The sequence below is a fragment of the Engystomops pustulosus genome, chromosome 6, assembly GCF_040894005.1.
Source record: "Engystomops pustulosus chromosome 6, aEngPut4.maternal, whole genome shotgun sequence".
Taxonomy (NCBI): Eukaryota; Metazoa; Chordata; class Amphibia; order Anura; family Leptodactylidae; genus Engystomops; species Engystomops pustulosus.
In genome coordinates, this window is record NC_092416.1 from 158,804,443 (window position 1) to 158,867,982 (window position 63,540).

At 41.1% G+C, this 63,540-nt stretch overlaps 2 protein-coding genes across 2 annotated transcripts; both read left to right on the top strand.

Annotated features, from left to right (window-relative positions):
- The first annotated feature begins 12,751 nt into the window (after nucleotides 1-12,751).
- LOC140064819 (BPI fold-containing family C protein-like) lies at nucleotides 12,752-39,551 on the top strand. The gene is made up of 16 exons (XM_072112064.1): nucleotides 12,752-12,861; nucleotides 17,423-17,545; nucleotides 19,315-19,426; nucleotides 20,252-20,380; nucleotides 20,461-20,616; nucleotides 22,167-22,230; nucleotides 25,139-25,199; nucleotides 25,668-25,759; nucleotides 28,349-28,528; nucleotides 28,613-28,660; nucleotides 31,513-31,674; nucleotides 31,756-31,841; nucleotides 33,148-33,184; nucleotides 35,429-35,492; nucleotides 35,580-35,647; nucleotides 37,538-39,551. The coding sequence occupies exons 2-16, from the start codon at nucleotides 17,440-17,442 to the stop codon at nucleotides 37,628-37,630; spliced, it is 1,458 nt and encodes a 485-aa protein (XP_071968165.1). The 5' UTR covers nucleotides 12,752-12,861; nucleotides 17,423-17,439; the 3' UTR covers nucleotides 37,631-39,551.
- A 3,701-nt stretch (nucleotides 39,552-43,252) lies between these two features.
- On the top strand, nucleotides 43,253-59,496 carry CDK5RAP1 (CDK5RAP1 mitochondrial tRNA methylthiotransferase). The gene is made up of 14 exons (XM_072112065.1): nucleotides 43,253-43,381; nucleotides 46,066-46,340; nucleotides 46,591-46,694; nucleotides 47,275-47,309; nucleotides 47,800-47,900; nucleotides 49,060-49,270; nucleotides 51,129-51,249; nucleotides 52,346-52,576; nucleotides 53,397-53,494; nucleotides 54,144-54,199; nucleotides 55,577-55,707; nucleotides 55,788-55,937; nucleotides 57,433-57,573; nucleotides 59,320-59,496. Exons 2-14 carry the CDS (start codon nucleotides 46,085-46,087, stop codon nucleotides 59,398-59,400), a joined length of 1,716 nt encoding a protein of 571 aa, XP_071968166.1. The 5' UTR covers nucleotides 43,253-43,381; nucleotides 46,066-46,084; the 3' UTR covers nucleotides 59,401-59,496.
- Nucleotides 59,497-63,540: the final 4,044 nt, after the last annotated feature.

Below are 63,540 nucleotides of genomic sequence, written 5' to 3' on the forward strand. Positions count from 1 at the left end.
GGGGAAGAGGAATTATTAGGAAGGAGAATTGGGCAGGGGGCCACAATTATGGGGTGTAAAGTATAGGGTCTTTGAGGGGGCATTCTTTAGTGTTAGGAGTCACAGTAAGAGGGAATTAGTTGGGTATACAGAGATGTAGTGAGTGGCATTATAGCACATAGGCCACATTTATGTAACATTTATTGGGTGGGTGGCACAATGGATGTCATTATTAAGTACAAGTGACACCTCAGAGAGGGATAATGCAATGTATGGGACCATATACTAGGATATTAGACGGTTCATTATAAAATGTGTCTAATATACAGTGTCTAAACGTTAATGTGGAGTTTAATGCTTGTGGGTCATTACTAAGTTTGGAGCCAATATCAGGACAGTATACTGCCACAATGTCCCCCATTATAAATTGTGGGGGCCATACAGCTCAAGAATCGTAAAGAGGGCTTTTTATGGTGTAGGGCCTGGAATGGGGGTAATTTTACAGCGTGTTATACTAGGAAGCATTATTTGTATACTGCTACTTATAAATACTGTTACAGAGTTTTAGGGGCAGCAGCAGGATGACACTGTGGGGGACCGACATGTAGGGACAAGAGGAAACTGAATAACATAAGATGTGTTTCTGGTAAACCACACAGGGACGGTGTGTGTCTGAAAGTGGAGATATGGATATGCCAGGCCTGATGGAGAAGATAGAGAACAGGTATAATGCGAGGACATGTCACCAGCATTCAGTGAATGGAATAGGTAGGAATTTTTCCTGTGTTTCCTGTAACTGTATAGGTGCAGTTATTGTTGGTGCAGGAACATGTAAGGGGATTATGTACGGCAGTGGAAAATTTGTACATATGCATTGGGGCCCGTGCCCCGAATCTTTTGCTACCCTAGCAACACCCTGGGTGTAGGATACTAAGATCTGGCGACTGAGGGGTGCAATGCAAAATGTCACATGTGGCTCTTTTACTATTTTTCAGAAATTCTAAAATATTAATAGACCAAAGTAGATAGTAAATTATATGTTGTGTACAGATATGTAGTAAGCGAACACCCACTGTGTGGATAAATAGGGTAATCACTACAGCTGTGTTCACAAATACTTGCAAGCAGCACAGGAATGGGGCTGGGGGAGAAGGTGGTGGCTGAAATGAGATAAGTAAGGAGCTGAGTTCTGTGTTCCAATCTGATCAATAATGTGCAAACATTTTTAACTTTCCACCCGATAATCCACCCTCCTTTACAAATATATTAATAAATCAACTGAAATAAGGAAACTATATTGTGCACACACTTTGGAGAGAGACTGCGGCCGCTCCAGTGCCCGTCCATTTGAATCTTCCCAACTAGCAGGGTCCTTCTATTACCCATGATAGCAGGTGTTACCAAAACTGGTAAGAAGTTCATTATTTGACTTTTTTTGGTGCCCCCGTGAAATCCAACCCTTAGTACAGGCGGTCCCTGACTTAAAAACACCTGACTTACAGATGACCCCTAGTTACAAACAGACTTATGTGCCGTCTGTGACCTTGGGGAAGCTCTCTGGATGCTGATAATTTACTGAACTCTTTTCCAGGCTGCAATGATCAACTAGAAGGTTTCTCTAATGAACCTTTATTGTTAGTCCGTGTTTTCAAAATGCAGTTCCCTTAGAAAATGAATTTGTCTAGAGTAATACTTATAAAAATAAACCTGTTCCAACTTATATATAAATTCAGCTTAAAGGGGTTTTCCCATGAAAGAAAATTTTCAAATCGCAATACCCTAGTGATGTTAATACAATAAAGATAATTTTTAACCCTTTACTTCGCAAATTTACTCAGTTTGATGGCTGTTTTAGCTCCTATCACTCCCTAGGCTGCTCAGTATAAGATTCCAGAGTATGGGCGTTGACTCTCTAAGCAGACACATTGGGGGAGATTTACTTACCAGTCCGACTGAGTTAATCTATATATATGTCCTCTGCCGTGATTCACTAAGATTGTACGTCTGATATCTTGCATGTGTTGCTTCCCCGCTCAGGTCCAACAGAGTTCACCTTCTTTTTCCTGGTGTATCTAAGTGCATTGTCTTGCAACACAATTTTGACGTTTAAACCAGCGCTCAGTCTGAATCCCACGCCCCCTGATTTCTGTTGCATAGAAGCCAGCGCAGCTGTGCCAAAAAACTATCAAGTGCGGCACAATCCCAGCGCAAACCCCTGTTAAATACCTATCAAAGCTCTGCAGATCCCGTAAATGGCAAACAGTCCGACAAAAGCGCGATCCGCGACCCTTAGTAAATAATCCCCATTATGATCCATTTAGTTCAGTGGGGTGACAATATGGTTAAATTACCAGGGTACAAGGTTTATAAACACTTTCATCAGGCTTCTGAACATTCTACTAGTATCTGACACATAGAAAGACAGATGAGACAGATCAGAGATAATGACATCCATTAGATGCCTAAGCGCTGCTACATCTCTGCTATTTCACAACACACTAGATTTGCTGTGCCCTCCTGCTGTGCCTCCCCAGATAAACAACTTATCTGTGTGTAGCTTTTAGTTGTCCCCATGCTGCCGCTGCTGCCAGCAGGAACTCGGATTCAGTATCTCAATGGAAGTCAGTGAGTGAGCTCTGTGCTGACTGCAGGGAGTGGAGCTACAGTGCAGAGAGCAGAGAGACAAGCTCTGTAAAGCCTCAGGCAAGATGGCAGCCGACCCTAAAGTCAGAAGTTACAGGGTTGTGCCTCTGGGCAACTGAAATTATGCACACCAGGACTGATAGAGACAGGTTGGACTTACAGTATATGTGTGAAATGCTGCATTTTTGTTAACAGTGAATTACAGAATGTTTTATATTGTTATCCTGAGTACATTTAAGAAACTTGTCTTTGTGGGAATACCCCGTTAAGAACTGTAAGAGATTTTTATCTAGGACTCAGAACAGTCCTTCAGTTTCATGGCTCCCAGTACAGGGATGAGAGCAGGGACTAAGACACACCAGCCTCTTAGAAAATGCAGAACCCAACTTTATTAATGTGCAGCTACATATATAAAACACAGATGATCAGTTTCATATGGGTGTAAAGGTGATAAAATACTGCAATGCTAATGGCCATAATGAATATACCAGGACATCCTCTTTAAGACATTCTTCCAAAATGTCTATGAACTATACACCGTTTCTTCCAGAGACCTTGTTCTAATATAAACAGAATATTTATACTAATTGTCCTTGTGTTAGCTTTGTCACAACATGGCATCCAAGCAGAGAAGCTGCAGAAAAGATAAGGTAAACAATAGCGAAGACACAGTAATTCACACAAAATGCAGTTCACTTTCCAAAATGGTGTCTGTAGAGAAATATATCTCTTACATTTCCCCCCTTTTTGAGCTTGCAGACCTGTAACCTCCCCAAGCAACCTCCTCAAACTCCAGGTACCTTCAGGTGGGCTAAACCCTCCCGGCTGGACTTTTTTATGGCTTCATCAGATTCCCCAGAGGCCAGTCGCTAGAAGGGTTACAAGGTCTGCACACTCAAATCACATAACTGAGTTTCCATAGTTCACAGGTTTGTAAACAGGCTGGTTCGCCAACAGGGCATCATACTCCACTCCGGGCACGTCTCCTGTCGTGGGTCTTACCACCCGGACGCCATCTGGGACATGGTGGACTTGATGAGGGGGACCATACAACACGCAATAAGTGACAAGAGCAAAATCACAATCACCAATATCACCCCCACTTAAGTCAAGAAACCCTTCTAATTCCCCAAAGTGTAGGACAAAATGTCTACTCCAGAGTTTCTCTTGAATTCCCTGAACAGTCCTTCAATCTTTTCAAGGGCATGGGTAATGGATCCATAGGGGGTGATGTAATCTGGGATGTACATGCAACAAGCCACTCCCACCATCTTACAGACTCCTCCCTTCTCAGCAAGGATCATGTCCAAAGCCATGTGGTTCTGGAAAGCATCTTGGATATAATTCACAAATTTCTGTGCTGTCAATGTTAAAGAAGGTCATTGTCTTGTTATCAACCGTACATAAAGTCTCCTACTCTGGGGGCATCCTGGTCAGCCCTATAGATACAGAGATAGTCTTAGTTGGCATAGAGTCAGTCAGAAGAGACCAGCTAGCAAGAAGAGTAAGTAAGTTTGCAATAGAAAGCGTGGAAGCATGCTGGCTTCCCCTCAGCTTCACAGATGTGGCGCTGGTCAGCCGGACTTGGAAGGGGCCATCGAAGCGAGGCTACAGACTCTCTCTCTGGTCTGTCTCTTTACCAAAACATAGTCCCCTGGCTTCAGGGTATGCGTCCTGTGGTCTCTGTCTGGTTTGTAGGGTGTATGGCTCAGGGCAGGCACACCCTATCTCCCAGCATCTAGGTCCCATTGGCATCTGGACTCCAGCTTTCCTCCACACTTCCTACTCTTCTGATGACACTCGGGCAACCATGGACTGGAATACCTTCCGCCAGCTGTAGCGCTTACTTGAGTGCCGTCAACTCGACCCCCTGCACTGACCTGTGTGGAGGGAGTGGTTCTGCTTTTACTACCTCAGGTGCAACAATGACCACTGCATATCCAGTGTAGAAACGTCTGTCTTCTTCTGCAGACCTGGAGCCATCTATGAGAAAAAAAACTCAACATCTGGGTTAAGCACCCTTGTCCCCCCCTTTCTGAATTTTGAAAAACTGATGACAGAATGACAGGATTCAGAGCTGTGCACCTTGTCAGTGTGACGTTCTTGGGCATCAGGAGTGCACACTGGAGGCTGAGCTGTCTGGCCATTGCTCAGATGCTTGGGATGTACCTGGGTAAGGACACTGTGCAAGTCATGTGAGCTTTGCACAGTAACTGAGTGATCTAGGATCTGGGATCAACTCACTGACCTTGCTGAGCAGATTGCTGGCTGCAGCTACTGACACATGAGGGGCTCCCTCATGACTAAGTCTAACCAAGCTTAATAGTTCCTGGGCTAAGACACCTGTGGCGTGGATGTTCCTCGGATTCCCAGCTTGGATTGCCAGGCTGTGGAATGCATCAATTGCCTCCTGATTAAGGGCAAATAGGGAAGAGGCAATGCAGTCATAAAGGGGCAGCATCAGGCTGGAGACTGCAGACCTTATCCCAGGCCTGCAGTAGCTGGCCAGTCCTAGGAACACGTGAAGAAGCTTAAGGCCTTAGAACAGGGGCATATTCTAGACTGCCAGCTCTCTTTCCTCTGTTAGGTGCCTGCCTGTGGCTGAGAAGCAGTAAGTTTTAACCCCCCTCCCCCCTTTCCCTTGTAGGAATCGGCACCAGGTGTACTGGAATAATAAATTGGCAAAGACAAATAGGTACTGGCAATCTTCATGTAGGGGCACAGAGAGGAAAACATTTGCCAAATCAATAATAGTGAAGAATGTGGTGTCTCGGGGATGGCTGCCAGTGAGATGTGTGGAATAGGGACCACTGGTAATAGCTTCAGTACACTCATTGATAGCTTGGATGTCATGGACTATCCTACATGTATCCAGCTGTCCTTTCTGGGTCTTCTTTTTGACCGGGAACAGGTTAATCATCACTGGGCTAGCAGGGGAGGAGTCTCACATCAGTTCTACAACAAAAGGAGCTAACTCTGTGTTGGGGAGGGCATGCATGCTGACGTCCTCGTCCATTAACAACCCCCTAAACATGCCTCCTTGAGCTGGGCTCTCACAGGACTGGAAATTCTCTCAGTCTCACTTTGGCAGTGGTCAGTGAAACTGCCGATCCTGGTCTCTGTTCCCCCTGGCTTTCTTTCACAGTCTTATCGGTTCCTCTGTACATAAGTCTGGCAGAGATCTCTCTAGTCCAGTAACACCTTTAGTAACAACCCGTTACAAAACAGCTGGCAAGGTCCATTAGATGTGTCCTACACTGTCAAGTCATACCTCATGTATCCAAAAGCTGTAAACAGTTCCCGTGGAACTCTTAACTGTTTAGGTCTCTGCTTCATCTCATCTAGACATATGGGATTCTCCCAGCGTTCTGTGCAATTTATAAAGTTCTAGCCAGACTCCAACGTCTCAAACATGAGTCAGTTACTCTTAAATGAAGTGTTGGTGTTTAGTCAAAAAGGAAACAAAAGTCATAGGCTCTGTCATAGAGTTGGGGGCTTGTCCTTGCTTAGTCTGTTTGTGGAGGAAGGACAGAGGGGGACACCTTTAGTAACAACCCGTTACAAAACAGCTGGCAAGGTCCATTAGATGTGTCCTACACTGTCAAATCATACCTCATGTGTCCAAAAGCTGTAAACAGTTCCCGTGGAACTCTTAACTGTTTAGGTCTCTGCTTCATCTCATCTAGACATATGGGATTCTCCCAGTGTTCTGTGCAATTTATAAAGTTCTAGCCAGACTCCAACGTCTCAAACATGAGTCAGTTACTCTTAAATGAAGTGTTGGTGTTTAGTCAAAAAGGAAACAAAAGTCATAGGATCTGTCATAGAGTTGGGGGCTTGCCCTTGCTTAGTCTGTTTGTGGAGGAAGGACAGAGGGGGACATCATCAGCACTGTCTTAGAGTGACATTACATGGCATAAGCAGGGCACACTGTATTGCTGCATCATCAACAGCTCAATAAGGAGAAATTCTTCTTTTTCTAATTGTCTCTAATCATCAGGATCAAGTGGACCATAATGCAACAATCAACTTCCCACTCCAAGAATTCTCTCAGCAGAAATCTGGAATTGGTGAAAATATTCACTCTTGCCAGCTTTTATTCCAGACATCTATCAAGATTCTCTTAGGCTGCTCAGCTGCTAAACTACAACAAAAACCAGTTGTTTTTTACAACTATTATCCTCAACGAGCATTTATGGCTGCCAACAGAGTAGAGTCCTAGGCAATTAACTTTAGGGACTTAAGAAAATAAACTGTTCTAAGATGGCCGCCACTGAAGGATGGTAGGGCGTGTCATTTTCTCTAACTACCAGGTACAGGGGAGAAGTTTAAGAGGGTGCTGATCTGGATCCTAGACCCCACATAAAATCTCTTTTTCTTAAATTCTCTCCACATCAAAAACTTTGAAATGTTCCTTATGGCCCGCCACTTTCTTCAGTGGGCACTCTTTCTGGACTCCTGTCACTCTGTCCTGGTCCTTTCTTCAAATCTGGTCAACTTTTCTCACTTGTACATTCAAGAGATCTGACACATCCAAAACCTTCAAAATTTCACTACTACTTTTCTTTTCACCACATTGCTATATTGTGGCTATATTGTGGCTTATGTTCCATTATTTCAACTTTGCACTTTTCCATCAGTCCTACTTAACTCTCAACAGCCAACTGCCCACTTACATAAAGCCAACCCACTGTCTGTACATCTTTCCCTTTCATGTGAGAAACAATCTGAGTCCCTTGTCCGCAATGTGCCACAATCAATTTACTCTGTTCACTACCTGTGTCTACAACTACGATACCATTAGATTCAGCAGATGCCGACACATCGATTTATTGACAAACAAAGAAACTATATACCAGAGAATTTCTCAAAGGACGCTACACCAAGTCACTACCTGACTAGACGGACTGTATACCAAGTCACTGTCTTTCAGACTCTGACTAAAACATGTTCCTGTCCTTTACTAGTTCTCACAGTCACAAAAGACCATTCAAAATCCCAGAAGAGAGTGGAATGCACACCTGGCCAGGGCAGGTCTCTGCAATCTGAATGGACAATCTATGGACAAAACCAATCCCAAACAAACAGTATCACAGACACTATGATAATCTGACTAACACCAACAGAACAACTCCCACTCTAGCGTTGCGGACATCTAAGAGTTATTCCTTCCCATCTCACAGCTTCAGCTGACATCAGAGACTGATTGTCTGTCACTGTCAGTCACCTTACAAGTGGTTCTTTGCCACAATTATAGTGAGCATACTGTTATATATAGACATTTAAAGGCAAATGACATAATATCACACAAGGAAATGACCTTACCCAGTCCATTCAGCCAGTGAAATAGAAGTGACAGTCAAGGTAGACAATAAAGTAGACTCAACCAAAGCGCTCTGTGTCAATTCTGGTCACTGGCCGCCTGGACTCCTGCGGAGGTCACCTCGAAGGTCAGTTGTCCATTCTAATATGCCGACCCAGTTGACGCCAATGTAAGAGATTTTTCTAGATATTTATCTAGGACTCAAAACAGTCCTTCAGTTGCAAGGTGACTTTTGTATTAACCCTTTCATGGCTCCCCGGTACTGGGATGAGAGCAGGAACTAAGACACACCAGTGTTAGAAAATGCAGAACCTAACTTTATAAAACACAAATGATCAGTTTCATAGGGGCATGAAAAGGTGATAAAATATTGTAATGCTATTCACCACAATGAATATACCAGGACATCCTCTTTAAGACATTCTTCCAAAATGTCTATGAACTATACACTGGTTCTTCCAGAGTTCTAATATACTCAAGTATCAAAATTTGTTATGATCCAGCAAACAGGACACTTTCAAAGATAAAACTTCATGCCTTTATTTCTGGACCATAGTCACGAGTTTCCAATTCATCCACATAACAGCTTAAAAAACGTAAGTCAGCAATGTATTTCAAATGCACAATGCGTCCGTCCTCATGGCTGTGTTACAGATAATGAGACATACACTTTATAGTGGCTGTGGGGTGTTTTCCTAATTGTAACACCTGTAACAAATTTTGATACTCGAGGTCTCCTGGGGTTCCTCGCATGGCCGCTGCCGCCTGCTCGTCCTTCCTCTCTCACAAGAAGGAGAGCATAGAATGCGGAATGCGAGCTGAACTCATTCACGACTGGAACCTGCGATCATGCACCTCAGGTGGAATTGCAACATTCCCCCGCTAATTACCAGGGTAAGGCATAACCCACTCACAGTGTTTGTCTCGTGTGCTGTTTGGCCGGGAGTAACAGAACCATCTGAGAGGAAGCAGCAGTGACTTGCAGCATCACATCATGCCGTCACGGGCCACCCATGACCAGGAGATTAGGTGTTTAGATAAGAATATGTGACTTTTGAAATTATCATGTATTCGTCTTGTAGTGACTTTGATTTAGTCCTTTGGGTAATGGGAATTGTATCTCACTTGTATTCATTGATGCAAAGATCCATCACTATCCCTAATAGTTGTATATACATCATCAGCATGATTTAGCTACTCATTGTGCAGTAATCACATGTAATATCAAATGTAAATTTCTTTTGTAGATAAGATTTTAACAGCTATGTTTTTAGAATCATTCTTTTCACTTTGTATTGTGAGAAGGTAATGTGTTTTCCTCATTATTTTTACATTGACTTTTTTCATCATATACCATGTGACTTTTTCTCACTACTAAGAGCATAGCAGTGATTTTTCTGCACATACAGTACAGACCAAAAGTTTAGACACACCTTCTCATTCAAAGAGTTTTCTGTATTTTCATGAAAAAATCGTAGATTCACACTGAAGGCATCAAAACTAAGAATTAACACATGTGGAATTATATACTTAACAAAAAAGTGGGAAAAAAATGAAAATATGTCTTATATTCTAGGTTCTTCAAAGTAGCCACCTTTTGCTTTGATTACTGCTTTGCACACTCTTGTCTTTCTTTTGATGAGCTTCAAGAGGTAGTCACCTGAAATGATCTTCCAACAGTCCTGAAGGAGTTCCCAGAGATGATTAGCACTTGTTGGCCCTTTTGCCTTCACTCTGCAGTCCAGCTCACCCCTAACCATCTCGATTGGGTTCAGGTCTGGTGACTGTGGAGGCCGGGTCATCTGGCAAAGCCCCCCATTACTCTCCTTCTTTGTCAAAGTATATAATTCCACATTTGTTAATTCATAGTTTTGATGCCTTCAGAGTGAAGGTCATGAAAATACAAAAAACTCTTTAAATGAGAAGGGGTGTCCAAAATGTTGGTCTGCACTGTATGTAAACATGAATAAGTCCTAATTGGACAAAACACATTGGTTAGAAACACTGTGACTGAATGTAATGCAAGCTGCTATTAGCATGAAATTTTAAATGAAGAAAATAAAAGACTTACTTGCTGGAGTTCTTTTTGTAGATATTTTGTACTTAAAAAAGGCTTCTGGAGGTTCTCTGAGCACAAAGGAAGTTCACTGACAGAGTGATGAGCTGGCGTTCATCTTATCGTGTTATGGTATTATATAGTGACATTACTGAAACAGTAAGATACTTTAAAAAAGAAACCACAAAAAAATCATGGTCATCAATTTAGTATATCAAATTTGACATAGTGTGCTTCATTCACAGAACTAAAAAAAGGAAAAAGAAACTCACAAATTGATATACAATGAACAAACATGTATTACACTTCCAACGTCTTGTGCCCCAAGAGTTTTTACAGTCAGCAGGAATGCTATGATGATGTCGCCAACCCATGTAAGTTAAAGGAAATAAAGTAAAAATTAAAAAAACACTAAACAGACACACCAAAATCACTTATAAAGGAGACTTATAAAAAGCAGGCCGGAGCACAGGGACAAGATATCCGGCACTCCAGGCTGCTAATTATGCATGCCCTGCACCTTCCTTCTCCCATGTTGGGAGCACAGTAGAGAAAGGTGACGTCCTGCAATATGAATTCCTCACTCTTCCATGTTGGTGAGGGAGGTGACATCATAAAGAGGGCATGCCTAATTAGCAGCCCGGGGCTCCAGACATCTCGTCCCTGCGCTCCGGCCTGCTTTTTGTAAGTCTCTTTTCTAGGTGATGCTGTCATGTCAATATCAAAGAATCGCCGGGATCAATATGAAGGTGAGCATTGTTTTAGTGTTTTTTACTTTTACATACTGGTAGATTTCCTTTAAAAAAACTCCATGTGTACAATACAGGTTTTACACAATTTACAGGTTTTTATATTTGCAATACCACCAAAAAAGTCTGTTTCTCAAATTGAGGTGAGTCCTAGTTGCCTGGTAAAATGTATTTTTAATAGTGTGTCATTAGCCAATTGGCAGATATTCCTGCAATTACTGTATCGAATGCAGTTAGATGGTTTTTTAATGTTTCAGTTAAACAAACCAGTTACACTGGAAATGACATGTATTGACAAGTGTTTGATGGTGGATTAAAGCTGGACAGTAGGTTGCTATTTTCTCCGCACCGTTAGACCACCAGCATCAAGGAACCCCCTTCCCACAGACCTGATAAAAATATCCCTCTTCAGAGAAAACAATCCAAAAGGATCAGTCGAGAATCTATAAGACACCTCCACATGAAAACGCCCCTACTATCCCCACTCTGATCCAGCCCTTCCTGGATGTTTTCCTGTAACTGAAAGTTTTTCAGAATTTTTTCATTTATTCTCATTGTTGATCCAACAGCTCGGAAATCGAGAAATCTTGCCAACCGCATTGCCAAGATGTAGAATATGGATTTACCTGGCCCAGATTTTAATTATTCTCCGGCAAGGCAATACACACAAACTGAGCCACTCCCTATGCATTGGCTCACAAAACATATAATACTGCAACCAGATACTGCCAGAAATTTAACGCATTATTGCCCAAGATACTAAAATAGGTCATGAATTTTATGGTGCAATGCCTCTGCCGTGTATGTGTTTAAGTGCGTTACGAAAAAAACTATTGTGATTGTAGACCTTCAGAGCAATAATAAGTAATATGGGCAGCCCCCAACTTAATCAAAACCAACTTACAGACAACTCCTTGTTACAAACAGACCTTTCTGCACAGTGTGTCCTCTGGTTAAGCTCTCTGGATTTTGGTAATTTTCTGAACATTAGTCTCATTTAGTATAACCAACTTTGAGGTGTCTATAACGAAGCTTTATAGTCCATTTTTGTTCCCTTGACAATCCAGAATTTTTAAAATCCAGATGTCACAGCAGCAGAAATTACTTCCCGTACTGTACAAATTAGGCAAATTAATTAGGGATTTACATTTATAGGAAAATTCTTTGAAAAAAAAGACAAAGGGGTTGAACTTAGTTATAATGTATTGCCCTGGCCAAAAGATAGAGGATAACAATCTGATTATTGGGGCTCCGACTCAATGATCACGAGACTGGGGGTCTAGTACTCAAAACTACTATGCTTGACCTCCATTCAATACTATTAGAGTAGCCTCTAACTGAGGACGGAACCTCCTTTCACTCGATTCATGGAAGATACCCAAGATCACAAGAACAGGGGTTGCATACTCACTGAATGATTGTCTATGAGAGTTCCGGAGGCAGCCAAAATATACTCAATTGGTGGCTCCATTCTCATCGGTGGTGGTTATGGTGGTCAAACCGCAATGATTAGAGTTTCCTGTGGAGAGCTTTAACAATATAGCTTGGTACGACCACTTTAATGGTGACTGTACATAGAGCAAATTACACAAACCTGCAGATTTCTACATAAAGAGATGACTATATTTTGCACTGATTGGGGCAGATTTATCAAAGGTACCTCAAAAAGTGAGACATTGCAAAGTCAGACGGACAGACTTATAACACGCCTGATTTATCATATTGTCTCCTGTTGGATGAAAAATCTGTCACAGTTTAAGACTGTCTAGTACTACTTCGTACCTCCTATTAGTTGGTGCTCCTATTAGTTGGTGCACAAAAGTCCTACAGTTTATGTTGCATCATGTCATCATTATGAGCAACAAAGTGTGTCCTGATATGTAGACCATCCCGCAGGCAGCAATTGTTTGACATTCATCACCTTATATTGCTTTTATGACACTGTTAGAATTAGGAAAGTAACGTCACATGGAGCTAACTCCTCCTTTTTCCCCACCCAAAATAAAAGCAGAAGAACCAGATCAGGCATTGCATTCATCTTTTATTACCTTAGTAACCGAGAGCTTCACAGCTGAGAAGCAGATGATACCGGTGTGAGGAACATCTTACAGGTAAGTACCCAAACAAAGGCATTTATGGTAACTATGTCTTACAGAGGACCACAGCTGAAGTCAAAGCAGGTAGTATATTATAAGATGGATAAGAAGGAGCATAGATGGGTATGCAACCACAAAATCCCTAGTCACATCCTACACAGAATATTGAGGTTGGTGATGGAAAAGAGCCCAGAGGTGAAAAACCATAATGTAAAGTTAATTTCACATCTCTGAACCATAAATCCGATATTATATTCCATAATGAAGAAAAATAATGGAAAAAAGACTGATGAAAGATGTAAGTGCTTCAATTCACCATCTGTATTTTAGAACATTATAAAGAGCCTATTCACATAGTGTATGCAGTAAGATTAATATATACATTCTTGAAATATATATTCATATATATACATATAGTCACATCTTGTTACGTTTCTTTTACATCCGTATGCTATCTGTTCTTTGCAGGGTTTTTTTTTTGCAGATAGAATACTGACCCATTGATTTATATGGGTCTGTTCACATGCTGTTTTCTACTGATGCACAGACCATGAGAAGTACATTGTAGCATGCACTATTTTTTTCACATGTGTGGATCACTGGCCTCCATAGAAGTCAATGGATCCACAAAATAAACGGCACACTAATTACATCAGTAATATAACGGATAACATATGGACATGAAAAAAATGGATGCAGATACAATACAGACTGCACACAGATATGCAGAAGACACACCCTTCTGAATTCCATTTTTGACCACTTCTGGTTTTGGTTAATTCAAAAATTGATGAAATTGCTCAGATGTCTAATGGCTGGAGAAAGTTCTTAAAAATTTTAGTTCTTCTGAAAATGGCCGCTGAAAAACCATGTAGCAAATACAAATATAGGTAAAGTATAAATACGGTAAACTGACTCCTAAATCTCAATATAATCACAAGACGTACAATACGGAATGCTTTATAAAATCATTGAGGTAGATTTATTGATGCCAACTCCACGTCAAGTGGGTGTGGAAGAGCTGTGCTGTCTGGTGGCATGGGACAGTGCTGGGTGTTCCTACCACGCGCCTGAGCACCACCTATAGCATGCATAGGGAACTGTGCAAAATTGCAGCAAGCCACCGGATTTATCAGGAATATCATGTGGTCGGAGGGGGGCGGGGTTTAAATCCCCCCCGCTGTGTTGGTCCAAAATGTTGCATGGTGGATTTATTCATTATGCTTTAGGATAAATCGTTATGTGTGTTTGCATTGGAGCTGAGTAGTAGCCTTAGGTTCGAAATGTATAATGTTTTTAGCTTAGAGCAGTTGTCTGGGTAAATAGAAGTCAATGAAAGAGGATTTAATTTTCTTTGCAAAAACCTATAATTATTTATGTTTTATTTTAGTTGTCTTTGTTGTCAGATATTAAAAAAACAATGATGTGGTCTCCCTTAATCACGTTCTATCTATGAACCCTGAGTCGTTGGCAAGGACCATCTTTACTTCAGCAAAAAATATATAATGTATAGTAACAATTTATAAAATATCTAAAGTGCAACAATTATTTTTAATATATCATAATACATGTATATATATATACAAGTATCCACCAACACAGCACAACAAATTTTATTATATCCTCATATTTCCGATTAAGAACATAAACACATGGTACTGACGAGACACTCAAAATAAGACAGTATATATAATGTCATATATTAAAAAATAATTTTAAAAAATCATCTATATCCACCAGGGAACTAGATGAGGAGACCAGAAGGAAGGGATCTAGAACACAAAAATCCATGATCATATTAGCAATCAGGAAGCAGATACAGATTTTCAGATTTTTTTAGATTTATGCAACAATTTCCACTGGAGAATAAGCAAAATTTTTCATTTATTCAATGTGTTATATTGTCAGAGGCTTCACATAAAAGGTCCTACTAATCCAAATGGCCAGAAAAACTAAATTACTATATAAGTGATTTAGGCATACTCAGAAGAGTGTATAGTGTATATAGATAGGAGATAGATAGATAGATAGATAGATAGATAGATAGATAGATAGGTTATCATCCTAGGTCTCGAAGAGATACGCATCACCAATCTCGGGTCACTTTTCAGAATACCCCAATTTATATGTAACAACTTGTAAATGTCGGAGTATTGATTATGGTTTTAAGTAATCAAACAAGGTTTTCCTTCAGGAAGCCTTAATTTTGTAACAAATGTATCTGCTCTCGTCGTCCAGCTCGCTCACATAAAGATTCTAGAGATGACCCTCTTTGGTTAAGCAGATTCCCAAAATCTCAATGTCAAATCTCTTGAATGATGACTAAATGCGTCTTGAGTACTACATTTTCTCCTCAGACATAGAAATTGGCCCATTGGGATCCCATCTCTCAAGTGTCGTGGGCAAAACTGGAGTAATGTAGCAAACATTTAGTTGCAGTCTCTTTCCTTGTACAGAGTAGTCTCCATAGATTTCTGATGAAGAAATATTTGTAAATTCAGCAAGATTACTCCTGTTTGAGAGAAAACAGGAGTTAGATTAATCTGCCAGAATTGTTCAAATTGAGCTCAGTCACAAATATCTAAAAGGTCACAAGGTAGCCCCTCCAGAATATGAGCATGTCATCGATGTAACTATACCAGCCAAAGAGATGTTGCTGGAAGGCCCACTACGGATACATGTTGGTCTCCTCTCACAACCAGAAAAATAGGTTGGCATAGGAGGTAGCACCACGTGCACCCATTGTGGTACCCGAGACCTGTCTATAAAAGGTTCTGTCAAACAGAAAATAATTGTGCCTTAAGACAAAACCAAAAAGAGATGTCTCTCATCTCAAAATTAGTCTTGTCTAAGAAAGTAGAATGCAGAATTGTTGCCCACCTCATGTATAATTTTGGTATATATTGACTTTACATCCATGGAGAAAATCCAAATCTCTTCATCCATCATTTTCAAATCCAAAATTTTCAAGCTGATTTATGAGGTGTGAGGAGTCACAAACGGATGAAACCAATTTGGTGTAACCAGATTTTTCACTGTAAGAAAATCTTTTTCCCTTCGGTGATAATGCCATATCTGAAGGTTGCTTCTGTCCAATTTGGACTTACCGTATATACTCAAGTATAAGCCGACCCGAATATAAGCCTAGGTACATAATTTTATCACAAAAAACTGGAAGACCTATTAACTTGAGTATAAGCTTAAAGTGGGAATCGCATTGGTCACAGCCTCCAGCCAGTATAAAGCTTACCAGCCCCATTCCTCCCAAGTTTATAGCTAGCAAGTCCCTCCCCCTCAGTATAAAGCTGGCCACTCCCCTGCCCCCTAGTATATAGCCTGCCAGCCCATGCCCCCAGTATACAGTCAGCCCTTTCCCCAGCATATAGCCAGCTCCCCAGTATATATCTTGCCAGCCCATGTCCCCCAGTTTATAGCCTGCCAGCTCCTGCCCCCTAATATACAGCCGGCCACTTTCCCCACAGTATATAGCCTGCCAGCCCCTGCCCTATTGGTATATAGCCTGCCAGCCCCTGCCCCCACTGCATATTTCCTGCCAGCCCCTGCCCCCACTGCATATATCCTGCCACCGCTGTCCCCGCAGTATTTAAGCAGCCCATGCCCAAGTACGCCAAGCCTTTTTTTAAAAAATGAAGATTATTACAATTACTATTACAATTGATCATTGCAGCTTGGGGCAAAAGTTCGGTAAATTATAGGCATCCTAAGAGCTACACCAGAGTGCCCACAGAGTGGGCAGAGAGGTCATAGTATAAACATGTGCATGACTGGCACATATAATTCCCATATACCAGAGACAGTAGAGGAAGAGGGCTGAGACTGCCTCACGTGTATTGCCTTTAATGTGGCTTCCTCAGGGGTAATGATCTATCAAATGTCTGAGTATAAATACCTTAGTTGTATAATGGTGATAGGTATCAGCTGTGCTGTGCAACAAGCAAACATGAGCGTCTTCATGTTGCACATGCGTGTGACTAATAACTTCCGGTGCCATCAGTCAAATACCTTGCGTATGCGCAGCCCTACGACTGTGTGTAGTTTGAGTAACTCATAACTCATGAGTAACCACATGCGTGTGACAAAACCAATGAATACATGTAGCGCTATAAATGTACTTCCCATGCACCATAGGGGCAGTGAATAAACTATATGTACGATAAATAAAAAAACTAAATATAATAAAAAAATAATAAAATAAGATTACTTGCTCTAAAAAAATATGTAAATATATACAAAGACTTTACAAATAGACTTTACTATACAAAATTGCTGCAAGCAACCGGATTTATCAGAAATATCACATGGTAGGAGGGGGGCGGGGTTTAAATCCCCCTACTGTGTTTGCCCAAATTGTTACATGGTGGATGAAAAAGGCTTTCATTATGCTTTAGGATAAATTGTCATGTGTGTTTGCACTGAAGCTGAGTAGTAGCTTTAGGTTCTGTTTGTATAATGTTTTAGCTTAGAGCAGTTGTCTAGGTAAATAGAAATAATTGAAAGAGGATTTAATTTTCTTTGCAAATTCCTATAATTATTTATGTTTTATTTTACTTGTCAGATATTAAAAAAACAAAGATGTGGTCTCCTTTTACCATATTCTATCTATCAATCCTGTCCACAATTTGCTATGGAGAGAATCCTGGGGTCAACATTGTACTTGGAGAACAAGAGCTTAATAAAGGTAAGTAGTGACCTTTATGTACTGTATTCACTTATAAAGTACTTAGTAACTGTAAAGCTATAGTGATTTTACCAAATTCTAATATGTGATTCCCCCTTTAAAAACAAACAGAACAATGCCCACTTTGTGATGCTCACCCTTTTCTTTCCAAAGTTATGGCATTTTCTGTTCTGAAAGTGTTTAACAAAAACATTCCTGACCAGCGCTGAAGTGGAAGGGGAGAAATGTCTGTCAGTCTATGCCCTCAAGCTGAGGCCAGTTAGCTTGCCCACAGAAACCATAATGTTGTGTTCTCTCTCAAAGTAATTTAGCATTAAATCCATTCAGATTGCCACAAGTAAATCCAGTGAATACTGCACAGTGCAGATACAGGATGTATATGGTGACCAGCCTGGCAGCTTCCATCACATGCAGGAGCAGGGAACATGTAATAAGTGAAAGAAATCCAAGTAAACCACTTACATGAAGTGTATAGCCTGTGCTGTGTGACCACTAAGGGTTAATAGCATATCTGCACAATGCAAAAAGCGTCGATGACAAGGCGGAGAAGGGAGCAGCATGAGGTGCCGAGAGAGACACACTGGGGTGGAGGGAACAGGTAAGATCTTGTACCTCACTTATTTGTGCAGGAGACATCTGTGTCCACAGTCTTAGACACATCCAGCCCTTCTACATACAAAGAGAGAGCTCTGTCATGTGACCTCCTCCTCTGTGAGCAGGGAGCAGCAGTTCCTCCCTTCCCAAGAAACCGACTGATAAACAAACTATAAACAAAAGATGGACTCCAGGGCTTGTCAGCAGAGAGAGAGAATGCAGCCATTGCAACTCTAAGGTAATCTGAGGGGTATGGAAAAGAAACTACTTGATAGGTAACAAAGTTAATAGGCAAAGTTATTTTACATGAGCTATTGATTTGTGGGAAAAAAAACCTTTACAGTTACTCTTTAACCCCTTACCAACATGTGAAGTAATATGTCACATATGCATACGTCACATGCCAGGTGCGGGTGCATGGAGAGGTCTCACGGGCGGAGCCCTCTCCATAGCCGGTAAGTCTTTGCTGCATATTGCCAAATAAGCCATAACACAGCTCTGTAAATGGAAAAATAAAAAAGTTATAGATTTTTGAAGGTGGGGAATGAAAAATGAAAACGCAAAAAAGGAAAAAGGGCATCGGCGGGAAGGGGTTAAAATAGAGGCCTGTAGTTGGCCTAATCTAAAAGTAGGATTTGGCCTCTTTAAATCTGTCAATGATGATTTTGATACAAAACATCAACATAGAGAATGGACAACAAACAATATAGACAATGGAAACATATAATATATAAAATGGACAAATTAATAAATTCCTTTAAAGGGCTTGTAAATTCACAACATGTTGTTCACTATCCGCAAGACAGGTGTTAAATTTATCAGTGGGAGTCCCAGTGTTTGGGGTTCCGTTAATTTATGTAAACCCCTTACTAACTGTACAGCAATATGGAAATAAGGGCGGTCTAAAAATAAATAATAGTAAGTATTCTTTAGCACTGTATGGCGCTGGTCCCTTATCCAGAGTTAGTCCCTAACGGGGCACCTTATTGCTGCAATACAATAGTGCTCAGCAATGGACCTCCATGTTGCTCACCATACTAGATCACATACAATAAATTCCATTATTGGCGATCCCACCTACAGTAGTTCCTACAAAGTTCATCCAAAAATTTTCAAAAAGTTATTAAATGTTAGCTTTTTACCAAGTCAAATAACATGTTCTGTTCACGTGATAGGAGCAGAATACCTTGCGGATAAATTAATATCAAATGACAAAGAATACCAACTCCCAGATGTGTCCGGAAGTGAAAACATAGCATCTGTAGAGATTAAATATGAATTTACACAGTAAGTAAAAATAGTTGTAATGTTAACTGTTTATGGCATTAATGAGGTTTATTAATAATGAATGATATAATATGTGATGATGGCTTTAGCTGTAGACATTGCTTGACTGAAATGAGCTTTTTTTTTATATCAGACCCGAGAGTAAAGAACCCCCATCCACCATCACCAGATCTAAAACAACAAAACAGATCCTGTAACGCAACTCCATTATGTGTGGTGGCCACAGTTGGTCACTGATGTGCGGAGTCTGGGTGGCAGACCTGATAATGATCTGATATTGATGACCAGTGATAAGTCTGGGATTGGACTGGCCCAAAAGAGAACCAGAGGAGCATCTGGTGGGCCAAATTTATTACACAACAATGGGTTCTACTTCCTAAGGGTTCTCTGAGGATGGGCCCAAAAAAAACGTACTTGGAACTCCTCAAGGAACTCTTCTTGGGTTGTTCCCTCTAAGTCTATTGTACAAGTCCTATGGGAATATAAATGTAGTTGCAGAATTGCTCTTGACGACCATACCTGATTGCAGACTGCAGGTTGCCCTTGCTGTGTAGGCCTATGATAAAACATGGAGCCATTTGAATTTAGAAGACTTTTGTATACATAAATATTTAGTAATTTGGAGAAACAATGAGGATGTGTGTTCACCCAATCCTTTTTCCTCTACCTTACACTGTTTTAAAAGGGTTGGAATAAACTTCTTGTTTGGCAAAATTTCATTTAACGTGTTTGGGCAACACTGTTGAACTTTCAGCAAAGCTTTTGTAGACAATAACACCAATCTGAAAGGTTAACCTACTTACTTCTTTTTGTCTATTTGTTAAGGATGCGATTGGTAAAATTTGATCACGGGAATCTTCTTTCCAAGTGGGTTCCTGAGACTGGAATGCATGTATCAATGGAAAATGGGAGTGCTACAATCGAATGTAACTGGAAAATAGACACCTGGCTCATGTAAGCATCTTGATCATTGAAAAACATATCCCCATATATCAAATTACAGTGAAAGTTATACCTTTTCTTTTATTTTTCAGCCAAGATAGTGGCAGAGGCATCGTCACCATATCTGGGTTAACTTACTCCATTATAATGGGGATTCGCAGAATTGATCCAGGTGTACCATCGATATCCCTGCTGGACTGCCAATCTAGTATTCAAAATTTCGACATCCAGTTGTTCGGTAGACTTAGGTAAAACAAAGAAATGGTCATTTGTTTAAATTTAAGGGTTTTAGGGTAAGCTTCCTGTTTCTTAAGCATGTTTGCCAAATAAGTATAGACCTTGCTATGCAAATATAGATCCCGGACTTGAAACCCTAAATAAATATATGCAAAAGAAACAGGAATCCGGCTCTTCAGAGGTCCATTAAAAATAGTCTTGTTTTTATTTTCAACGCATTAAAATGGCAGTTACAGTAGATTAGTATTTGGCATATCCACCAACGCGTTTCGACAAAACCTCTTTCCAAATGCATGTCAACAAAAACGTCTTTCTCAGGGTCTAAACCTTGAGAAAGATGTTTTTGTCAAAGCGCTTCAGTCAATATACTGATACTAATCTGCTGTAACTGCCATTTTTAATGCGTTGAAAATAAGGACAAGAATATTTTTAATGGCCCTCTGAAGTGCCGGATTCCTGTTTCTCTTGCCTAACTTTTGGCCCTGGTTCCTGGATTGATATCACGCAGCGTCCTATGGTCCGGTGATCTGAACCGTGTGTTTTGAACTAAGGAAATATAGATCCAAAACCAGGCAACTTGATTTAAAAAAGAACAGTATGACACTTGACATCAGGCCAGACTTTTCCCAAAATACAGACCCCATAAGACACTATTCACAAATACACACCATATTATTCCTAAAAATTACAGATGCTACCCCAAAATACAGACTGTCCCTAATATACAGAACAAAGACCATCCTAAAGTACAGTGCATAGACTGTTCCCAAAATACAGACTCCTAAATATAAACCTCAGACCAGACTATCCCGAAAATACATATGCTCAATCAAGATAAGATTTACCTCAGTAATGGTCTAAATTAATTCTGTACATCTGTAAATATGGGGTTAATATTTGGGGGATAGTCAGTCTGGGGTCTGTATTTTTGAGACAGTCTAGTTGGGGGTCTGTATTTAAGGGACTGTCTGCTCATTCGTCTTGATTTCAGTTATGGTCATATCATGGTTCTGTATTAAGGGGATAGCCTGGCCCTGGATTTCTGTTTTGGGTATAGTGTGATTGGGAGGTCTGAATTTTGTGAATAGTGTGCTCTGCGGTTTGTATAAGTCTGGTCTGGGTTTTGTGTATGTCCATGAGCTTAGCACCTCATCATGTTTGGAAAGATGCTCTAAAATGACTAAATCTTTTCACAGTACAGGCAGTCCCCGGGTTACATACAAGATAGGGTCTGTGGGTTTGTTCTTAAGTTGAGTTTGTATGTAAGTCGGAGCTGTATATTTTATCATTGTAGCCCCAGACAGAACTTTTTTGGTCTCTGTGACAACTAGATTTTAAAAATGTTGGGTTGTCATAAGAACCAGGATTAACACTAAATCTTCATTACAGACACCTGTGATAACTGTTATAGCTGATTATTGTAGCCTAGGGATAAATTACAATAAATTACCAATATCCAGAGGTCCGTTTGTAACTAGGGGTCGTATGTAAGTCGAGTGTTCTTAAGTAGGGGACCGCCTGTATTTAATCATGTCCTGTTAATCCACAAATTTCTTTCTAGTTACATTTATGACACCCTAAAATATCTTCTCCAAGATGTGGCACGATCAGCTGTTAACTGGCAGGTGAGATCTACAAAGGCTTTAATAAGCTTGGGATTTTCTTATGGTGTCTCATCACGACAATCCTTTTCCATATGCTCTATGTTTCGCTCTTTCTTTCATTCGTAAGATAAAAACAGTAGTTTTTTGCTCATTAATGTACACTTTGCATCCCAACTTGACAGAAAAAACACAAATGTCGATATTTATGTTATACAAAAATTTTGATATATTTATTAAGCAAGAAAAAGTGAAATATCAAATAGTCATACGTATTGAGAACCTTTGCTCAGTATTGTGTAGAAGCAGCTTTTGAGCTACAACGACGATTAGAATGTCATGGCACATCCCACATAAAATTAACGATCTGTATTCATCATTCCTTTAAAATGACATCACAAGGTATTCAGTAGGTGTAGGTTAGAACCTACGCGTGTTGGCTAACTACTAAGCCTTACTTATGGTACTCAGACTTAGAAGTTAGCCGAAATGCGTAGGTTCTTACCTACACCTACTGAATACCTTGTCAGTAGTAAAGGGAAAAGCAGCACTCTGTCTCCGATTCAAAGATTTATTCACATGTGCATGCACGGCAACGTTTCAGCTAACTTAATGTAGCCATTTTCAAGCAGTGCAAAACAGTGTTACACGGCGGGTTTAAATCCCCTGGGGGATGTGATGTCAGAGATGACGTTTAACAATGTGAAAAAATTCATGAATATAGCAAATATAAAAAAAAACAGATCAAATACATAATCAATGTTGCACAGGTGTCTAGAAATATCTACTTGTATGAATATGTGAGAATTAACAAGAGAACATTTATGTGGTGAACCGCCGGCCCAGTCTGAGGTCCAGAGCACTCTGGAAGAGGTTTTGAGGATATCTCTGTACTTGGCCATATTCATCTTTCCTTCAAGTGCAGCCAGTTGTCCTGTCCTTGCCCCCAAAGCCTGATGCTGCCCCCACCATGTGTCACTCTTCTGATTGTATTTGGCAGGTGATGAGCAGCGCTTGGTTTTCTCCAATGCTTAGAATTAACACCAAAAAATTCAATCTTCGTCTCAACAGACCAGAGAATCTTATTTCTCATAGTCTGAGAGTCTTTCATGTGTTTTTTTATAAACTTTAAGCATCTTTCATATGTCTTGCACTGAGGAGAGGCTTCCGTCGCAACATTCCACCATAAAGCCACAACGGTGGAGGCTGCAGTGATAGGTGATTTGTGGAACTTTCTCCCATCTCCCTACTGCATCTTAAGAGCTCAGCCACAGTGATCTTGGGGTTCTTCTTTACCTCTCTCACCAAGGCTGGACGGTGATAGGGATACCCTATAATTGTGATTTAGTGAGATACCTTTTATTTTAAAAGATATAGTATCACTAATATAATTCAGTATCTTATGATTCAGTATCTTACATAAATTTTAGGTCACAGACCTTTACTTAGGAATCAAGAAGTTTTTAGCATCACTGACTTCACAAACATCAGCTCAAGACAGAATAATGGAACTGGATATCTCAATCCGGAAAACACACACAGCAACATCCCTTGTATCAACATAAAGGGAATAATGACTGAATGTTTCTAACAAAATGTTTCACTTTGCCCTGAAAAGTAAACTTACATAAGCTTTTCAGTGAGATTAGTGAAGATTTTAGTGAGATTAGTGAAGATTAGAATAATGTAAAAGATTGGTTGAATGCATACTTTTGCCAAAAATGATGCATGTTATACACCTTTTTCTGAATTGTATATAAGATCATAACCTGATAAATAAATTATGCTTTTTGCCCAGATTAAGCTTGTGCACCAACAACTATTTAAACAATTAGACCTCCGTCTAATATACTCATTGCATTTGTTGAGTTGAGATCTAACAACGGCCAGGTTGAGGAACAGTTGTAATCATACCAAAATTCTTTCATTTAAGGATTATGGAGGCCACTGTGCTCTTAGGAACATTGAGTGCTGTAGGAATTATTTTGTATCCTTGGCCAAATCTGTGCCTTGCCACAATTCTGTCTATGAGCTCATTGGGCAGTTCCCTAGACTTCATGATTCTCATGTAGTTTGAGCTGTGAGTTCGTATATAGACAGGCATGTGCCTTTCCTATTCAAGTGCAATAAGTTAAATTAAACACATCTGGACTGCAATAAAGGAGCAGAATCATCTCGAGGAGAATCAAAAGGAAATGGACAGCATGTGAGTTAAATATGAGTGTCACAGCAAAGGGTCTGAATAATTATGACATTTAGCTGTGATATTTAAGTTTTTCTTGTGCAAAAAATGGCAAAACAATCGACATTTCTGTTTTTCTCTGTCAACATGGGAGGCAGAGTGTACATTAATGAGCAAAAAAAACTTTTTTTATCTTAACAATTGGCTGCAATGAAACAAAGAGTGAAAATTTTACTGTACAAACTATACAACTTATGTAACTGTTTCACTGTTGGTTTCTATTGCATATAACATGCTGCATGCTCCTCCACGTGATGCAAGCTGTCAAGTTAGTCACTCTATACAGTAGTCCTTTATGTACACACTATAAAGAGCTTAGTGGATTTACTAGATTTACACTAGATTTATTTCTAAACTACTTAAGGAGAGAACACAAGGCACCATGGGAACTGTGGGCAGTCTAAATTTGACACAGTTTCAGGGCAAAGGCAGTAAGTGGTTAGTCTCTCCTTACTTCACTACTGCTGCTGAGGATTTTCAACAAGTGGCTTTAGTACAGAAAAGGCCGTAAATCTTCATCAATCGTTAAGAAATAAGTTACATTTTAATGATGCAGCCCGTTAAAATTATGTAATAGACATGGGAAAAAATGGATTTCCATTTGGCTCTCCTAAATTTCTCCACTTTATATTAGTGCACAAAGTTATATCCTATATATTGTTACGCTTTACACTTGTATCTCTATTTCAGTTCTGTTCAAGGATGAGAACTCAATCTAAAAAATGGGATAAGTCATTAAGTAATTTGCAATGTGAGTACATGAAATGCTTTGCAATATGGTACACAGCATCACCTTATCATGTCATTGTGCACACTGGTTATCTGCGGTAAATGTTTTCAATACTAAATATTATAGTCCATTTCTTAGTAGTGATCAAAAAGCAGGTGCCACTTAAAGTTTCTAGTCCCCAATGCAAAATTTGCATCAAGACGCCAAATACTATATAATGTATCATTTATGGGATGAGTATTCCTATAGTGGGAAGATTCCCATATTCAGTGTGACCAAAATTCTGTAAATTATAGCCGGTCTCCTAAGTGATGATGGATACTATACTGCCTTCTACATATAGCCAATAATATTTTACTAAACCTGTATTGTCTGATATTTTTATTTTACATTGTAATATCCAATTGTTGTTTTATTGCACAAAATATTTCTTAGTAACCCCTGACTGACACATTAATCAGATTATATTTTATTCATTTTGTTTTACAGTGAATGTGCCCCTAAATCCCTTGGTAGACCTTGACTTATCTATTGTGGGTAACCCGGACATTTCAGACAGCTATGGTACTTTAGGTTTTAAGGTAAGAACCACAAGCAAGAACAGGCAAGATTGTATAATGATGTGTATTATCTAATGCACCTTAAACAGGTTGTAATAACTGTGCAAGGATGAGGGGGTGACACAAGAGCTTACAGTCTATGAGGATGAGGAGGTGGCACAAGAGATTACAGTCTATGAGGATGAGGGGGTGACACAAGAGCTTACAGTCTATGAGGATGAGGAGGTGGCACAAGAGCTTACAGTCTATGAGAATGAGGGGGGACACAAGAGCTTACAGTCTATGAGAATGATGGGGTGACACAAGAGCTTACAGTCTATGAGGATGAGGGGGTGACACAAGAGCTTACAGTCTATGAGCATGAGGGGGTGACACAAAATATTACAGTCTATGACGATGAAGAGGGTGACACAAGAGCTTACAGTCTAAGAGGATGAGGGGGTGACACAAGAGCTTACAGTCTATGAGGATGAGGGGGTGACACAAGAGCTTACAGTCTATGAGGATGAGGGGGTGACACAAGAGTTTACAGTCTATGAGGATAAGGGGATGACACAAGAGCTTACAGTCTATGAGCATGAGGGGGTGACACAAGAGATTACAGTCTATGAGGATGAGGAGGTGGCACAAGAGCTTACAGTCTATGAGGATGAGGGGGTGACACAAGAGCTTACAGTCTATGGGGATGAGGGGGGGCACAAGAGCTTACAGTCTATGAGAATGAGGGGTGACACAAGAGCTTACAGTCTATGGGGATGAGGGGGGGGCACAAGAGCTTACAGTCTATGAGAATGAGGGGGTGACACAAGAGCTTACAGTCTATGAGAATGAGGGGGTGACACAAGAGCTTACAGTCTATGAGAATGAGGGGGTGACACAAGAGCTTACAGTCTATGAGAATGAGGGGGTGACACAAGAGCTTACAGTCTATGAGAATGAGGGGGTGACACAATAGCTTACAGTCTGAGGATGCGGGGGTGACACAACATATTACAGTCTAAGAGGATGAGGAGGTGACACAAGAGCTTACAGTCTATGAGGATGAGGGGTGACACAAGAGCTTACAGTCTATGAGGATGAGGGGGTGACACAAGAGCTTACAGTCTATGAGGATGAGGGGGTGACACAAGAGTTTACAGTCTATGAGGATGAGGGGATGACACAAGAGCTTACAGTCTATGAGCATGAGGGGGTGACACAAGAGATTACAGTCTATGAGGATGAGGAGGTGGCACAAGAGCTTACAGTCTATGAGGATGAGGGGGTGACACAAGAGCTTACAGTCTATGGGGATGAGGGGGGGCACAAGAGCTTACAGTCTATGAGAATGAGGGGTGACACAAGAGCTTACAGTCTATGGGGATGAGGGGGGGCACAAGAGCTTACAGTCTATGAGAATGAGGGGGTGACACAAGAGCTTACAGTCTATGAGAATGAGGGGGTGACACAAGAGCTTACAGTCTATGAGAATGAGGGGGTGACACAAGAGCTTACAGTCTATGAGAATGAGGGGGTGACACAAGAGCTTACAGTCTATGAGAATGAGGGGGTGACACAATAGCTTACAGTCTGAGGATGCGGGGGTGACACAACATATTACAGTCTAAGAGGATGAGGAGGTGACACAAGAGCTTACAGTCTATGAGGATGAGGGGTGACACAAGAGCTTACAGTCTATGAGGATGAGGGGGTGACACAAGAGCTTACAATCTATGAGGATGAGGGGATGACACAAGAGCTTACAGTCTATGAGCATGAGGGGGTGACACAAGAGCTTACAGTCTATGAGGATGAGGGGAGGACACAAGAGCTTACAGTCTATGAGGATGAGGGGGTGACACAAGAGATTACAGTCTATGAGGATGAGGAGGTGGCACAAGAGCTTACAGTCTATGAGGATGAGGGGGTGACACAAGAGCTTACAGTCTATGAGGATGAGGGGTGACACAAGAGCTTACAGTCTATGGGGATGAGGGGGGGCACAAGAGCTTACAGTCTATGAGAATGAGGGGGTGACACAAGAGCTTACAGTCTATGAGGATGAGGTGGTGACACAATAGCTTACTGTCTGAGGATGCGGGGGTGACACAAAATATTACAGTCTATGACGATGAAGAGGGTGACACAAGAGCTTACAGTCTATGACAAGCGGAGTACCCAGGATTGGTTAATAAAGAGTTAAAGTTGCATGCAGTCAGCGAGTGTGATAGGCCGGCTTATATCCTTGGTATGTGCACAGTGCATATGAGTGCTAATGATTGCAGGGTGCTGTGCTTGTCAATTTTCAACACTGCCATACTGTCATTCCCAAAACTCTTCTATAGTCATGTGATTGGCAATTTCAAAGTTGCAATGCCAAATACAACTTGTAGACAGGTTTGGAGCTGATTTTGGAAAAAAGCATCCATAGTTCTCTGAACTTGGACTACCACTATAACACACAAGTTATGTTAAAAAATTGTGTATCCTCTGTAGAATATCTACAATGAATCCATTGTATTTATTTAAACCAGAATATCCTTTGACTAGTAATCAATGGTGTTCCATGTGCTCCAAAAAAGTAGGACAATGGCCAAAATGAATAACTATAAGTCAATCTCCTCCAAATAGGGACTTTTCCGTACACATAATGAAGCACGCAGTAAGGCTGCTTTCTCTCCGGCACCCCTGAAAATCTCCAAGCAAGATGACAACATGGTTAATATTGGGGTATCCCAGTCGTCATTGGCCTCCATCGCTTCGGCTTATTACTCTGCTGAGTTTTTGACTTTTCAGGTCTCACATATGGTAGTAAGTATAAATTAATATAATAGCAGCTCACATGTACTATAACACGTTCTTACTTCTTATCGATTCCATTTTTTTTTTGTGCAGGGCTCTAAAGCATTAAAAACCTCAGAGTTGGCTAAATACATGCCGGAGGTGAGTGTATCATTTAATGTATCAATAAGAGTATTTTGGGAGTTTATTCAAGACAGCAGAGCTGTTATCAGTTTCCTCTTGGTTAAATTGTAACAAAACATTTGAAGCAATTTTTTTGAATTTCAGAAATAGACTAAGCAGGGGATATTAGTAAACTTTGTAATATACTTTTATTAACCCCTTAACGCTCTGCGCCGTAGCTCTACGGCGCAGAGGTATAAGGGATGTATGAAGAGGGCTCACGGGCTGAGTCCTCTTCATACAGAGGTGGGGGTTGTTGCATATTGCAGCAAACCCCCACCGCTAATAACCGCGGTCGGTGCTTGCACCGATCGCGGCTATTAACCCTTTCAATGCCGCCGGCGACTATGCGCGGGCGCCGCCATCTTTATTGCGATCGCCGCGCCCCCGAACGTCATGGGTGGCGGCGATCGGTTGCCATGGTAGCCTCGGGTCTTCGTTTGACCCGAGACTATCTGGCATCTGCAGATTCGTTACAATGCGCCAGTGGCTCATTGTAATGAATGTGCTGCAAAAATGCCATATATTGCAATACAGAAGTATTGCAGTATATGGTAGGAGCGATCTGACTATCTAGGGTTAATGTACCCTAGATGGTCTAAAAAATAGTGAAAAAAAAAAGAAAAAAAAAGTTTAAAAAATAAAAAAAATTTATAAAATATTAAAAATTCAAATCACCCCCCTTTCCCTAGAACTGATATAAAACATAATAAACAGTAAAAATCACAAACATATTAGGTATCGCCGCATCCCAAAATGCCCGATCTATCAAAATATAAAAACGGTTATGGGCGGCGGTGACCTCCGAGGCGGGAAATGGCGCCCAAATGTCCGAAATGCGACTTTTACACCCTTTTACATAACATAAAAAATGAAATAAAAAATGATCAAAATGTCGCACAGACCTCAAAATGGTAGCAATGAAAACATCGCCTCATTTCGCAAAAAATGACCCCTCACACATCTCTGTGCGCCAAAGTATGAAAAAGTTATTAGCGTCAGAAGATGGCAAAAAAATTTTTTTCTTTTTTGTACACATTCGTTTCATTTTTGAAAATGCATTAAAACACAATAAAACCTATATAAATTTGGTATCACCGCGATCGCACCGAACCAAAGAATAAAGTGGGCGTGTTATTTGGAGCGAAGAGTGAAAGTCGTAAAAACTGAGCCCACAAGAACGTGCGTTTTTTTTAAAATTTTTCCACATTTGACATTTTTTTTCAGCTTCGCAGTACACGGCATGTTAAAATAAATAACATTACGGGAAAGTAAAATTTGTTACGCACAAAATAAGCCCTCACACATGTCTGTACACGTAAAAATGAAAAAGTTATGGATTTTTTAAGTTGGAGAGCGAGAAATGAGCCGAAAAACCCTCCGTCCTTAAGGGGTTGAAGGGGTTTTCCCATAAAGGAAAGCTCTCAATTTTTAACCACCTACTTTTGCAATGTTACTCAGTTTTATTGCTGTTTTATCTCCTATCACTCAGTGATGGTCTGTGTAAGATTCCAGGGTGTGGGAGGGGACTCTATAAGCAGACACTTCATGATTCCTCTGTGCTATGAGATTCTGTGTGCTGAAAATGTGCTTAGATTATTAGGGTACTGGGTTTAACTACACTTCAGTTCGTTTCTGAACATTCACTAGTATCTGAAACATAGAAAAGGAGAGATGAGACAGCAGAGTCACGAGATGGATATAAGACACAATGACACACTCTGCTCTGCTGCCTCACCTAATCAATAAAACACACAGTCAGCACTACTATGTTAGACTTCTGACCTTAGATCCAGAGATTGGGGGTCATTTACGTTTTCCCGACGTGTTACCCGAATATTTCCGATTTTTGCCGATTGTACCTGAATGGCCCCGGGATTTTGGCGCATGCGATCGGATTGTGACGCATTGGAGCCGGCATGCGCGCGACGGAAATCGGGGGGCGTGGCCGAACGAAAACCCGACGTATTCGGAAAAACCGCTGCATTTAAAAACCGAAAATGTGTCGCTTGGGAAGCGCTTACCTTCACCTCGTCCAGCTTGGTGTATTCCGGCGCGTTCAGATGATTTTCAGCGCAGCAGCGCCACCTGGTGGACGGCGGAGGAACTACCTTCATAAATCCTGTCCGGACCCGAATCCTGTGCAGAGAACGCGCCGCTGGATCGCGAATGGGCCGGGTAAGTAAATCTGCCCCATTATCTTGTTTGCAGTGCTGCTGTCTCCTCTTCAGGCTGCTGAGAAAAGTGTAGAAGCAGCTGCAACTGGACAGGAAGTGCTTGTGTCTGTTGTGCCCTCTGCCTTCTGCCCCTCTCCCTGCCCCTGCAATGCAAGAGAAACCAAAGGAATCTGCCCGACTCTAGTTAGGAGCTTACGGTCGGATCCAGGGACAACCAAACTGTAAACAGCAGAACTGATAGGAAAGGTTGGAATTATAATTGTGAAATGCTTTATTTTTGTTAATAACAGTGAATTAGAGAATGTGTTATTTAAGAATATTGTCTTTGTGGGAATACCCCTATAAGTAAAAATTTTGATAAAATCAGATTACAATGAGATAAAGAAAATTGATTGAATGAGAGATTTTATCATAGGATCAGTCTGAATCCCAAAGAGACCGAAATTAGTTCTGCTTACATAGAAATATACACAATGGGGTCTCTATCACCTACTAGAAGTTCTATTTATCAGAATCCCTTTATATGTAGATGGAATCATTGGTGCTTTTCAGAAGTAGAAACAGCACCATGACTCTGCTACTACAACAATCTATTACTACTACTACTTCTATGACTACCACTAGTAGTTTAAATACTGTGTTTCTATTTTCTAGATTTCTCAGCATTTTCCAAAACCTGTACCAGTAAAAATTTATATTTATGCTACAAGGACTCCGGTGGTTTTTCTTCATTCAAAGAATATGACTGTCCAGTTCGGGCTATCTTTACAAGCATATGCCAATGCCAAGCATGAGAATATCTTCAGTGTTAACATAGTACGTTCCTTACATGTCTACTATGTATCTTAGACTATAATGTGAACATGTCAGTCTGTAATGCCAGCATTTCTTGTATAGGTGGCCAGTGTCCAACTAAATATGTCCATGTCAGAAGCCAGAGGAGCACAGGGGACAAATCTCACAGCATCTATGAACTTGAACAGGTAATTTACTTATTATTTAAAGGGAACCTGTCAGCAGAGGTCCATTTTATCTGGGGACAGGTTCCCACACAAACAGTACAGTATATTGCACACATGTTTTCAAAATATATGTATGTTACTAGGTTATTGAAATAAACAATATGAAAGTTTACCTGGTGCCCTGCCAGATGCTTCAGCTGAGTCCCGAGGGGGGCATTTCATCTGCTCCTGGATCCTTTCGACCATGACCGTAGCTTGTCGCTCCCCCAGATCAAGAAGTCAACCCACCCCCTCCTCACTGCAGCAAGCTATTCTCATGCTTGAGCTCTCTCCCTCCTCTTGACCATGTCTCCATTCTCAGTACACATGCGGTGCATCCATTGGTCTGGTTGCAAGGCAGTGAGGAGACACGCAACTCACATCTTAGTGCACTTTCCAGAGATTCAATCATAGGTCACTGTGGCTTTTCAGAGCTTGGTAGTTAATTCAAACCAATCCTGGTTGAACGACTCACCCCCTTCTAGACTTCACCAAAACAGTACCACAGAACCCAACTAAAAACAAATCAATTTATAAGGGTACATTCACATGACCATTATGGGGGCAGTAAACTAGCCAGACCATGCGACCAGGCTACGTCCCCCATAAACTTCTATGGGTCCCGGACACAATGCAAAATACAGGATATATATATATATATATATATATATATATATATATATATATATATATATATATATATATATATATATATATATTATGTGTGTGCCCTATATATCATTGGGAAGTAAGAGTTTTCATTAAGGAGATTGCTAATTAAGACCACCATGTAGGCGTGTGGAGTCTTATAGCCATGGATGCTCCACAAGGGGGATTCTGGGAAAATATGCAAAGTTTTCCTGGATGGGATAAGGAAAACCACACCTCTTTTAGCTACCTTGTAAGGCAGCTCCCTTGACATCAAGCATGATGGCCTTATGACATGATGCAAGATGCCCTATATATCAGCAGATTTGTGGTGCGGCTACTTGTCTGTACCCCTCTTCCTCCCGTCCCTGGGCTTGTCTGGAATCCGGCCTGTCTAGCATGCGGACATCTGAATGTAACCTAAGCAGCACAACCCTTTCTATCAGCATTGTGGCCTGGTGCTTCAGATTAATATATAAAAGAAATTTAGTGCTATTCTTGTATGGGGAACGAGGATGTGATCTCGATGAATAAATCAACAAAGACAATAATCAGATTTCTAAAGACTACTGCATTCAATGTATATGACTTATTAGATGTATCACTACATGTACTAAAGTTATAATGTGCCTTCCAACAGGTTACAGATAGAAGGCAGTCCACCTAAAGAAAACAAGGTAGGATGTATAACATATATGATCTATCAACACCTGCATAAGAGTCAACCTGCTCCAGGCATACCGCACATAATATTGTACAAGTTTGGAAATCTTTCAATACAGGAGGACTTTACTTTGCACTTTTCAAAATTTTATACATCATATGGTACATGATGTACGTAACATATTTGTGTTGTAAAAACACCTTATCCCTCCAAAAAACAAGCCCCCATTTGAATACTCAATTTGGGTGAATGGGGCTCCTGCCCCCTGTGCACCTGTAGTGCGTGTCCTCACATACACCTACACATGAATGGGCTTTCGTTGTTAAATGCTTGTTACATCTTCCCTTAACCCCTTAACGCTCTGCGCCGTAGCTCTACGGCGCAGAGGTATAAGGGATGTATGAAGAGGGCTCACGGGCTGAGTCCTCTTCATACAGAGGTGGGGGTTTTTGCATTTTGCACAAAACCCCCACCGCTAATAACCGCTGTCGGTGCTTGCACCGATCGCGGCTATTAACCCTCTAAACGCCGCCCGCAAAGTCGCGGGCGGCGTTTAAAAGACGGCGGCGCGCGGGCGCCGCCATCTTTTTTTCCATCGCCACACCCCCGAACGTCATCGGGGGGCGGCGATCGGTTACCATGGTAGCCTCGGGTCTTCTCTTGACACGAGGCTACATGGTTTATGCAGGTTCGTTACAATGAGCCAGTGGCTCATTGTAATGTAAGACCTGCAAAAACGCCATATATTGCAATACTGTAGTATTGAAGTATATGGTAGGAGCGATCTGACCATCTAGGGTTAATGTACCCTAGATGGTCTAAAAAATAGTGAAAAAAAAAGAAAAAAAAAAGTTTAAAAAATAAAAAAAATTAATAAAATATTAAAAGTTCAAATCACCCCCCTTTCCCTAGAACGGATATAAAACATAACAAACAGTAAAAATCACAGACATATTAGGTATCTCCGCGTCCCAAAATGCCCGATCTATCAAAATATAAAAACGGTTACGGCCGGCGGTGACCTCCGAGGCGGGAAATGGCGCCCAAATGTCCGAAATGCGACTTTTACACCTTTTTACATAACATAAAAAATGAAATAAAAAATGATCAAAATGTCGCACAGACCTCAAAATGGTAGCAATGAAAACGTCGCCTCATTTCGCAAAAAATGACCCCTCACACATTTCCGTGCGCCAAAGTATGAAAAAGTTATTAGCGTCAGAAGATGGCAAAAATTTTTTTTTCTTTTTTGTACACATTCGTTTAATTTTTGAAAATGTATTAAAACACAATAAAACCTATATAAATTTGGTATCACCGCGATCGCACCGAACCAAAGAATAAAGTAGGCGTGTTATTTGGAGCGAAGAGTGAAAGTCGTAAAAACTGAGCCCACAAGAACGTGACACATTTTCCACATTTGGAATTTTTTTTCTGCTTCGCAGTACACGGCATGTTAAAATAAATAACATCACGGGAAAGTAAAATTTGTTACGCACAAAATAAGCCCTCACACAGGTCTGTACACGTAAAAATGAAAAAGTTATGGATTTTTGAAGTTGGAGAGCGAGAAATTAGCCGAAAAACCCTCCGTCCTTAAGGGGTTAAAGGGAACCTACCACCACGAATCTACCTATAAAGGTAGATCGGGTGGTAGGTGGATGTAAGGGACGTGAGGAGAGCTCTTTTTAGAGCTAATCCTCACGTCCCCGCTAACTTTTGGGAAACGTTATTAACCTAATATGTAAATTTAGTTATGCGGCTACTGGGGCGTGGAGTAGCCGGCACGAGGCTACACAGCGCGGCTACTCCACGCCCCAGTAGCCACATTACTCCTCCTACCCTGTTGTGTCCGGCGCGCAGCTCCTCGTAGCTGCGCGCCCTCGTCTGACAAGCCGGCTACTGGGCATGCGGAGTAGCATCATATCGGACGAGGGCGCGCAGCTACGAGGAGCTGCGCGCCGGACACAACATGGTAGGAGGAGTAATGTGGCTACTGGGGCGTGGAGTAGCCGCGCTGTGTAGCCTCGTGCCGGCTACTCCACGCCCCAGTAGCCGCATAACTAAATTTACATATTAGGTTAATAAAGTTTCCCAAAAGTTAGCGGGGACGTGAGGATTAGCTCTAAAAAGAGCTCTCCTCACGTCCCTTACATCCACCTACCACCCGATCTACCTTTATAGGTAGATTCGTGGTGGTAGGTTCTCTTTAAGTGCTTATAATTCTGTAATAGTGACCACATTCTCCTTATCCCAGGTGGTGGTGACAGAAAAGGCCGTCCAGCAGCTCTTTCGTGGCTTGATAATACCATCTATTAATGGTAAGTCATGCAATCCCAACTCTCATAAGACTATTATCATTATTTTCTGGCAAGTCCTTTCATGTATTCTTATATTTTACCTTGCAGAAGATTTATCAAGAGGCATATTTATTTCCAGCAGTTTCCTGAAAAATGCTGCAGTCTATCCTGAAGAGGTGAGAGAATTTCTTCTATTGGTCTATATGTAATTATCAATGGTATGGTAGTGGCACAGTTGGCCGAGCACCGGTTTCCATATCTTGATCATCAAGGCCTAAATTTGTCACTGCTAAAGTGGCTTGGCACTTCACCATCCTATTAAAGCGAACTTCTCAGTAGGTTTGGTAGCCTTCATATAAAGCTGGCGTTTAGGGTCCCAAACCTGTGTACTCTACCTGTATCTGTGGTTGAATTTTGTAGATTTGAGTTGGTGTAGGTTTCAGGGTTATGGTGACCAGATTCTGTCCGAGCTCCTGGCTCATTCACCCTGCACATAGTGAAAATGAAGGTAATTGTGCATTCATCTCATTTAGAGAATCGTACTTCACTATGCACTTTGCCGGGAATCTGAGGCAGACCCAAGTTTCCTTACCAGTCCCACCTTTACTACCTGAAGTCTCCATAACCCTGACACAGAAACAAGAAAGGTAAAAAGTTGTGGGGCCCTAAGCCTAAAAGGAAGCCCTGAAGGAATTACGCCAGTTTAGGTGAAACAAACCTACTGACAGGTTCCCTTTAACTGCATATCCCTTTAGTAATTACCATGTTTTACTGTATGGACATGAGTAAGTGGAATATCTACTACTACTGGAAAATGTATCAAGCATCGGATATTCTTGTGAGGTCACTATAATTTAGAAGTCATTATAATTATAAAATACATATATTGTAAGGTCTGGCAATGGACCTAAAGGGGCTATGACACTAAACCCCTTCCCAATTGTCCCTGCTTATTGCCCGGCCCACTCTAGCAGTGGGTAGACAACTAGAAGACATTTCCCTCTTGGGCCTAAGTGCAAAACATAGAAAAAAAGACAAAACAATACAAACATAGAATAATCATCAAAGCCGGCTCACAAAGAAGAGGGCCAGAGCAGTACATAATTACAAGATAGAAGGGTAGTCTGGATACAGACAGAAGGTTGGTATAGCATAATACTTTGAAGAGAAAAAAAAACAACACCTAGATACAAGGAGCTTAGCGCAATCTAAGTCCATAGCAAACTAAATCATTGGAGTAGAACTGGGGATGATGTCGGTACAGATGTTACACCAATCCTTTCCCAACAGCTAGATTTTTGAACCTATCTACTTTCATGGCCCAACAGATGATACATGCATATAAGGCAGACAGCTATGTGTACGGTGTAAGGCATGGTGAAAGGATATCCAGTATGAGTTTACAATTAGGGTTCCAGTGTATAAATTGGCACTAGATGGGAGTGGCAGGATTCAGGGGTAATGGACCCACTGTACCACCGCGGAAAATGACGTAAGCCAACACCTGGGAGCGGAGTCTAAGTGGTACCCAGTTTTCACCAGAGCAAACCGCAAAGGAGGATGGACTTGCTGCAGCGTGGTACCACCAGGCTTCCACAGGCACGACCTTGCTCGCAGTGGCAGCCAAGGCAAGGTACAGAGTCGTGAGGCAGAGACAGAGTCAGGGCAAGCAGGAGGTCAGGACAGGCAGCACGGGATAAGAGTCGGGACATAGTGGAAGGTCAGGACAGGCAGTCCAGGAGCGAAGTCAGGAACGGAAGTGAGGTCACAACGGGAAAACACTATAAACTAAATCACTATAAATTGCAATTTAAAAGGTCAGCAGCAGGCGGGCGCCAATTATCGGCGCACTGGCCCTTTAAATTTTATGGAGCTGGCGTGGGCACATCCAAGCCTAATAGGCCAAGCTGCAGGAGACACTGCTGGAATCCGGAGGGGTAAGTAAGGCAGCAGGCACGGAGGGGCACACGGATGTGCCTGTAACCTGAGACATGGGTCGCAGGGGCACCCGTGGCAGGGATCTTTGGTTATTGGATATAACTAAGATTATTATTTCTTTATTTCAGGGATTTGCGACATTGGCTGCTGATTACAGAGAAGTTTTTACATTTATTTACCAACAAGTAATTTCTCAAGGCAATTCCGATATGTGTTTTTAACCGAGAAAATAAATATGGCTGGAGAGTCACAGTTGGATTTTATCGTCTCCTATACTTATAATGTATGGCTTAAGAGATCATAGAATTTATATGTTTTCTTGAATATCAATGATGTTGGTTCATGGAGAAATTGAGATTTTAGAGATGGTGGAGGCCGATTGCGTCTGGCAGTGAGTCAAACCATTCTACTTTTCACTTCAGAGAACTTATTTCAGATTTATCATACAAATCCAGATGTGGTGGACAGATCTATAAAGTGGGACTTTAACACCTCGTGTGCCACATTTATCTATCTCTCTAGGCTACTACTGTTTCCTCCAAAATAAGACAGTGGGGTACAGGTATGACACTTTTTGCTTGCCTTTTTCTTTAATTTTTAAGATTTTTCATGGTTTTTGTGCTCATCTGCGTCTAAAACTGACTCTTTTCAAAGTTGGCCATTTTCTAGTTTCTTGCACTGTTCCCTGAGTTATCACCTTAATCCTTTAAAAAAAAGTCTATGGCTGCTGAAATTAGCTAGGGAACTAATTTTGGACTTTTGGAGCCTTTTTTTTTTCAAAAATTTCCAAATTCACAGACGTCACATTCACAAACGTCACATGTACCAATAAAGATAAAAGCTACATCAAAGCTACACTAAGCTACATCAGACCAGCAAGAAAGCCAAGAAAAGTCCCAAAAAACAGAAAAAGCCGGACTTATGATACATGTACCCCAGTGTCTTAAAAAAAAACTTTTGTTTGTAAAGAAGCACTAGGTCTTATTTTTAGGGAATATCTTATTTTTCCATGAACAAAAATTCACAATTATTGTTGAACAAAAAAATCACTATACTGTCAGTCCCTGGGTTACGTACAGGATGGGTTCTGTAGGTTTTTTCTTAAGTTGAATTTGTATGTAAGTCGGAACTATATTTTGTAATTGTAGTTGCAGTAAAAAATGTTTTGGTCTCTGTGACAATTGGATTTTAAAAATGTTGGCTTGTCATAAGAATCAGGATTAACACAAAAGCTTAATTGCAGACACCGGTGATGGTATAGCTGTTTATTGTAGCCTAAGGCTAAAGTTCAGTAAATTAGCAATTACCAGAGGTCAATTTGTAACTAGGGGTCGTCTGTAAATTTGGTGTTCTTAAGTAGGGGACCGCCTGTATATTTATATCCTGTAGTCATCACATACATCAGCATATAACTCTGAATTCCATCAAGAAAGTTCTGGTGACTCTCTGTCCGTGTACCTTATTTTTCGGACTATAAGGCGCACCAGATTATAAGGAGCACCATCAATAAATGCCTGCTAAAACGACTAGGTTCATATATAAGGTGCACCGGATTATAAGAATGAATGACCAGCAGGTGGCAGACTTGTGCACAGTTCAAGGCAGCTGTTGTCTGTAAGTATGGTTCATATATAAGGCGCACTGGACTATAATTTCTGAGAAAATCAAAGGATTTTTTTGTGCGCCTTATAGTCAATCCTGGTATTTCTGCACAAAAAGCAAGATTTTTTTATTTAAGGACCATTATATCAAAAACCTCTCTAATATCCTTATAATTCGCCGAACTCTGAATTTCTTGTTACTTCATTTCTATTGGAATCATTGTCCCCGATGTCTCATGTTCAGCACTTTCCATCATTGACTCCGTCTTGTCCCGGGAGCCGCTTGTAGCATTTGCAACACAACAGTCAGTGATTTTACCCCATGAATTCTACACCCATGTCACAGCCTCTTGTAGTATGGGGGGGGGGGGGTAGCAATGACTGCTGCTAGGTCTTACTTTCAGGGGAGGCCTTATATTTCTAAGCTTGAAATACATTGCACTAGGTCTTATGATGAATCTATTAGTGACTATTGTTGGATATTCCCATTGTGTATTTCCTATGAATGTGTTTGGACATAATAAATTTGTGTGATAACTGATGTGTGATGAGTTCTTTCCCATATCTATACCTCTGGCAGTCATTCCTCTGATCCATGTGGGGTCTGATGTCAGATAATACGCTAATTCCCCAGAAACCACCACCCTGGTCATGTGATGTCACACAGGTGCACAGCTCATTATATCACAGAACACAATCAGAGCTGTGTGTTATATCTGTGTGACATCACATGACCAGGGATATAATGAGCTGTGCACCTATGTGCCATCACATGACCAGGGATATAACGAGCCGTGTACCTGTGTGACATCACATGGCCAGGGATATAACAAGTCGTGCACCTGTGTGACATCACATGGCCAGGGATATAACGAGCCGTGCACTTGTGTGACATCACATGGCCAGGGATATAACGAGCCGTGTACCTGTGTGACATCACATGGCCAGGGATATAACGAGCCGTGCACTTGTGTGACATCACATGGCCAGGGATATAACAAGTCGTGCACCTGTGTGACATCACATGGCCAGGGATATAACGAGCCGTGCACTTGTGTGACATCACATGGCCAGGGATATAACAAGCCGCGCACCTGTGTGACATCACATGACCAGGGATATACCGAGTCGTGCACCTGTGTGACATCACATGACCAGGGATATACCGAGTTGTGCACCTGTGTGACATCACATGACCAGGGATATAATGAGTCGTGCACCTGTGTGATATCACATGACCAGGTATATAATGAGCCATGCACCTGTGTGACACCACATGACCAGGGATATAACAAGCCATGCACCTGTGTGACATCACATGACCAGGGATATAACGAGCCATGCACCCATGTGACATCACATGACCAGGGATATAACAAGCCATGCACCTGTGTGACATCACATGACCAGGGATATAACGAGCCATGCACCCATGTGACATCACATGACCAGGGATATAACGAGCCATGAATTTATTGTCAATGGAGACACCAGTATGACTCCAACCTTCGCAATTTAGTTGATCCTTTTAACCCCTAGGCGCACCAGGACGTTATAGTACGTCCCGGTGGCTAGATACTTAGCGCACCAGGACGCACTATAACGTCCTGCTTCTGGCACCGGCTCACGAACGGAGCCGGTACCAGAAGCAGCGGCTGTCAGCTGTCTAGTACAGCTGACAGCCTGCGCTAACACCCGCGATCGGAGCCGACTCCGATCGCGGGTGTTAACCCCTTACACGCCGCGGTCAAGCATGACCGCGGCGTGTAAGGGTCTTCCCCCTATGGATCGGATCCCCCGTGCCGCTTACCGGGGGATCCGATCCTCTCCTGGGCAGCTCCGAGGACTGGCATGTGCCCCGGAGCTGCCCGGTTTCCATGGCAGCCAGAACCCTTCCGGGTCTGACTGCAAACTGTCTGAGCATGCGCAAGCATGCTTAGACAGTTTACACTGCTCTACAATAAAATAGTATTGTAGAGCAGTGTATTGAACTTAAACCAGTGATCAGAGTATCACTGGTTTAAGTTCAAGTATGTAGAAGTAAAATTATGCAAAAACACTTAACACTACACATTATAATAAATAAAAAATAAATACATAAAAATATAAGCCCCTAAAATGTCACTTTCCCATAAAAACACTTATTAAAGTATAAAAAACATAAAAACACAAAAAACCCCCGCATGTTTGGTATTGCCGTGTCCGTAACAATCTGCATAATAAAACAGAATCATTACTGGACCCGCACGGTAAACGCCGGAGGAAAAAAACGCAAAAAAGTTCCGAAAAAAAGATAATTTTTAATTAATACCCTATAAAAAATGCTCTAAAAAGTGATTTAAAAAATTTTATGCACTCTAAAATAAGCCCACTAAAAAGAACAACTGTTCTCGCAAAAAATAAGCCCCTAACCAGATTTGTCAGCCAAAATATAAAAAAGTTATGCATATGAATAGATGGTGATGCTAAAATGAATAAGATTTTCTCCAAATTAGTTTTTATTCAGTACAATTGAATAAAATACACAAAACCCCCACATATTTGGTATCCCTGCGTCCGTAACAATCTGCATAATAAAACAGAATCATTATTAGATCCGCAAAGTGAACCCCGTAAAAAACAACCTCAAAAAACTCTCTCTGAAAAAAAGATGATTTTTTATTAATGCCCTTTAAAAATGCTCTAAAAAGTGATTTAAAAAAGTTACGCAATCTAAAATAAGACCACTAAAAAGAACAATCCTTCTCGCAAAAAATAAGCCCTTAAACAGATTTGTGAGGTGAAAAATAAAAAAGTTATGCATATGAAAGACGGTGATGCTAAAATTAACAACAATTTTGCCAAATTACTTTTTATTCAGTAAAAATGGGAAAAAATAAAAAATATATATAAATGAAGTATTTTTGTAATTGTGGCGACCCATAGAATAAAAATAATATACTATTTTTATGGTATGGTTAACGGCCAAAAAAAAACACATAAAAATGTTCCTAAAAATTGACGATTTTCATTTCCTCCACCAACAAAGCTTTAATTAAATCTCACCAATTAGCTATAGATGCCCCAAAATTAAGTATTAGAAAAGTGCATCTCATGTGGCAAAAGAAATAAGCCCCTATAGGTCCTCAATAAAAAAAGAAAAAAATTATAGCCTGTACAATGTGACATAGCAAATCGGATCTGGATGGCGCCTCCTTCCCTCCTATGCCCAGGCGTGCGCCCATACAGCAGGTTACCACCACATATAGAGTATCCGTGTACTCGGGAGAAATTGGGTAACAAACTTTGTGGAGCCTTTTTTCATTTAATCCATTGTAAATGTTTAATTTTCCACCCAAAATGAATGTATTGTGAAAAAATATTACAATTTTCAGACTGCACCTCCGTTTTGTTTTAACCCCTATAAAACACCTAAAGGGTTAACAAACTTCTTAAAAGTGGTTTTTCATACGTTGAGGGGTGTAGTTTCCACAATGGGGTAATTTATGAGTCTAGCTATTATTTAGGCCTCTCAGTGTCAATTAGAAGTTGAGCAGGTCCATCTAAATACGGGTTTTGGTGATTTTACAAAAAATGTGAAAAATGATACCTAAATTCTGAGCCTCATAACATTCTAGTAAAATATGTGGAATCTTAAAAAAACCATCCAACATAAAGCAGACATTTGGGAAATGTAAGTTATGAATTTATTTGGGTGCTATGACTATCTGCATCAAAAGTAGAGAATTTAGAACGTTGAAAATATAGAATTTTTCCAATTTTTTGCCAAATTTTGTTTTTTTTCATAACTAAACGCAAAAGATTTCATCCAAATTTTTAAACTAATTTGAAGTACAATGTGTCACGAGAAAACAATCTCAAAATCCCCTGGATTTCTCATAGCGTTCCAAAGCTATAACCACTTATAGTGACACAGGTCAGATTTGAAAAATGGGTCCGCGTCCTTTAGGCCAAAAGATGCTGTGTCCCGTAGGGGTTAATTATATAAATCTATGATGGACAAAAGTAACACACACAGCACCACAACCTCTGCAAAAAAAAATACAAAACAAAAAATAAATTCAGAAGCATAGGAAAAGCAAGGAGAGGAGAAAGGAAAAACCATAACATTACTATGTGTGTAACATATTCCACACATGAAAAAAGCGGGAAAACCGCCGCAACCTTCAAGCTACGGAAGGTCGCGGTGTTACTGAACGCTCCAGCGCCACCACGTGTACGGAGGACGCAATGACACGTCACTCATCCCAGCACACACGTGCGTTCCACTGGGACTCCTCCCCCTCCAGTCACGTGACTGGACGTCACTCTTCCTCCGCTCCGGCTGTGAGCTCCGGGCAGTGTCCTCTGTCAGTGACTGTAGTATCTCCGGTAAGGAGCCGGGCTATGTAGGCAGCGGGCTATAGTATATAGTATCCTGCACCATGCTCTGCTGTTCTATGGGCTTAAAGGGACAGTCCACGTGCAGGGAAATTACACCCCGAGCCGCCCTCTAGTGTTATTACTGCATAGTACAGTGTATATGGATATTTCTATACTGTTATTACTGCATCATATAGTATACATACATAGCTGTATGCTAGTGTTACTGCATCATATAGTATATATATCTGTAGGTTACTTTAGTGTTATTACTGCATCATAGTATACATACATATCTTCTTGCATCATAGTGTATCTACATTTCTGGATGTTGCATTCTAGTCTTTTTTTCACAGTTTGTGCATTTTTTAAATTTATTTACAAAAGTGTTGATTTTTTTTTTTTGGTTTTTTTCCCACACCTTCTTTAAAGTGGTTGGAGTAAGAAATCTGTCCACAGTGTAGGTTACCCTTGTGTGATCTGTGCAATCTTTCACTTCTTCAGCAGGGTGTCAGGGGGCGCCCCTGAGCTTCTTTCCCTTTGCTGTAATCTGTCTTCACTATGAAGCAGTCATTCACCTTCACAGTCCGTTGTTCTGTTCACATGGGATAAGCAGGACCCCAATGGTTGATGTGTTAACATTGTGATTTGAACTGGTCCAAAATTCATCACTAGTGATGAGCAGTCCCGATGTCCGGGTTCGATGTTTGGGTTCCACCGAACAGTCAATGTAGCAAATAAGGAAACAGGTGGACGGAACTGTGAGAACGTGCGGCGGTCCGGGTACGGTCAAAGCCTTGTACAAATATGAACAAAGATCCCGGCACTCGCTAACTTCTGCAGCCTCAATGTTTAATAGTGAAGTATATCTTACCGCAGGAACATCAGGCTTTCAGCTGTTAAGTATGGTTGACAAAGGCTTTTCTTACGAGCTGAAAACGCGTTCCCTGATGTTCTTAATATGTAGTAAGATATACTTCACTATTAAACATTGAAGCTGCAGAATCCAGTAAATAAGCACCACTAACCATGGCTAGGACTGGCCAGGAGGAGTTCCCAAACCTAGACATCAGGTCTGCTCATCTCTATTCATCACAGTACGGCTACATTTACACAAAAGCATGGGGACGGGCATATGGGAGGCGCTACTCACCGCTCACCGGGTCGGGACGCACATCGTTTATATCTCTATGCCAGGTCCTACATGGCAAAGAAATATGTGCAAGCTTCACTTGTGAAAGTTTGCCTTCTGCAGCAGTGGGTGCTGGGTAGGAACGCCCCTCACTGTCCTACTACCCCTCCAGCTGTACCCCCATCACACCCCTCCATGGACGCTTGGTAATTGCTGGTGGCTCGCTTGCAAATACTATTATTTCAGGTATTCTACAGCAGTTATCTAGCATAGAAGTCCTGGTAAACGTCTCCCTTTGTCCCTGTGCTCAGTCCCTGCTTTCTGTATAGTTAAAGGGGTTGGCAACAAATAAGAACGTTTACTAGGGTAAGTACAATTCCTTAACAGGGTCATCCCGATAAACTTTTCCCTCCTGTCCACAGGATCTATGAGTCGGGGGGGGGGGGGGGGGACTTCATTATGAAATGCTCTCCCCTACCGTGAACCCCACTATTCATGTAGGGAACATGTAATGTGTGTGCAGTCCCCTTAACTAGAAATCAGCAAGACCTGCAGCCCCTCCAAGCAGAAGGGGAAAGTTTACCAGTAAAAGTATAATATGGGTGACACCATTAGGGCATTGTACTGACTCTGGAAATGTTTTTTTTTATTTGCGGCTCAGGATATTTCCTAGCTATTTGCCATAAGATTAGACAACAAGCTTTATCATTATTTTTATCAGATAAGGAAATTCTGCGACGTGCATGTGATGCATCTCAGGATCCGTCTATTATATGCACATACTCATACTATAGGGGGAGATGTATCAGACGTGTCGGAGCAGAATTGTTCTAGTTGTCCATGGCAACCTATCAGAGCTCAGCTCTCATTTTCCCACAGCAGTTTATAAAATTACAGCTGATCTCTGATTGGTTTCCATGGTTAAATAGAATAGTTCTACCTCTTCTGATAAATCTCTCCATTGTGTAGATAAGATCCACTGTGTATTCAGGTCAAAATATAGGTTTTGAAAATCACAGTATGCTTTCATTTATTCTTTGTGAATTTTCGAATGCAAAGGGATAAAGGTTTTTGGGGAAACGAAAATACAGAAGGCTTGTCCTTTTTTTAGCTGCTCGATGAGAGTCCACGGTCTTGTGATTTGTACATTTGTCACGTGACCTTGTTGCAGCTCAGTTAAAGGGGTTTTCCACAGATCACAAAAACGAGCGGTCTGATGGGGTCCCACGTCCCCTCCATCACACTAATGGAGCAGACGGCTGCACATGACCATTCTGCTCCATTAATCTCTATGGAGCTGGAGATCGGTGAGTGTATACAGTGTACGGTGCCACTTTTGATGGGTAGGGTCCTGGTACTTCCATGATTGAGGAAGAGGGGCCTACAAATCCTCCTTAGATGTCCTGTAATACATCCTGGGACTTAATGAACCACAGCGGGAGAAGATAATTCTCTAGAAGCCTCTTTTATGTGCTGGTAACTTGGACCACAGTTCAACACAATAATCCTTGATCCCTAGTTTCCAGCATGGTGAAAATTTTTTTCCTTTTTTGTATTACAGGTCTTAATTTTTACCCTCCATGGAGCCTGTGAAGTTATCTCGCCTCCTCCGTCCCGCCAGGTTGTGGCTTTCTTCCCGCAGTCTATGTTGTAGCCTCCCGCATGCTCAGAGAGCCGCATCTAGGAAAGAAGAGCTCAGCTCCAGGTTGGCCACGGGGCCAAATCTAAAAGACTTTGTTAACCCTGTCCCAGCCAGTTCTGTGCCAACATCTATAGAGGAAGATGATGACGCTCCTCATTATATCACAGAGAGTCCATCCCCAGCATATAATAAAGGTTTGGGTTTAATGCATATCTTAGTGTTTAGACTATACTCTATGGTGGGAATATAAGTCTGATCAATCCTGCTGCCTATTAGGTGGATTTATAATGTCTACAAGACCTCAGAAAGGAGAAAGGAAGAAGAGATCCCAGCAATATCCTAGTTGGCCTCCTGTTTGCTTGGTGATCCCAAGCCTTAGGGTGTTATTTTTCTTGCATACAATATTATTATAATTTACTCTTTTTTCTTTTTTTTATTTCCTAGTCTACTTCGAAACCTATGGATGTCAGATGAATGTAAATGATACAGAAATTGCCTGGTCCATATTACAGAAGGGTGGATACGTCAGAATTGATTCCGCTACAGAGGTAACTCGGCTGTATAATGATGATAAAAGAGGTTGTCCAATTAGTTCATTTTAACAAGATATCAGGTATTAGGGTCATCCACATTAAACTAACCCTCTTAAAGTTTACCGGGAGTCTCCATTATCCAGAACGCAGCAGAACATGGGACGCTACCGGAAGTGACCTGCAGCTCCTAGTAAACTTTAACAGGCTAAGTATAATATGGGTGACTAATAGGGTAAGTATAATTAGGATTTCTAATAATAACCCTTTGTGGCCAACCCCTTTAAAGAGAATGGCAGCTGAGCTGTAGTAATCATGTGTGGCCGCTGTACCTTGGACACATTTGTCTGCCCCCATTTCCATAACTTAATAGCTAATTCTGTTGGAGGCCCTCAAACAGCTAATGGCGGCAGAGGCTGGCATGGTAGATGACTCCAGGTGATGCTGGATTGGATCAGTTATACCTCATAAACAGTGTGATGGGCATAGCTCATAGGGGTTGTCGGACCTAACACTAGTCCATGTTGTTGGCCATAACGGCTGCTTGCTGTAACGGTTCCTGTTGCTTGTTTGTAAGTTGCATTTTTGTTCCTTCTAGGCAGATGTCATACTTCTGGTCACTTGTTCTATCAGGTATTTGTATGCATTATTGCTATTTTGTTTAAATATGTTATGCAAAATGTGATACATTTTTAGAATCAAAGCGATATATCTTATTATAAGTGTTTTGTTTTTTTTGATTGGTCATGGAAAAATATTAAAATCTTGCTTATAAGGATTGTTCTTATTACAACATAAGGAAATTACTAGAGGAATACCCACTAAACCCCATTCATCTTTTAGGCTCATCCATATATGAAATTGTAGCTTAAATTGCTCCAAAACCACAGGGACCTATAGTCTGGAGATTCTTTTCTGTAACAATTAGTGAGTGTTAAAGTCCCCTTAGAGGACTCCCCTAACTGTTCCTTTGTTGTCCCATCTACTTGGGGTCTCTTGAACTTCTGTATTATCCAACTTACTGGGATACCTTTCTTAAGTAAAGGAATTGTGAGGATATTTGTCCAGTTTAAACTGTTGGGTGAAAAAAAATATTGAATTAACTAATTGTATTTCTTTGCAGGGAGAAGGCAGAACAGACTATTTGGAACCGCTTAAAGCAACTTGGAAACATGAAACGGAAGCGATGCAAATCTCAAGGTCCTTTAAGGATTGGTATATTGGGTAAGATATAAACTACTTGTTGTGAATTAAGCTTTTTGGATAACCCCTGTATATATTAATATGTATTTTACTGATGATGGCAAATTAAAGTTTCGTTTTATAGGTTTATTCTTAAAGGAAACCTGCTGCTTGATTTGATGCATTATGAGGCAGACATACCTTGAGAACGCTGTAGCTACACTGATGCAGGATCATATCTTGGTTAATCCCTGAGTTGAGTGGTTTTGCTGAATAAACAATTATAAAATTCAGGACCTTGGAAAAGCTGGGTCAGGCTGGCTGCCTACATAAACACATGCAGCAGTTGATTATTTTGCCTTCATGCACAACCCAGGGATTACATCATCCTTTGGTTCAGTGAATAACTAATGTACTAGGAGAAGTGATGGGCAGAGCTTCATTATCATAATTTTATAACTGTTTTATCAGCAAAATCACTCGGCTCTGCGATTAACCAAGATATGATCCTGCATCAGTGTAGCTACAGCTTTCTTATGGTATGTTTGCTTTATAATGCATCAAATCAACTGGTAGATTTCCTTTAAGTTGAACTTGTATGTAAGTCGAAAGAAACTGTATATTTTAGAATTGTGGTTCCAGACAAAAAATGTTTTTGCCCCAGTGACAATTGGAGTTTTAAAATTTCTTGATGTAATGGGACCAAGGATTATCAATAAAGCTTCATTACAGACACCTTACAGCTGATTATTGCAGTCTGGGAGTATAGTAAAGCATTCAGAGAGCTTCACCAGAGGTCACAGTGGCCAGAGAGGTCCATCTGTAAGTCAGTTGCCCTTTAGTGTGGGACTGCCTGTATAACACGTGCTTGGGGAAAATCTATCAGGGCTTTCACACAAGAAAACTTGCATAGAAGCCCTGAAATATTTGTTATTACATGCAAAACACTAGTATTTACAATTATTTTCCCCTTCATGCCACCTCCAAGACAAGACTGTGCAAACCTTCATCTTGAACATTTGCTTGCTGTGCCTTCAGCGCAGCACCCTCTGGATACACCAGGTGGCCTTAGCCTCTTGATGTATCTAGTAGACCCAGAGGGGCAGGGCTTCTATTATACGCCAGTGCACAAAAAAAATCAGCCCCGTTGTATGAAGTCAAATGGAGTAAAGGGCATGTGATGTCTTTTATTTTTCCAAAGGTTGTATGGCGGAGAGATTGAAAGAGGAAATCCTTCAGAGGGAGAAGATGGTGGACATATTGGCAGGCCCGGATGCATATCGTGATCTGCCAAGGCTACTTTCTGTAGCAGAGACTGGTCAACAAGCCGCCAACGTGCTTCTCTCTTTAGATGAAACCTACGCAGATGTCATGCCTGTTCAGACATCATCCAACAGCGTTTCATCCTTTGTGTAAGTTTGTAGTTAGTTGACCACTTCTCAAAAATACCACAAAAATGCAAAATGGACCCATCCTTAATTTTGCAAAGTACACTTTTTACTTATGTATAGGGGCATATTTGAAAACAAAAAGGCATAAATGTTTGCAATTTCAACTTCTGTGTCCTCTCTGAGTACAACTCAGTAGAGGGGTGGCCAGATGCAAACAGCCCTTTGCATTTTCTCTAATATCCATCTAGTAAAATTGTTGCATTATTGTGGCTTTATAGGTAAGGAGTTGCTATTCGCATTGTGGTGCACGTCTTCTTCATTTGCCTCCTTATTTAATGCATTAAGGGAAGAGAATTAAGATTGTTAAAGGCATACTACCACTTGGGTAGAGTTGAATTAAACCATTTATACTTACTGGTCAAGCGTTAGTAGTCTGTAACGGGACAGGTTTTCATTAAGCTTTAATGAAGAAAAACTACTTTTCATGATATGCTAATTAGCGCCCAGCGCTCCTGTGTACATAACGCAAATGGTCTGGCACTTCTTTATCTACTAGATATGCACACCTCCATTCTTCCATTCACTAGGAGTTTCTCCCACCCATCTGCCCCAAAGCCAGTTTAAGTCAGATTCGGCTGCCTGATAGCGCTGTACACCGCGCATGTGTGATGACAATGACATCCTCCAGCTATCAGCGATCACACGGGATGGCCGGCCGCGCAGAACCCTGACTTTGCGGATGATTGTGTGCAGCTCCTCGTAACTGCTTACTAAAGATTTCTTGGTAGGAGGATCGAAAGAGATCGTTAGCAAATTCTCCACATAATTCACTGCACTAGTATTGCAGTAGATGGTTGGGGTAATAAAACTCCCTAGGGAGTCTAAAAAAAATTGTTTAAAAAAAACATTTTTTTCAAAAAACTTAAACCCACCTTTCTCTAAAACTGATTGAGATATATATCTCAATCAGTTCTAGCGCCTATATATTATATTAGTATATATAAAATATTGTACAAACAAATACAATTACAAATAAAATCATAAACATATCAGGTTTTGCCGCATCTCAAAAGTCCCATTCAATCAAAATATAAAAACTGTTATTCCTGGTGTTGAAATTGGTAACGTAAAATAAAGCCCAAATGTCAGACGTGGCATTTTTTTTCCTGTTTGACAACACATTTAATAAAAAGTTGTCATAAGGTTGTACAGTCCTCAAAAGGGTAGCAATAAAAACGTCAGCTCATCTCGCAAAAATTCCGCCTTGCACAGCTCTGTACGCCGAAGTATAATAAAAAGTTATTGGTGTCCGAAGAAATCTTTGGAGTATAGAAGGTTTTAACTTTGTATTAAAACTCATGACAACATGTATAAATGTAACATCCCTGTGATCATAGCAACCCAAAGCATAATAGGGAGATGTCATTCAGAGCACACACTGAAAACTGTAAAAACGGATCCCTCAAGTAAAGAGTGCAGATGCGTTCTTTCACCAATTTCACGGCATTTGGATTTTTTTTCCCCGCTTCCCAGTATATGGCATAAAAAATGTAATACCTTCACTACAAAGTACAATTTGTTATGCAGAAAGCAAGCCCTCATACAGCTCTGTACATGAAAAACAAAAAAAAGTTATAGATTTTTTTGTAATGTGTGGAGCGAAAAATGGAAACGTGAAAACAAAAAAAAAGAGCCGGGTTGTCAAGGGGCTGAATGGGAATAATTGACTGGTGGACGTGCAGGGACTGACACTTAGACCAGGTTGCATCCCTTGACTCTTTTGTTAGTTGATCTGTGGAGATAACATCAGTATACAGTATTTACGGTATAACAGTGTATGAGAATCTTTCATTACTACTTATTGTGTTTCTCCATCCAGCTCCATCATGCGCGGTTGTAATAATATGTGCACTTACTGCATTGTCCCCTTCACACGTGGGAGGGAGAGGAGCCGGCCTGTGCACTCCATCTTAGAAGAAGTGAAAATGCTCTCCAGCCAGGTATGAATGTTTCAGTAAAATTAAGCTCCGATAATAGACAATCTTATGTTCTCAACTATCCCAGATCCCTCATAGAAGGGAATAGAGATGATGCAGAGGTGCAACTGGCATCTCTCAGATGTTTATGGCAAATCCTTTGTTTTTTTCCATTGCGTCCCCCATAACGGCCCCACTTGGAGGATGACCCCTTGACCTCTGTAGGGACAGGAAGCAGATAAGTTAAATACCCCACCCCCGGCATCCATACTCCAGTGTCTTCCTGTCCCTACACAGGGCAGGTTGTAGAGAAGATCTCTCCTCTGATCCTTCCATCCAAAAGGGACAGTGAGAGGGGAGCATGTGTGGCGCGGGGATCCTCCTCTTACCCCTCCGGTCCAGGACAGCGATCGGTGCATACGACCCTTCCCTTGTCGGCATGTTGGCTCTGTCCGCGACCCAGTGAGGTTAACGACACCCGGACTTCAACAAAATGGCGGCGGCGTGTCTGACATAAAATCTATGTGGCTTACAGGGGCCACCATCTCTCAGGTCACTGATGCTTAAAGGGGGTTGTCCACTTTCAGCGAATAGTTGATATGATTTGTGTAGGGAAAAAATAGCGCAGGAGCCGTAATATCACAAGTCATCATACTAATAGGCGCTGTGTGATAACGGCTCGTGCACCTGCCTGTCCATCACAAGACTATGGCATGGGAATGGGAACTGACCTATTCTTATGAGATGCAGATTTTGAAATAAGTGTTTGTTTTAGGGCAGATTCCCACTGTCTGTGATCACTCCGTGATAACTGAACGTGAAATGAGCCTTATCACAGACTGATTGCACTGCCCTGGGGTGGAACTCCAGGCATTATATTAATAAATGTTACACTGAGCTTCTGCTTCCAGGCTGAAACTGTAATGATCTGCTGCATATCAGGAAAGCAGAAATTCAATGAGTTCCGTCCCAGGAAAGTGACCAATCACTGGTACTGGGAATTTGACCTTAGGCTTCATTTCTTAAATTGCTCATATATAAGGATGAATGTTTGTATAATATTTTAAGCCATATTTTTAATCAGCGTCCCCCCCCCCCTTCTTCTTCCCTTCTATGACAGGGCATTAAGGAAGTGACTTTACTTGGTCAGAATGTCAATAGTTACCTAGACACATCTTCACTTCAGTTTCCCACTACTAATGCTTCACATCTCAGTCGTGGCTTCAGCACAATCTACAAACCAAGAGAAGGGGGGCTCCGGTTTGTGGACCTCCTGGATCAGGTTTCCAGTGTAGACCCAGAAATGAGAATACGCTTTACATCTCCTCACCCTAAAGATTTTCCTGATGAGGTTGGTATTTGTACATATTATATAGTAGTCAAGACATAAGGACATCTATCACCAGGATGAAGGATTGTAAAGCAAGCACACTGACCTACTGGTGTGTGCCCCCTCTGGCAGGTTCTGCTTTTCTTTTAGCTCTTTAGAACCCTGATTTTATGAAAAAAAGTTTTAAATATTATGCAAATGAGTCTGAGTGGATCTGCACTCCTTAGATTTCAGTAGAGCCGGGAGCCCCTCAGGCTTAATTGAATAATTTTAAAGCTATTTTTTCTTTTTAAACAAGGACATAAGAAGCTTAAAGGAGCAGATCCTGCCAAGCGGCACACACCAGTATGTCAGTGTGCTTGGTTTATAATCCTTTATCCTGGTGGTAGATTTCTTTTAGTGTGCGTCTCATATAAATGTAATGAAAGGTCTCCCTGTCCGCTGGCTGAACTGCAACAATAGCACTGTAACGGTTGTCCACTGCATTGTGTATGGTCCCTAGGGTCCGACCAGCACACGGGTCCATTTCCATAGCCGATCTTTGTTCTAGCAGGAGGTATTGGCACTGGTTTATCATGCTTTGCAAACCAGGGAGTGATCAGATTTAGTACATCCTGCACTAGAAAACTGGTGCAGGTTATAGATGAGATATTTGTATGTTAATCATCTTTCGGTTGATGCAGTTTGATAAGAAATTTAGGGTCAGCCTAATTCCAAAATTGTCTTGCCTCTCAACCAAGAGACTGATGTAAAATATTTGATCATTGTGCAGGGACATAGACTAATGTAAGAGTACTAAAGAATTGCAAAGAGTATGATTTTACATGTTTGTCCTGTAAAGGTTCTTCATTTAATACGAGAGCGTCATAACATCTGCAAGCAAATCCACATCCCAGCGCAAAGCGGAAGTGACAGAGTTCTAGAAGCCATGCGACGCGGGTAAGTGATATCTCTCCCCAACTGTTTGTGTTTTCATCTATTATATTTTTGGAATAGATGGATAGGGGCTAGATGTTATATGGCATGTCTGCACATGGTGTGGAAGAGACTGTAGTCTGTTCACATTTGCTTAGTCTGTTACTTATATATTCTACTTGGGCGGCAAACTGAGCAAGTCCAAAACTGTACCGCACCTCTCCACAGGCTGTGTGTGGTGTATATATTTATTCATCTGTGTGTATAGCCTGGAACACCCCTTTAAAGTGTACCAGTCAGTTCATGTAACTGGGGTTTGGGGGTCCCCAATGTCATCAGTGACCTTGTTCCCAATATTCCCGGTGGTTAACACTGTGGATGTCCAGTGACATGAGTCTGCTTTGGACCTTCTGTGCATAGTGAGTTGAGTACACCTCACTTCACCTCACCTCCAGGAATTTTGGGAATGTGGTCACCAAAACAGGCAAAAAGGTTTGGGACCCTAAACCCAAGTTACATGAAGGCGTGACGATGGTTTAGGGGCCGAATCCTACTGCTGTGTTTTTTTAGCTAGTGGCATGATCAGGAGACAGAATATATATTCATTAATGTCAGTAAATTAAACACATTGAACTAATATTTTTTATCCCCTTTTCATGTTTTTTTTCCACAGCTACACAAGAGGAGCTTACTTAGATCTTGTACAAAATATCAGAGAGCATATCCCAGGTTTGTTACACCTTCCTGTAATGTTTGTCTGCCTTGAAATAGATCCATATACCACCAACGATTACACAGATCTCGGAGATGCATATAACATACAATGACACACTTCAACTCTGCTATAATCTGAGCTATAATAAACACTGTCAGCTCTTCTACATCTGAACTATAACACAGAGTGCCTCCCTCCCCTGGATAAACGCCTTATCTTATCTGTAGCATGTAGAGTAAGTATCTGTGTGTGAGGTCCTCTTGTAATGGTGGGGGGAGAGGTGATGCAGAAACCACTTCAGTGTGCCGACAGGAGAAGCTATTCATGTTCGACCATAGTCTGTTCCCGAGGAAACCAAAATTGTATAGACCAGGATTGATAGAGTGATCTTATCTGTGAAATGTTATGAGAATTTGTGGTTTTATTTTGTTACCCTGACTATATTTAAGAATCTTATCTTCATAGGAATACCTCTTTAAATATGTTAAATAACATGAAAAAATAGGAAACCCTGTGCAGCTCTTTACATTCTCTTCTATGGTAGCTTGGCAAGAATGCGCACGTGCGACCTCCTTTCCTTTCACAGTAGACATTTTTGGCATCATTTTAAATTGCCCTAAAGTATGTATGCAAAATTAAAATAGGGAATTTTAGAAATTATCTGAAATTTTGCCCATTTATCTATAAATAAATCCAAAGTCCTGTCAAATGAGCAGAGTGAGTTTTTCGGGCTTCCAAACACTAGACTTGGTCGGTCCGTGATAATTAGCTGATCACGGCTATTATGAAAAAGCCGCCTGTCTGAGGTGCATCCAGTTTATAAACCTAGAAACCTGGTACCATATTAAAGATAAAAATATCATCATTCGGATCACATCAGGCTTGTGGTTCTGTGGGCGACAGATAGTTGGGAATGTCAGCTAGCAGATAAAAATCCAATTCCCACCTTTTATTTATTTTTTTTTTAACTGTTTGTATCTCCAGTTCTGTACAGGATCACATTTCTGATGCCATCTAAAAGATGAGATTCTAGTCTTTAATATAACACAAGCATCTAAAACTGGAGTGACAATCGCAATATCTAAACTCGACTTGCCTTCTCTCCTCATTTTCACATGAGGAGTTTTTTTAAAATTATTTCTAGGTAAATAGATGATATTCCACATAAGAAGGAATTCTAGGCAGTACATGTCATACCCTACCTAAGGGTCTGGGAGTTTGTTGGGGTAAAATCTGCTGACCAGTGCCCTTTATTGCCTAGGATGTTAATGCCCCCTTCCCTATAAGGAGTGATTGGTGTGCCTTTAAGGTGGCCACCTTATTATCTGTATTAATAGTAATTTGACTATTTTGAATACAATTCCAATGCTTTCTTCTCCTGTTATGAGTAGGTGTCAGCCTCAGTAGTGATTTTATAACCGGCTTCTGCCAAGAAACGGAGGAAGACCACCAGCAGACGTTGTCGCTGTTACGTGACGTGTCTTACAATGCGGCTTTCCTGTTTGCCTACAGCATGAGAAAGGTGACTTCAGTGAATAGGTTATTAGCATAAAGAACTAATATTTGTTACATAATTAATAAATATTAAAATCTGTACGTTAGAAAACCAGAGCCTTTCATCGGCTGAAGGACGACGTCCCCCCTGAAGTAAAGAAACGACGACTGGAAGAACTGATCGCCGTCTTTAGGGAGGAAGCAGAAAAAGTCAACCAGAGAGATGTTGGAAGCACCCAGCTTGTCCTTGTGGAAGGAGTGAGTGTCCGATGTTACTTATAGTCAGATCTCTCCTAATTCTATTGAATGGGTTGGGAAGTTATGCTGGGACCCTACTAGTTACAAGAGAGGCGTTCTTGTTCCCCTATATGATTGAAGTACCACTTTGAACAAGTTCATTGCTAATGTGTTATTTTTATTTTTGTGGACGGCTGAATTGGGCGTTTGAACAAACTTTGTATAAATCAGCTGAAACAAGTCACTGCAAGAAACTGTGTGACTTCTTATACTTTGACTCTTATCTTAGTCTCCCTCTTTTAGAATTCCTTCTTGCTACCAAGAAGACAGAAGCACGCTAAGGATCCGATTACATAGAAATTGATTTCTCCTGTTTTTGTAATTTGTGTGTGTAATTGCGGGCGAAGGATATTAGGAAATGAACTAATATACATCTTAATAGTTCTGCAGCACATTCCTGATATGTGAAGTGGAACCTTCTGTCTTTTATTTCATCATCCAGACATTCCTGAAAATAAAATGGCTGCAGATGGAGGGTCACGTGATCTCTAATTGCCAATAAGCAATCAACCTGCCAGAACCTTATGATTGTATTAATGAATATAAGATTTAAGTTCTGGCAGGGTGATCGTTCATGGACAGATAGAGATCACATGACCCCCCATTTGCGGCCATTTTATGGACAGGAATATCTTGATGATGAGGTAAAAGACAGGAGGCTTCACTTCACATATCAACTTGTAATCAATATATGTTGGTAAATTGCTTAATATCCGGCACCATACACTTATATTATCAGAGCCTCTCAGTGTAAACACCTTCACAACCCATTTTTAAAGGGAACCTGTCACCAGGGACCTAATTTTCACTAAAGACAGGTTGCAGGATCCCATTACACTTGCAGTGCAAATTGCTTTTCTGCTTTCTCTACGCATTTGCATTACAATATTATTGTGTGTTATAACTTACCTTGCACCCGGACTGAATCCTCTGTGTAGTCCCAGGGGTTGGGCTTTGGTTTGGATGCATTTCTAAAAACCTGTGACAGCTCCTCCCCCCTTCACAGGCTGTGAGCTCTGTGAAGGAGCAGGAAGGAGTAGCTGTACAGGAGCACAAAGGTGGGGGCTGAAAGCTTAGCAGTCTGCAGCACAGACAAGTCACATGTTGTTTTTTAAAATGCATCCAAACCAAAGCCCAACCCCTGGGACTACACAGAGGATTCTGTCAGGGTGCAAGGCAAGTTCAAACACACAATTATATTGTAATGCAAATGCTTATAGAAGGCAGATGTGCACTGCAGCTTCAATGGGCTTCTATAACCTGTCTTTAGTGAAAATGAGGTCCCTGGTGACAGGTTCCCTTTATTCAATTAGAATATTATTGGTAGAACAGCAAAATTCCCTCACTAAAAGTTAGTTGCCACCAAATGTTTTGTAGATCAGATTTTTTTCTTATTATTTGCTAAATTTTAATATTGTGGAAGTTTTAAGATTTACATTTTTTTTTTTTTTTTCAGGTTAGTAAGCGCTCCTCTTTGGAGCTGTGTGGAAGGAATGATGGAAACACTAAGGTGATTTTCCCTGATGTTCCCATTGCAAGCAATTCATCATTAGGAGACGACATCCGAGCCAGACCAGGAGACTATGTACTAGTAAAGGTAAAATATTTCTAGTGGTTTATAGCCACAATATAACTTATAGACCCAGCTGAAAATGCTCTCACTAAAAATCAGCTCCTTGGCCCTCCAGTGCAAATTTGTCCGATGCCCAGTATTGGTCCAAAATACTGCTATTTATACTGGAGGACATGTAGTATAGTTTTTCTTTCTTTGGTGAATTTTAGAGACTTTTGGCTTCTAGTTTTTGCGCCTTATGAATGATCATGTATTTTAACTTGTGATACATGTTCAGGTTTTCCTATCCTGGTGCAAATTTTGGCTTCTTTTTGAAACATTTTGTTGCAAATGTCTCAAATCCACATGGACACAAGCCACGTGATGGTGTTATATACAGGAGCGGACACTACTGTTAATTTAGGATTTGAGGCTGTGTCGTCATCTCCCTGGGGTGTGACTAGGGTGCTTAAGGCTCATTAAGCACCCTAGTCACACCCCAGGGAGATGACGACATATCAGGCTGCGGTCACACGTTGCGTTTTGATAGCGTTTTAATTGCCTTTTGAAACCTGTTACAACAACTGAGGAGAGGTGTTTTGCCTGATAACATTACTGTTAACATTTGCATTTACAAAACGCATAGTAAACGCGATGTTAACGCTGTCTTTAAAAGTTATGATATGGTGGATCTTCCCCACTGAGCGTGCTCTATCATACGGCCTGGCTCCATGGCTCCCTATGGACACTGTCCCAAAATTTTTAAGGGAAGGACTCCCATTAGTGAAGAAAGGTTATCAGGATACATTATTACCTAAAGCTCCACAGCGCATACAATTTTAATCGGTATATTAAATAAAACTATTTTAAATTGAGCAACACTATTACTTCTTTTAAGGGAAACCTACCAGTTAGAACGGCAGGGGTAAGCAGTAAGTACCGAGCACCAGCTCAGGGTTTTTAACACTTTTTAAACTTTAGAGCAGGAGAGGCTTCGGCGCTGCGTGCGCACGATCGTGCGCGCGCCTACATAGGAAATGCCGGAGACGTTGCGTGCGCAGTGCCGAATCCTCCTCTGCTCTAAAGTTTAAAAAGTGTTAAAACCACGATACAGCGGTTAATAACACTAACGCAAGTAAGTACCGGCATCAGCTCACCCTGAGCTGGTGCTCGATACTTACTGCTTACCCCTACCATTCTAACTGGTAGGTTTCGTTTAAAATCCACTATACAGGAAGTATTAAAAAAAAAAAAATTCCTTAGCGTTATACAAATAATGGCATTTATTTGCAGAAATTGGACAAGCACTTTTAATTGAGTTTTTGACATTCTGCATGGTGTTCAGTTGTTTTATGTTTGGGGCTATAAGTTTGACTGATACAAGGGACTAATTATAAGCGGTTATCTGTGATTAGGAATTTGGGGCGGGCTTTTTAAGGATAATAAACGTGTACTCGCCTCCTCCGCTGCTGATGTCCCGGGCCGCGGTCCATCTGATCCATGCCCCTGTGCTCTGCTTCTGTCCCCCCCCCCCCCCCCTAAACAAACAGGGGCACAGATCTGGCGGGACATCAGCAGTGCCGGAGGTGGTGAGTACACATTTAGGGGCCCAGCCCTTATTTATTTATTAATCTCGGTTAACCCCTTTAAACCCACCTCAGTCCATTGCAAAGATTTGGTCAGGATTTATAAAAAATTTTCAAACATTTGCCTATTGTCATGTCATCCCCTTGTGATCCAGAGTTTGAGAAGCTGTACTACTTTTTTTTATTATTATTATTCATGTTGCAGATTACTTCATCAAGTTCACAAAGCCTAAGGGGAAGACTTCTGGATCTGGCCAAGCTTCAGTCCTCGCCAGCTATTTCCTGACTGTAGGCCTGCGACGCCATAGAAATATTTATCAGTTTGTAATCTTACAAACCATTCAGCTGCGTACATTAAAATGATGTCATATTTTTTATTTCAGATTGTGTGTTTTTGTTTTTTTCCACATTTAAAAATTTTTTTTTCCTTACTTTACAGTAAATGGGTCTAAGTGGTCATGTCTGTCTATGAATAGAATGACTCTGAAAGAGCAGTAAATGTGAGATTACATAAGAAACCGAGCACCTATTGGCCTGTAATAAAACTGCACATGCTAGTATTACTGGGTAAGCCCCTATCATAATCCTAAAGAAAGATTGGACGGCCAAGAAGAATTTGTGAACACCCATTCTAACTTTGTAACTTGCATTTATTCGAGGACTAGGCCATTTCTAAATGTAAGTTGCCCATGTGCCTTTACTTCCTTGTACATATTCTCAAAATATTCCTCAAGTCATTAAAGAGGTTCTTTGTGTATTGAAAAGTTATACAGCTTTCCAATATACTTTGTGTATCAATTCCTCACAGTTTTCTAGATCTCTGCTTGCTGTCTTACTAAAGAAAGCTTCATTGTTTACTTCCTGTGAAGAGAAATCTGACCATTGTTACACGGGTGCACGAGCCAGTAGTATCACAGAGAATAATCAGAGCCGTGTGATATAACGAGCCGTGCACCTATGTGACCATCACATGACCAGAGGCAGAGTTCTGTCCACTGAAAGTAAACAGAAGCTTTCTATAGAAGGATAGCAAGCAGAGATCTAGAGAGCCATATGGAATTGATACAGAAAGTATATAGGAAAATTGTACATTTCCTTTCAGCAAATATTTGATATTGTTTGTGTAAGTGGAAAACCTGCAACTGGACTTTATGTAATGTGTGTAGATCGGCCTCCCCTCTTTATTTACATGCCTGAGCTCCTCCGCTTTAATGGTTCATTCAGTGTTCAGCTTCCAGGAAGTAGATGCAGGGGCTGCAATTCTGTGAGAAGAGAGTATGGTATCCTATGGACGTCCAGTACTGGCACTACAGAGAGACTGTCAGGTTTAGGCAGAGGGCTCCAAAAAAATCAGCTTGCTCCTTTATTGATCCATTTGTAAATACCGAGAACACATAAAGTAAAAAACAGATGCGTTTCTGGTGTACTAGACACCCTTACTCACAGCTATTGGTAGTAAATTGATGCAATTTGCGGTTTACATTCGTGCTGAGGACAAAACAGTAAGTGGCCAGTTGGGTGAGCTGTAAAGACATTTTCTATAGTGACTTAAGCAGTGGGGCGAGCCGAGCCATTATGGTGCCCCAGGCAGACAGGTACTACTGAGCATGTACATAAAGTGCAGCCACATTCATCTCAGCTTAAAAGGGGTATGAGACGTCCACAATCCACGGCAATAGGCCATATGCAGCCTGTCAAGCAATGAGTGTTGGTCCACTCTGAGAGTCCTGATAAAATGGACTGACTCCACAAACATAGCAAATTATAAAACTTTTGCAATTTCCTTTAAATGTGACCTAAATCGCTCCCTGCAGCCTCCTCTTTGCTCCCACACTTTTTTTCCTAAAGGATACAGGCAGCAAGATAATACTTGATTTTTCTTTTAAAACAGTATTTTTTTCTGCTTTTAATAATGGATGCAAACCATGCTGACTGTAATGATCTGTCAGTGCTGACATCTTTATGGCAATAGACAACCCCGAGACGAGATAAAGCAGCAACACTTTTTTTTTTTTTTCCAACAGCACAAGCAGTAATCACAGTGTGAACTTGGACTTAATAAACTGCATGCAGGAATTAGAAAAACATATGTTGGATCAGTTAAGGGTGTGGTGGGACAGTACCACACTACTTAGTTATGTAGAGAAAGTCATGTTACCAAGGGGAATTCGGATCTGTAAATTTCCTACCACACTCTCTGATGATGTTTTTTTTTCTGAAGAATGGAATAAAATATCAGATTCCTCAATGAAACGTATCCAACTTATTATCAAATATGAAGAGAATGGCTTAAAGAAGATCAACATCTTTATAGCCATTTGTTAACCCCTTAATAGTACGTGCCATGTCGACTGCGGGTTTATAGAGAAGGCTTATGGGCTGATAAGCGCTCATCTTTCCTCTTCTCCAGCGCCGTTTGTGTAAATGCAGCCTTAAGCAACGTTCATAGCCTTAAAGGACACCTGTCATCAGGTCTATGTCACTAGTCCTGTCACTACTACCTGTTGGAGCAGCTCACAAGGATCCATCCCAGCGCTTATCTAGTTATTTCATACAGTAATCATTATAAAATCATCTTTTCTTTATTATGTAAATGAGTCTGTCACCTGGTCAGAGGCAGTGATGTCATTTCTGTTACTCCTCCCCCTGCTCATGTCTGTGTGTAATGTATAGTAAAGCATTGCTGGTGTGTGTGCTTTATCTGCTGACATGCTGCATCCTCCTAATACACAGAGACAAAGACATGAGCTACACAAGTACCTGACATGTTCTGCTATAACATGGCTGCCGGGAGCTGTTGTATCCCTCCTATACACACAGGCTGGGGGCGCCAGCACCAGGAAGTACATCATTATACAGCCTCACACCATTATACAGGCTGTCAGTCATATGTATAGGAGTATCTCATACACACAGGCTGCAGGAGGCGCCAGCACCAGGAAGCACATCATTATACAGCCTCACACCATTACACAGGCTGTCAGTCATGCACTGGGGGGTGTAGCTGTGCCTCCCAATCATGAATAAGCCGGACAGCTTGAATATGCTAATGACTCACTTTCACACTTGCGAGTGTGATGCGCTGAGCTTGCATGCGCTGGATTGCCCGGGCCGAATGCTGCAAACCAGAACTGAACTGAAATGCTGAATTCACTTCCAGTTTGCAGGATTCAGGCCGGCTGATCCAGGCAGCACATGGTGTCCTTTTACATGTTGCCATATCTTCACTGTATGGCGGTGGTAATTATCACTATATGGCGCCAATGTTCATCACTGTCATTATAAGCAAATACTGTATGGCGGTAATATTAAGCATGATTCCATTTATGTTGTTGTAATAGTGATGCTCATCATGTGGCAGTATTATTTGGCCTTTAAATAGTGTTGTTGTGGGTAATATTGTTCTAAGTTACCATGCTGGCACTTTGCGATAGATAAGTGGGTGTAGGCTTGCAGTTTGGGCACTCAATTTCTAAAAGGTTTGTCATCACTGGCTTAAAGGGGTATTCCGGGAATATGATCGTCTGACACAAAAACTCATGATGCTATAAATAAATGAATACAACAATACTCAATGTCATTTGTCACAAAACTGAGCTTACATAGTTTGATTTTATGATTTAGGTAGGTGGCGTTATCACTAAGATGGCCGCCACTGGAAACTACAAGTCCCATCATCCTTTAGTTCTCAGTAGCTCCTCCTACCTCTTATGCTCTGCTCCCAGTGATGATATAACAGGTTTTCTTGTTACCATAGTAATGTGTAACTGCCATCACCACAACACTAGCCATACTGGATGCAGTGCAACCAACCCACTACAGCCAAACATAGTGCTGATCACATGACCTGCCCAGGCAGGTGCAGGACATGTGATGTGGACATGTGACCAGTGGCCATCTTGTGTCCTGTGTCTGCTCTGCAACGGACCGCGCGGAGGAAATTAACGGACTGATTAAAGGGCCAGTAGCATTTTCATTCATTCATTTATTCATTATAGTCTATGTCATCAGCATTTTCTGCTAAGGGGAGCAAAATTTTAAAAAACAACTAATTACATATTAGCTTATATTTTGACTACCCATTTGTATATGAATTATGCATATTCCTGGAATACCCCTTTAAGGTTACAGGCATGTAGAGGGACAATGAAGGGACAGAGGCAATGCTTTCTAATAGCAGTTTATGAAAATCTATTTAGATTAGGGGGGTTATTTTGCATGACGGGTTCTCTTTAAGGCATCTTACAGAATAAAGAATAACAATCGGGGGGCGGAGCCTGACTGAGCTGCATGGCGGACGTGAGTTTGTGAGCTCCCGCAGCACAGCTCTGAAACACTTAAATTAGCGACCCCGACCTACTGCAGCATGGGCAAACCGCAACGGGAAAAGTCACTGGACAGACCCGAGACGCCAAAAGGGAGAAGA

What these genes read in the sequence shown, in the direction of transcription:
- LOC140064819 (XM_072112064.1), top strand. Translation starts at nt 17,440, where the DNA reads ATGTGGTCTCCTTTTACCATATTCTATCTATCAATCCTGTCCACAATT. An exon ending in CAGTTGTTCGGTAGACTTAG is followed by an intron (nt 20,617 to 22,166) that starts GTAAAACAAAGA and finishes ATTTCTTTCTAG; the next exon opens with TTACATTTATGACACCCTAA. An exon ending in ATGGTACTTTAGGTTTTAAG is followed by an intron (nt 25,760 to 28,348) that starts GTAAGAACCACA and finishes TCCTCCAAATAG; the next exon opens with GGACTTTTCCGTACACATAA.
- CDK5RAP1 (XM_072112065.1), top strand. Translation starts at nt 46,085, where the DNA reads ATGGAGCCTGTGAAGTTATCTCGCCTCCTCCGTCCCGCCAGGTTGTGG. An exon ending in CTGGTCACTTGTTCTATCAG is followed by an intron (nt 47,310 to 47,799) that starts GTATTTGTATGC and finishes ATTTCTTTGCAG; the next exon opens with GGAGAAGGCAGAACAGACTA. An exon ending in AACAGCGTTTCATCCTTTGT is followed by an intron (nt 49,271 to 51,128) that starts GTAAGTTTGTAG and finishes TTCTCCATCCAG; the next exon opens with CTCCATCATGCGCGGTTGTA.